We start from the raw sequence: 72,089 nt of genomic DNA on the forward strand, positions 1-72,089 counted from the left end.
TCTTCCTCAAATGGAACATTCTCCCTGGGCCTCATTTCTATCACTTCCAGGTAACATCAGTAATACCTGTCCAAGAACATTTAACCTCTGTGCCCTTCTATGCTTGTATACTTGTTGATAGCAGATTCTTCAATACTAAGGACCTTCAAGATTCAATGGCATCATCATTACTAGCATGAAGACCAGTGAGAATAATTATTAATATTTGCTTCATGCTTCAAGATTTACATCGTGTTTCAGTTTCAAGATTTACTCACCTTCAGTTTTTAATCTTAAAAACATCATGGGTTAGGAAAGGTATGTTACATATCTCGCCTAAAAAGACATTGAAATATGCCTCTGATCACTGAACTCTCAAGTTGCAAAGTTGGAGCTTAATTCTAGGAGCCTTCATTCATCCCCTTTCACCCTCTACCCCACACCATCTACTTTGGCTTTTTATAAAGCTTGCTCTGCAGAATTATCTGCTCAGCATCCACCTGAAGTTATAAACCCTTCCTCCCATACAATTTTTTATTTCATATATTGTATGTGTTGTCCATGTTCTACATAGTATTCGTTTTTAATGTTTCCGTATTATTAAAAGTAGCATATTTTCCGGATTGTTATGCATTATGGCTACTTCTGTTCATTACAACTTTTTAAATTTTCAACAGCTTTGGTGAAGAGTTTCATAAATAGTACCCTTTTCTTCTTTTATTAGTATTTCCTTGGGATAGATGTCTAAGAGTCAGATTTTTATAAGTTAAAAGCATACAAAATGTTATAGCTTTTATAGCCATTGCCAAATATCTTTCCAAAATTATTGAAACAATTTACATGACTAACAGCAATGTATGAAAATAGCAAATGTATCATTCATTTTGTGTACCTTTCTTTCATAACCCAATAGACAAAAATAGACGTAATTCATCAAACAGTTATTCAAAACCAACTATCAAGAAATTTTCTAGACTTTGGAAATACAAAAGTGAATAGAAAAGGCACTAAGCTTATTCTAAAGGCACTCTGGATAGTTTTGTCACAGATAATTCCAGAGACTCAGAAGGTAGGCATTATGTGCAATTGGAACACATGTGTGTTCAGTGATCAAATTATTTTAAAAGGATTTGAGTGGTGATGCACCTCCCAGCTTTGCATGATTCCATCCTGAGTAAGTCATTCTTAGTTGCCAAGGCTCTCAGAAACAGGCCATGCTCATTTGTTTATGTTCCACATCCAACCTGAAAAATACTGACTCATCAACTGTTCTTTGTACAGTTCCAAGATGAATTGATTGATTTGGGACACAGGTAATATTTCTTTTCAAATTTTCAGGTACAAGATGTCATAAATCTTGTTTGGCTCTTCTCAGACACCAGAAAAAAGTGTGCCTGTGAGGAAGGAACACTAGAACAGAATCAGAAAACTTTGCTTCAGTGCTAGATCTGCCACTAAATATGGGACCTATGGCAAGATATCTAAGTAGTTTGTGTCTAATGGATAAAGTAGCTGAAAGTACTTTTTCTTTCTATTCCGTGACCATCCTGATTTGATAAATAATTCCCATCTCAAGCTGGCTCTCTGCTGGAAGCTTGTCCATCTTCTCAGATTCCCTTACTGCTCCATACTTAATCCCAATCACAGAGCTTGATTCTGCAATCAAGAGCCAGTCCAGCTAGTAACACCTCCAAGAAGTCTAATCTTTTATAATTCCAGCCAGCATTCATTTTTTCCCCTTCTGTCTCATTGGTAATGTTAAATTAAGCATTTTATAGTGAACCCTTTCCTAAATTGTTTCTTAGGTTGATATTATCTCTCTTTGCTTCTCTACTAACTTTACCCCCAAAGATGTAAGCAGAAGATAAAATTGTGTTTAATTCTACAGAACTCACCACAGTACCGGAAACATAGTAAGTACTCCAGCAAAGTTTGTTTAAAAGTGATCAAAAGCAATCAAAAATGTCAAAACTGAAAGGAACATGATCCTGGAAAAGAATGAACTATAGAAAGGGGAGGCGAAAATTCTGCTTACAACCTCACCTCAAAGCATTTTTAGATTCTCAATTTGTGCATCCATGAGAAAGGCTTACAGAATCCTGGGGAAAACACCACAGGGAGAGAGAGAGTTGCTGAGCAGCAACACTTACAGCCTTGCAGACTTGCAGAACTGTGGAGGTAAAGTTTGGAATTCTGGGGCAGCCAAGGTCAGGGGTAAACACTTGGGGGTTGAGACCCTCCCAAAAGGGCTACAATGTGGCTTAGGCACTACATTTTAGGAGTAAGGGCAGACTGGAGAAAAGTCAGCCAAGACAGAACCTGGAGACTGGCCTTGTTTGGATTAAGGTGAGCTTCCACTAGCAGCAGAGTACTGAGAGACAATGAAAAGAATATTCAAACACTCCTTAGAAAGATAACATCAACCACAGCCACTATAGAGGTTTAAGATAGATAGATAGATAGATAGATAGATAGATAGATAGATAGATAGATAGATAGATAGATGTATATATAAACACTGGTAGTTCAGGGATTAAATTAAAATTTGTACAAGATGAGTGAAGTCTAATTTATGTAACAATAAAACACACAATTCAAATTTTACCATTTGATGAGTTTTTATGAATGGATCCACCCATATAAACATCATAAACATTCAGAAAATAGAATATTTTCATGACTCCATAAAGCTCCTTTATAATGCTTTGCTGAAAATTTCATACCCCTCTTCCCCGCCTTCCAGACAAGCACTGAATGCATTACTTTTTCACTTTCTTAATGTTGTCTTTCAAAGAGCAACTAATCTACCACTTCAAATCAGCTTGACCTGTTCCAGAATTTCACATATGTATAGAATAATGTGGTATGCGCTTGTGTCTTATTTTTGTTGCGGTGGTCCTTTTTATCGTTGAGTAGTATGCGTTATCTGAATATCTCACAACAGTTTGATTTTTCCATACAATTGTTGCTGGACATTTTGATTGTTTCTAGTTTGGAGCTATTATAAGTAAAGCAGCCATGGACATGCATATACAAGTCATGTGCGTGAATGTGTATGTGTGTGTGTGTGTGTTAATTTCTCTTGGGTAAATATCTGGGAGTGTCATTGCTATCACCTGGTAGGAGTATGTTTAATTCCATAAAAAACATACTTTCCAGAGTAGTTTGTACTGTCAAATAGCAACAGACGATGGATTCGGCTGCTCCACATCCTTGCCAAAATGTGATTTTCAATCTTTATTATTTTTTTTAACTTTAGCCATTTCAGCGGTTGTATATTGATATTTCTTTGTGATCTCTTTTTGCATTTCCTTAATGACTAATGATATTGAGAATATCATATAGCTTCTTTTATATTTTTATTTTACTTTATTTTTGAGATGGAGTCTCGCTCTTGTCACCCAGGCTGCATTGCAAGTGGCATAATGTCGGCTCACTGCAACCTCTACCTCCAGAGTTCAAGCAATTCTCCTGTCTCAGCCTCTCAAGTAGCTGGGACTACAGGTGTGCACCACCATGCCCAGCTAATTTTTGTATTCTTAGTAGAAACCCCTTAGATGGGGTTTCATCATGTTGGCCAGGCTGGTCTCAAACTCCCAACCTCAGGGGATCTGCCTGTCTCGGCCTCCCAAACTGCTGGGATTACAGGTGTGAGTCACCGTGCCTGATCTTTGTTGTTTTTAGATTCTCACATTTTAACCTTTATTGAAATAAGATTTGGAACTCTTGCTTCTTACCCATGATTCCTTTTTGTTTGAGACGGAGTTTCACTTTTGTCACCCAGGCTGGAGTGCAATGGCACGATCTCGGCTCACTGCAACCTCCACCTCCTGGGTTCAAGAGAGTCTTCTGCCTCAGCCTCTTGAGTAGCTGGGAATACAGGTGCCCGAAACCAAGCCCAGCTAATTTTTGTACTTTTAGTAGAGATGGGGTTTCACCATGTTGGCCAGGCTGGTCTCAAACTCCTGACCTCAGATGATCCACCACCTTGACCTCCCAAAGTACCAGCATTATAGGCGTGAGCCACCATGCCCAGTCTAGCTTCTTTCCTAAAGGGCTTCTTTCCCAATTTTTTTTTTTTTTAATTATTTTGCTTCCTATTGAGTTATAAGGGTTCCTTGTCAGATGTATGTACTGTGGATATTTTCTCTCAGTCTGTTGCTTACTTTATTATTTCATAATTTTGTCTTTCAAAGAGCAGAAGTTTATAATTTTAATTAGTTCAATTGATCAATTCTTTTATTTTATGGCTAGTATTTAAGTTTTCTAAAAATTTTTTGCCTATAACATAATCAGAAATTTTCTCCTATGCTTTTTTCAAAAAGTTTTAGATTTTAGCTTTTAGTTAAGGTTCATAACCTATTTCCTATTCATGTTTATGTATGATGGGAGTTGAGGATTGCAGTTTTTTTAATGTGGCTATTCATTTGTCCCAGCACCATTGTTGAACATTATTGTTTTTCTACTTCATTACTTAGTGTCTGTATTGAAAATCAGTTCACTACCAATGTGTGAATCTATGTGTATATTCTCTGTTCTATTCCAATGATCCATTTTTCTACATCCTATACCAATACTACCCTGTCTTAATCAGTTGGTATTCTTTATTTTATATCTTAAAAGCAATGTATGTTCTTCAACTTCCTTTTTTTTCTTTTTCTCAAAATTGTTTTGGCTATTCTAGGTCCTTTTCATGATTAATTTTAGAATCAGCTTGTCAATTATATATTTTTTAAAGTACTAAAATTTGGGCTTGGATTGTGTAGAGCCTGTAGATTAATTTGAGAATAATTTATGTCTTAATATTATTTGAATCTCCCAATTCATGGTCATGATATATCTTCTATTTATTAAGGGTCTTCTTTAATTTCTCTTAGCATTGTTTTGTATATTTCAGTGAAGAGTTCCTAAACACATGTTCTTAAATGTATCCCTAAGTATTCCATGTATTCTAGATGATATTGTAAATATTTTATATTTTAATTTTCCAATTTAACTGTTAGTTAATAATTTTTATTACTGTTTTTATACCCAGAGGCCTTGAAATATTCAAGTATTAGTTCAATAGTTTTTGTACATTTTTAGAATATGTATAATTGTAACATCTGTAAATTGAGAGAATTTTACTTCTTCCTTTACAATCTATATACATTGTACTTTTCTTGAATTTTTACAATGACTTCCAAAACAAACTTTAATGAAAATGAAGACAGCATATTTCTTTGTTATCCATCTCAAGGAGAAAGTTTTATGTTTCTTACAATTAAACATGTTAGTTGTATGTTATTCAAAGATGTATTTTATCAAATTAAGAAAGCACCCATTTCTAATTTCTGAAAATATTATAAATTGGTGTTAATTTTGTAAAATACCTTCTATGACTTTAATAACATTCTATATTTTTTATTCCTGTTTTAATATAGTGAATTACATTGTTATTTAAATGTTGAACAAACTTTTCATTCCTAGAATAAACAAAATTTGGTCATAATACCTTGCCTTCTTTATGTATTCAATTTGTATTCAATTCGCCAATGTATACCTGAGGAATTTTGTGTCTGGGTTCATAAGACATATTGGTGTGCAATTTTCATGTGATGGTTTTATTTAGTTTTGAATCATGGTAACACTGTACTCATACAATAACTTCACTCAATGTCTTCATACAGTGACTCTACTTTTATTCCTGATATTAGTAATTACTATCTTTTATTTTGAATTGATTCATGTATCTCAAAGGTTATCAGTTTCATGGAACTTTTCAAATAATCAGTTTGGAGTTTAATTTATTCTTACCTGTTTTTCAAACATTTGCTATTTCATTGATTTTTGCTTTTTAAACTTTCCTGTCCTTATTAGCTTTGGATTTAATTTTTTTTTCTATTTCTGTCCTCTCAAGGAGAAAGCTTAGATCATTGATTTTTAGAACTTTCATTCTCTAAGAATATAAATTTCCCTTTAAACATGGCTGTAGATTTATGCCACAAATTGTATATTGTTATTTAATTTTTATTCAGTTCTAAATATTCTCTCGTTGCCCAATTCTTCTTCTACTTATAGTCAAAGTTTCAAGGGGACACCTATGCAAGACCTTGAAATAATTTATCAAGGTCTTATATAAATAATTTATCTTCATAACTTTCTTCTGTATAGTACTCTCCTCTGCAAATTTTGGCTGTTTTATCATCTCCAAAACCTAGTCTCTGTCTCACCCAAGCAAGGCCACCATGTCTTGGCTTTCTTTTCTGCGCTATAACATGAAACAATGCCTCCAGGCAGGCAGCAAGCATGGCCCAAGGGTTTATCTCATTTACTTTTCTTTTATCAAAGATCACAGTCTTGTCTTGCCTGGTTTCCAGTGTCAGGAAATATTTATGTCATCTATTCAGTTCATTTTTCTAATTACTCCATCATGGTTAGAAGAAGAATTCTGTCTACAATATTGCTGAACAACATTTGACACTGACTAGAAAAGTAATAGCTATGCCAAGAAACAAGAAAAAATTATCAAAAACCAAAGTAAAAGACAATGTAACAAAAGTGCCTGTGGTTAAAATACTAGAGACTGCAGACAAGGACTTTAAAACAGCTATAATTCGTTTGTTCAGATAATTTATAAAAAATAAAAATTTGACTAAAAATAATTATATAAAAATTATTAAGAGTCTTAGAGCTGGAATATGACAAATAAAATTAACATTAGACATGAATTTAATACTGTTTAGGAGATAAACATACAAGAACATAGGGATTATGCTATACATGTATGCTATATGTGAACTGGAAGAGAGTTGTATTAGTTTTCTATTAATGCAGATTAACAGAAATTATTATTGTGGTAATTATTATAAATTGCCACAAACTTTGGAGTTAAAACAATGCACAATTTTTAATCTCACAGTTTCCATAGGTGCAGAATTTGGACATAGTTGAGTCTGCTTAGGGCTCACCAAGGCTGCAAGCCAGGTGACAGCTGGCAGGTTGTGGTATTATCCAAGGATTGACTGGGGAAACGTCTGCTTCTAAACTCCCTCTAGGCTGTTGGCAGAATTCATATCCTTGCAAATGTGGGCTGAAGTTCCTGTTTTCTTGCTGGCTGTCATTCAGCAGTATTCTCAGCTCCTAGAGGCCACCTTTTTCAAAACCAGCAAAGAGACTCTCTCACTCATTTCTGCTGAAACAGTCCTACATAACAAAATCTAAACCAGGGAGTAACTTTCTATCACCTTTGCCATATTTGATTGGCTAGGAGCAATCACAGGTTCTGCCCGTAGTCAAGGGCAGGGATTACAAATTAGAGTGACTTATTGGAGGGTGACCCTAGGATATGTCTGCCACAGAGCCATAAAATATCCAATTAAAGCCAGAAAATTTAAGATGAATAGATAGGTAGATAGGGAGAGAGATAGATGATCGATAGCTAGAGAAACAGAGAGACAGATGATAGACTATAAATACAGATATATATTAGAAAGCACAGATGTCAGTATAGAAGACATTAGCAACACAGGAAAAACATGTATGTTAAATTGAAGAGGTAAAAGGGAGAAATAGTTGAAGAAATACTAGTTGACAAAATTTCAGAAAAACCTAAAAGCTTCACATCACTACTTCAAAATCTTTATAAACCTTAAGCAGGAAAGATATGAAGGGAACCACGCCCAGGCACTTTATACTCAGGCCAAAGGAAGATAAAAGAAAGAGAAAAAATGTAGAATACTATCAGAAATAAAGGAAATATTTCCTTCAAAGGGGTAACTATCAAACACAGAAGAGATTTTTCACATAAAACTGTGAAAGCCAGAAGACAGTGAAATAGCATCTTTAAAGTGCTGTAATAAAATTTTGCCAAATGATAATTCGATACCAGCAAATAACATATAATTGTGTACATATTATTATACATATATACACATATATGTATATATGTGTATATATGTATGTATATATGTACATATACATATATACATATGTAGATATGTATATATGTATATATACATATATTATGTGTATATATGTATATGTGTACATACATATATTATACATGTTATAATACATGTATATATGTACAATATATACATATACAATACATATAATATATACATATATTATATACATATATCGTATATTGTGTATATTATATATACATATATACATATGTGAATGAGATATATATAGCTCCTTTAAGAGATGAGACGTAAAAGCTAAAACTGACAAAGTTTATAGAATAAATCACAAGAAAGCAGTCATGTTTTGGGGGGTATGCAAAGATTTCTGAAACAGACCTACAAAGTATTAATCATAAATAAAAGGACTGATGATTGGATTACATTAAAATGAAGACTTCTTTTCATCACAAGATACCATTAATGAGTGACAATCCAAGGTATGGAATGGAGGAAGGTATTTTCAATACATTTATTTGACTAACATTTATACCCAATGTATAAAAACCTTCCAAGCCAATTATTAAAAGGCAGACAAGTCAATTTTTTAAAGTAAGCAAAGGATTTGAGTAAGCACTTCATTCAAGAGGATGTAAGATTGGCCAATAAATATATGAAAATACCATTCCCATCATAAGTCGGTAAGAAAATAAAAATTAAAACCACAATGTGATACCACTGCATACACTCATTAAAATCCTTGAATAGCTCAATTCTGATGCACTTGTACAATGAAATATTACATGCCAATCAAAATGAGCAATATACAACTATAGACAAAAACCCGGATACCTCTCATAGACTTAATATTGAGCACAAGAAGCTAAACAGAAAAGAATATAAATGACTCCACTTATATGAGCTTAAAAAACATGCAAAACTAATCCATGATAAAGACAGATTAGTAATGATATATGGGACAGAGTGGTATTAATTGGGTACTAGAATACGGATGATTTCTGGGACTCTGGTCTTGTTGTACAGTCCAATCTAGATGTTTGTTATGTATACACGTGAAAATTTAATCAAGCTGTACACTGAATATTTGTTTATACTAGATCTGTTATATTCAATGAAAATGGCAACAAAAAGCAAAATTAAACAATCCCTTTTTCGTATATTGTAATAAAACACAGGTCTGCAACAGGGGAAGATGAAAAGAAGTAAAAGGAATTTGGTAAATACACATTTATTTTCTCTGTGAAGATAAACTGAAGGAAAAACATTTCAATAAGAGAAGAGAATGCGATGAGAGTAATTTGAAAAATATTTTAAATTACTTATGAGTATCATCTATTATCACTATTATCACAATGTGAACATTATTTCTATTAGGAAGATTCTTCATGCTCTTAAGCACCAACTGTCTAAATTTGCTGAAACTAATATTGATATATTGAGTGCTTAGTATATGTCACAGGCTGTAATAATCATTTTCAATGCATTACCCCAATTTACACTCTCAACAAGCCTATAAAGTGGGTGCATGTACTATTATTAGTGTCATTTTATACATGAGAAAACTGAAGTTTAAATAGGCTTAGTAACTTGAACAAAGTCACGCATGAGCCTGTGGCAGAACTAGTTGCTTAAAGCAGTGCCTGTCATATTGAAGGCACTCAACGGATAGTTGCTGGAAAAAAAATGAAAAAGCGTTCTAACCCTCTTCATCTATGCCCTATGTTTATAACAAACCATCCTGCCTCTCAAATGAAACTCTAAAATATAATGCAAAATTGGCCTAAACTTCAAGATGTAGGTGATCATTAGATAGCTCATTATTTATTAATATAGTATTTATTAGTATATTCATCTTAGTAACTGTTTTGATATCACTATCTCGACTCATTCATTCAGCAACCACTTATTAAGCATCTGCTAGGTACCAGGATTCTAGCGGCAAGAAAACTTCCTCCCCTCCTGGAGCTAACAATTTGGAGAGGGAAGACAAATAAGTCAGATAAGTTTAGAGAGTTATATATGCTATTAGGAGAGTAAAGAGACTACATGCTGACTTTAATAAAGATGTTCAGGGTAAACCTCTCCAAAGAGGCAACCTAAATGTCAAAACAGAGGCCAGCCAAGCAAAGACCTGGAGAAAGTATATCCCAGGAAGGGGAGTAGTAAGCGAAAGCGCTCCAGGCCAGCTGGGTAAGTTTAAGGGACTCTGCATTAGTTAGCAAAGGTGCCCTTTAACATCCACATTTTTAAAATGTTTTCTTGAATTGTACTTTTTTGTTTTTTTTTTTTTTAGACGGAATCTCGCTCTGTCACCCAGGCTAGAATGCAATGGCGCGATCTCGGCTCACTGCAAGCTCCCCCTCCCGGGTTCATGCCATTCTCCTGCCTCAGCCTCCCGAGTATCTGGGACTACAGGTGCCTGCCACGATGCCCGGCTAATTTTTTGTATTTTTAGTAGAGACAGGGTTTCACCATGTTAGCCAGGATGGTCTCGATCTCATGACCTCGTGATCCGCCCACCTTAGCCTCCCAAAGTGCTAGGATTACAGGCATGAGCCACCACGCCTGGCCTGAACTGTACTTTTAATACTGCCTGCGCATGCTCTGCATTGAAAGTCAAGTGGGAATCTTACTAGCAATTCTCAGGCTCTGCTACATAAGGAGCAATTTCTCTCTGCCCCTAAATTTGCATATTTAACTTAGAAAAGGAAAGCCCTGATATTTACAGGACCCACTGGTCCTAGAATATGTTTAGTGAGCACTTCTTTTTATTTGAGCATGCCTTTGGTGGCATATCTCCACCTATGGTCCCTGCGGCTGATTTTCAAACTTCTATGTGGTCCTTGGTATGTTGTTAAAATGCAATTCTGGTTCAGGTGAGCTTGGCAGGGCCTGGGATTCTGCATTTCTGACACACTCCCAGGGGATGCCTGTGCCGCTGGTCCTTAAACCACACATGGAGTAACAAGACCTTGGAAGACTTCGGATAAGTACTCTCTATCTTCCAGTGGTATTTAAAAGCCTGTAGAATTTTACTGCCTGTCAGAATGGGACTCTGGGCAATGGCACAGATGGTCTGCTTGTTAATCTGGCTCTGGTTGTGATAATTAAGTTAAATAACATATGTGAAAAGACTTTACATATATTAAGTGCACAATTAATACTATTTTTATGTAGTGGAAAGTCAACTGCCTCAAATAAAAACTGAATTACTAATGATGGCACTATTAAAATTATGCCTTAGTGAAATAAGTTTTTAAATACACTGGACTTCTCAAGTCTTTATGCACAAAATGGGATCAGTTAACATATGGCACACTTTTTTGTGTTCAGCATTGTGTTAAGCACCGAGAGAACACCAACAGTTATACAGAAGAATCTCTGCCCTCAAGGATCTAAATTGTAAACTCTTACCATTTCTTGCCTTAAAATTTGCATGTAACAATAAAATATGCATGAGTGCGTGTGTTCACTGTGTTAAATGACTGAGTGCGTGTGTTCACCGTGATTACTAAAATCATTACCACTGTAAACCTCTTGTAATTCACCACATATTCTTACCGACTCTCTCTTCTATACCTTCTATCCTGATCACTCATTTGCTTGGAATTTATTTTCCTGTTGCCTCCTCCAGTTCCTATTGAACAATTCATCATTTCTAAGATAAAAGATATTCCTAATTGTGCATCTCTCTAATCTTTCTCTAACTTCTAATGATCAATTAATCCTTTAGGATTCATCTTAGCCCTTACCTCTCCTGACTTACACTGCTATATTCCAGTCTGTAATTAGATGTTGCTGTCTTACATCTGTGCCTTCACGATTTAGACACATTTCCATAAAAACATGTAGCCATAATGTATTGCAATTATCTTTTTGTGAGTCTCCTTCACTGTAGATGCCTTAAGGGAGCAGACTGTTTATATTTCCAGCAGTTAATAGAGTGGCTAGGAAAAAGGCAGTGCTCAATAAATATCTGCTGATTAAATGACTGAGTGCATGTGTTCACTATGATTACTAAAATCATTACCACTGTAAATATGAATAGTAATTTCATCTAGCCTCTTGAGTCAAAATTTGGAACTCCAGTTTCATAGTGAAATTTCTTTACTTCTTACAACATCTTGAAATGCAAAATGAAAACTTAGCAGAAGCTCCATCTTCAGGGGTCTTGGAAACAACTATGTAGGATAGGTTGATGAAAAAGGAAATTTTCCCAGGAAGTTTTTCAATAATCCCTTCTTCATGTGGAAAAAGTATTTTAAAAACACAGCAACTTAGGAACCAGAATATGCCTGAGGATCCAGGTTCAAGAAAGAATGAAGGTAAATTCATTGACATTCAATTATTTTAAGATCCTTCAGACTACATTTTGACAGATTATTTAGGTTCACTGTGTCTTTAGTATCTTCTTATAGATAAGTGTCAAACAAGAGAGAAACAAGCAGTGCACATAATAGGAATATATTTTAATGCATCTGCAGGCTATGAAATACAGCAAAAACACACAAATATAGTCCTCAATACTATGACTCATTTTCAAAGTTTGATGTCAGAAGAATATAAATTTTATGAACTGACAATCTCTCCTAGTAAACAAAACATAGTAATAAGTTATAAATGAGCTATCTGAAACAATTGTATTAGCAGAGGTGACAAACAAATGATAAACAACCAAACTTCTCCAAGACTTGCCTTTTTTTGTTTTGAGACAGGGTCTTGCTCTGTCACCCAGGCTGGAGTGCAATGGCTCAATCTCAGCTCACTGCAGTCTTGCCCTCCTGGGCTCAAGCAAAATCCTCCCACCTCAGCCTCACAAGTAACTGGGTCCTCAGGCATGCACCACTAGGCCTCGCTGATTTTTCTGTATTTTTTTTTGTAGAGATGAGTTTCACCATATTGGCCAGGTTGTCCTCAAACTCCTGAGCTCAAGCAAGCCCATCCTACCCTCTGCACCCAACCTCTGCTGGCCTCCCAAAGTGTTGGGATTACAGGAATCAGGTATCAGCCACTGCGCCCTGCCTAAGATTTGCCTCTTTATTGTTTGGTCCATTTCACCAAAAGCCTATTCTCTGCCTGGCTTTGGTGTGCAGAAAACTGTTTATAATCACCCAGGCATTTCCCAGATATGCCATTTCCCCTCCTCTCTACCTGAAACATAGACAGTTCAAGTCTGGGACCACACTAATTTTGCTAAATTCTTGTATCAAATGTTGATCTCTCTGAGGGCAAAGTTTCTAGTTCCGGTTTTCTTGTATTCCTAATGACTATAAAGGCTTTGTAAAGATGTTTAATTTATTTATACTTAAGCTTTCCCAATGAGAACTACATTTTACCCAACTTTTATAAATTTAAATTGATTGTTTGGTTTCATGATGCTATTATAAAATATTTTCTAAAATTTTATATATGTATAAAATATATGTATATGTTACATATGTATACATTTTATATATAATATATGCATATATTGTATATATACTATATATATTAACCTTTGTGTTATAAATTATAGTCTCTGCCCTTGAGGCACTTAAATAATTGGGGAAAGAGAACATAAGCCAAAAACATTTTAGATGTTTACATAAAATTTTTAATTGTATGGCGATCACTTAGTGAGTCACTGATTCATCTGATAAAATTCAGAAATTCAGAATAAAATTCAGAAAATGCTTACCATTGGCCAGATCTGAGAGTAAAAACATGACAAGCAGGATTCCTTTTTTCATGGAACTTGTGGCCTAATGAGGGAGAAAAATAATAAAATAAGAAATTACAATAAAACATGAAACACAGCACAATAGGGAAATTATCTGCTAACAGGACCTGTGGAAGGCTCAACTAACCAAGTCTGTAGGTCCAAGGGAAAATCCTGTTTCACATAAGATTATGTTTGCTGCAAGTAACAGAGATCTAAAATAACAGTTATGTAAACAATGTAGAAATGCACTGCTGGCTCATGCAAACATCTGTAGGCAGGCAGTTGTGCAGCAAGGCTCTGAATCCACTGGGGAGCTGGTCTCTCTTATCCTGCTGCTACACCCTTCTTGGCATGCTATCCCAAGGGCCAAGAAGACTGCTAAGGTTACAGCAAACATTTCCACATTCCAGACAATGGGAAGGATGAAGGAAATAGGTGTTGCTTTCTAGGAGTCACACAACACTCCCAGTTACCTCCCATTGGGCAGTAACAAGACCCTCACCCAGCTCCAAGAGAGGCTCAATTTTAACAGTTCAGTTTTGACCAGTTAAAAATAGGGTTTCTATCACAAAATTATAGTGAAAGTAAATACAAATTGAATGATACAGAAAATGTATCAAGATGGTAAAGAAATATGACATTCTCTCGGAAAACAATCAGCAAGAACACATTGTCTTTTTAGCTTAAAACTTTAAATATTAAAATTCAACAAGATGAAAAGCAACCCAATTTAAAAGTGAAAGATTGAGCAGACACGTGTCCAAAGAAGATATATACATGACAAATAAGCATATTACAATATGCTCCACCTCATTTGTCATTAGAGAAATGAAAAGTAAAATAAGGAGTTATCACTGCACACCTACTAGAACTACTAGAATCGCTAAATTCTAAAAATATGACACCACCAATTGCTGGCAAGGATGTGAACCAACAGGAACTTTCATTCATTGCTGTTGGGAATGCAAAATGACACAGCCACTCTGGAAGACAGTTTAGCAATTTCTTATAAAGTTACTTACAGTCTTACAGTATCATCCAGCAATCATGTTCCTAGATTGCCCAACTGATTGGAAAATTTGTGTGCATACAGAAATCTCTGTGTGAAAGTTTATAGCCACTTTATTCATAATTACCAAAAACAAGAAGCAATTAAATGTCCTTCAGTAGGATATACAAAGTACAATATATCCATAAAATGAAATACTATTCAGGGACACAAAGGATTAAGCTATAAACCTATGCAAAGACAAAGATGAATCTTAAATGCTACATGAAAAAGCCAGTCTGGAAGAGCTACATATTATATGGCTTCATGTATAGGACATTCTTGAAAAGGTAAAACTGTAAAGACAAGAAACAGATGAGTGACTGCCAGGGCTTCCAGGTAGCAGGGATGGGATGTTAATAAGTGAAGCACAGGGAAATTCTCAGGGCAGTGAAATTGTTCTGTATGATACTGTAATGATGGATACAAGATACTGTGTATTTGTCAAAACCTATAAAAATATGCAGTACAAAGAATGAACCTTAATGTATGCAAATTTAAGATAATAATTTAGGAGGTTTGGAAATCCCAAGATGGGATGTAGAATGTGACATTGTAACTATATTACAAATGTTTGCAACAACCTCAATGAAAAAGATGTGGAAAATCTTTCTTAGACCATGTTTAAGGCGTCTCTGAGACTAAAAGCAAAAGGAACTGCCTACTCTAGTTGATAACATTTCCCAACAGGGTAATAGTAATCAACCAATACACATGTACACTGAAACTGAACAGTTTAGCAAATAATAGCAGTTGATGCAAGCCAGGCTCCTCATTGTTAGAGTGGGAGGTCACAGATAAACAAGGGAAGGAGGACAGAATGATGCCTGAGGTAGTGAGTTAGAATTGGAAACTTTAGTGTGAATTCACGTTTAGCTAAATATAGATACAGATGGTTACCTATGGAAATACTGATAGATATGTGTTTATGTACACACACATACATTTCCTTGCTTTCTCAGCTGATAAGGCCTAAAAGTAATGAAACCTGTTATCAGTGAGCATAGCTAACACTCAATTCTTGGTTTCTAATACTATTTTCTAATAAATAAAACTAACAGCTGATCCTAGGACTAAGACAAAAAATATATAAGAGCCTGGAGCACATTTTGGTGCCAAAATAAAGAATTCAGGAAGTGCTCAAAAACAACAGCAACAGCAACAGCATAAAAAAACCATAAAGCAAACAATGGAAATATGGCAAATGTCTGTTGGAACCAACTAAAAGAAGTCTCAACAATGAATGCTAAAAAGATAAAAAGAAACTAAATAAAGTAGCACTGGATTATAACCCAAGTATTCTATATATATTATATATTATATTGTATATAAAATATATATTATATAATATTGTATATTATATATTATATAGCATATTATATATTATATTGCATATAATATATTGTATATTGCATATAATATATTGTATATTATATATTATATGTTATATTGTATATTATATATTATATTGTATATTATATATTATATTGTATATTACATATATTGTATATATATGTGTGTATATGTATACTTATATATATAAGTCCATACTGACATGAATACATGAATAAATAAATAAATGGAAGACAAATCCCCCATGCAGAAGAATTCCAAACAATTTATGTAGATACTCAAGGAGGTAGAGCTTAATATTTCATTCCTAAACTGTTGCTGTGCATATTGATTTCCTTCCAAAGGATATTTTCTGGGAAAAAGAGAAAAAAATGAGTCACTTTACAGTACATAAAATTGACAAGTGATCACAGCAAGGCAATCAAGGTTGACCTTAACAGCAATAAGTTGTACCCTGAAAGGTGTGATGAGAATGACATTCATGTCTGTGTTCTTCCTCCCAAAAATCCAAAATCATCACCTGGTCTAATCATGAGAAAAGCACCACATTCCAACGGAGAGATATTTTACGGAACACCTGACCAGTATTCCTCAGAACTGCCGTCATCAAAAACAAGGAAAAACTAGAAAAATCACAGCCAATAGTTTACTAAGGAAACGTGATGACTAGGTGTAATGTAGTATTTTCCATGGGTTCCTGAAAAAGAAAAGGACACTAGGTGAAAACCAAGAAAATTTCAGTAAGTATGGACTTGATATAATAAAAATGTATAAATATAGGTTCACAATTTGACAAATGTGCCATTCTAAAGTGAGATATTAATAATAGAGAAAACTGGATATGGAGTATATGAGAATTCTCTGCACAATTTTTATAATTTTTATGTAAATTTAAAATGATTTTAAAATAAATTTTATTTTAAAAAGATAACTGAACTGCATTAAGCTGTCTAAACCTAAAATTATTTAAATAGTTAAACCACTAAAAGTGGAATAATTTTGAGTCTTCTGTGTATCCTTGATTCCTATTTAAAGCTTCAAAAATGTCTGTGAAGGAAAACAGTTATTGTTTTATTAAATTCTATTCAAGAAACGATTACATTAATACATAGAGTTATCAAGGCAGCAGTGATATGACACTGAAGACATTTAGAAAAATTTGGCCAAATAACCCAAAGGTTTAGGATTAGCTTCATGAATGGTTATGTGTGAAACTAACCACACGGTGTGTAATGGTTTCTATTATCACTGGTTGAGGTGTGATTATTCCTATAATCATAATGTGATTTCTTTTTACAACTCATAATGGAAACTTTTTTTATAATTGAACTTTCTTGTATGTGAGAATCATATACAGCAGAGGAACTGAACATTTCAAAAATATAATGAAGTTCAGTTTAAGATTTTACAAGGGACCATACATTTGAAATATTGAAAAGGAAGCATGCTAACTGGGAAAAATGAATTGCCAACTGGTTTTCTCTCCTGCTGGCCACATAGGAGATACAGTAATCTGAGAAAATCCAGTTGTACTCTTGCCAAAGAATTTCATGTGTCAGAGAAAAGATGCTCTATAGGACTGTTTCAATAAAACAGCTCAAAATATACTTTGCCTATAAGCATGCCTGTGTACATGTAATATAAAGGAAAAAATGTAAAAATGAAAGCATACATTCAGAACACTTTCATCTCAGAATATTTTTCTATATTAGAATCCCAAAATAAAATGCTCCCATATAAGAATGTGAAATCAGAATGTTAGTATGTTCTAACAAAATTTATACCTGCCATTAATTCTGTGGCAAATATCGAAACTTTCACAATAATCCAAATGTAAGTCCATTTCTTCAGTTTTTAAAAATTTGTATTGATACTTATTGGATGTACATATTTTGGGGCCACATGTGCTAATTGGATACTCTCACATGATTAAATCACCTTAAACATTTGTGTTTTCTTTATGCCAGGGACATCTGAGTTATTCTCTTCTAGCTATTTTGAAATGAACAGTTGATTACTGTTAACTATAGTCAATCTACTGTAAGAGTCTTATTATTAAAACTTTCTAAACCCCTTGGTGGTATTGATTGAAAAACTCAAAATTCTTTTTTTTATGACAGGGTGTGGCTCTGTCACCCAGGCTGGAGTGCAGTGGTGCAATCTCTGCTCACGGCAACCTCCGCCTTCCTGGCACTAGTGATCCTCCTGTCTCAGCCTCTCAAGTAGCTGGGACCACAGGAACATGCCACCATGCCTGGTTAACTTTTTGTATTTTTTGGTAGAGAGGGGGTTTTGCCATGTTGCCCAGGCTCATCTCGAACTCCTGGGCTCAAGCAATCGCCTACCTAGGCCTCCCAAGTTGCTGGGATTACAGGTGTGAGCCACCGTGCCTGGCCTCTAAATTCTTTAAAGCAATATACATATTTAAATTTTTGTAAAATTCCATTTGAATTCAGCGAGGAGCTGACTTAGTTGTATGATGGAAAGTCGTGGATGCATATGAGTCATCTAGGCAAGGTATTAGTTGAAAAGGTGGGACCAGAGGCTATTCTAGAGGCAAAACCCACGACTAGAAGAAAGACAATTAGGAATATCCAACTTTGGGCCAGGCGCAGCGGCTCACGCCTGTAATCCCAGCATTTTGGGAGGCCGAAGTGGGCGGATCACGATGTCGAGATCGAGACCACGGTGAAACCCCATCTGTACTAAAAATACAAAAATTAGCCGGGCGCCTGTAGTCCCAACTACTAGGCAGGCTGAGGCAAGAGAATGGCCTGAACCCTGGAGGTGGAGCTTGCAGTGAGCCGAGATCACGCCACTGCACTCCAGCCTGGGTGATAGAGTGAGACTCCGTCTCAAAAAAAAAAAAAAAAAAAAAGAAATCCAACTTCAAAGGAAAAAAAAAACCAAAACCAAAACTGTAAAAACATAACAAGCAACAACTTTGAGAGTGAAAGGAAGATCCAAAATTTAAAGCTCAGTTCCATTATATTCTGAATATGGTTAACCCTTTGATGTTGTTTGCTCATCTATAAACAAGGGAAATTAATTCTTATCTCACCAGGTCAGAGAGAATACTAACGTAATATATGAAAGTGCTTAACTCAGTGTATTATACAAAATGAACACTAAATAATTGTTAGTTTCTGTCCTCATGAACACTTATTTTCTATAAAAGGAAAGTGCATCGTGGAAACCAATACAGAATTCCAAAACAAAGAGTCATTGACTTTGACTAATAGTGAAACTCAGGAAACAGCATCGATCCTTCGATAAAGGGACTGGTGCATTTTGTCCAGGACCAACTTTACTCACGGCCAACAAATTTGGACTAGATCCCAATTTTGCCCATGGCTACATCTAACCTCACTGAATGACAGTCATATTTAACGAGGGAGGGATGATTATAAATAGGGAGAGGACATTATACCTTAAATTCAGAAATTCTTCAGAGGAGAATGTTGCTTGCCAGTTACCTCTGGTTATACTGTTGGTCACATTTGAAAATATTCATCTAAAACTAAAACTCAGTAGATAAAATTTAGAAAATCCAATATATTAAAAGGATCAAACTAAAGGAACTGGAAAAGAAATTAAGTAATACAATATGTGTAAAGAATGTAAAAATTCAGCTGCTCTTGGATTTGTTAAATTTCTGTTTTCCTTTTGAAATACTTCTGGGAACAGGCAAAACCCAAAAGGTGTTCTACTAAGCACTTTTTCCATTCATGTAGAAATGTCCCAGAGGAAATTTAATCTCCATACTTCTGATACTTTCACACTTAACATCAAATAATTATTTTGTAAGTGTTATCTGATATATTAATAGGATCTGCAGCTTTTTTCCAAGGCTTTCAATTTGTTTTTCTTGGGGAAAAAAATGTAGTCACATACAACCAAGGGGAAACTAATTTATACACCACTAAGTTCAAATTCAGTTCAAAATTCTGATGCCAAATTATTTTTTGAAAAGCTTTTCCTGGTTAAAAAATAATAACACTTCTTCCACTGTAATATTACAGCCCCAAACCCCCAACTTCACAGATCATACATAAAAAAATTTCTATATCACTATACTAATGTCATATATATAATTTCATAAAGAAGCAGCCCCTTATATCATGGAAATGAGAACATTAAAACTTTCTGATATATTGCTATCATTAATTGAAGATGCACGAATGACTTTGTCACAATTTTGTGAGAGGATTCTAAGGGTGAATTGAAGAAAATTGGAGCTCTATTAGTCCTAGCTGTTTAAAAAACCTAAACATTGAAGCTGTCTCCAACAAGTGCAAAGATAATTGCTCTTCATTTAAAAAAATATTATGGCTTTGGGCTTCTCTAATCTTTAACCAGGAAATATTCAGACACCATCACCTGCTGCCTAAACAAACAAACAAAAAAAACCTACTATTTGGTCTCCCCCACAGTTTATTTTCTCTCCAATCTACTGCTCGTGAAGAAACCAGTTCTCTTATCTACTTCCAACTCACAGTTTATTATTCATAGAACAGCCAGCATTGTTTCCTTAACATTAAAATCCTATTTTATCTCTGATCCACTTGAGCATAATCAGTGACTATTTTCCAAGAAAAACTAAAACAAATGCTGAATTTCTTAATGCACCCTGTCCCTCAACTACACATCTTGAGCCTGCTGGCCCCCTTTGGGATTGCCCCTGAGGAAAGCTACTTCCAGAATCAACACGTTTGCACACACTTTCCCCCATGTCTGGACTGTGCCAACCCTCCCTGTTGGCCCAGTCCAACTCTCCTCACTATTGGAATTTGCTTATCAGTCCCTGCTTCAGAGAAGCCTTCCCTTACCTCACAGATACTGTTTTCACCCACTGAGCATCTTTTCATAATATTTTTTAAAAGTTTAAAATCAAATGTGAATTTTTGTAATATTTTGATAATTGAATTGGACATAGCTCTGAGGATCCATTTTGGTTCACTGCAGAAAATTTAATTTAGTACCATCTAGATAAATTAAGTCATCTCCAAACTTTGTTTAGTAATATCCACATAAAGTCATTTCTCCATATCTTAAAATAAATTCCCAGTTCTACTACCCTTCATTCTTCTTTCCTGTGTGATACTTATCTTAAATCAGGTACTGATGGTAGAGGATGTCTGCTTCACCTTCTTGACGGAATAATTCATTTTACTGGCTCCTTCTTCAACAATTAGTAGTTCCCTTGTACCTGCCACTGTTAACCATAATTTCATGCAGACTATTCTGAACTCCCTCTTGCTCTCTATGGCTAAACATCTGGGGATGTCTTTCAGCTTCTTGACAAGATATGCCTCTTAAAAATGTAACAAATTGCAAATATTGCCAATATTATTGGATCGCATTTGTGCACATGTGTGTCTGTGTGTGTGTAACGGGGTATCTCAGTCTATCTGTCAAATAACACCATGCAGTAATTTCCACCATATTGCCACAGAGCGAAGGTAAATCTTCCTTGAAGATTCCATCTTTCTTGGCCTTCATCCAGGGTACAAAGATTGCTTTTCCTCTTCGATACCCACTAATTTACATGTAATATCACCTTTACTTCTGAAACCTGGGGCTGAGCCCAAAGACAATTTGGATATACAGATGTATGGCAAGCATCCAGCTGCATTTAACTATTGATTATCTCTTCTTATCATTGGTTGTTATCCTAAATTTTGTTTAATGTCTGTTTCCTTCAGTAGACTATAAGCTTTATTACTACATTCTCAGTATTTGACACAGATTTTGGACTATGGCAAAAACTTCATTATTGTTGAATGAATATCTTTAATATAAACATTACAGAATTCTTGATGTATATGTCATTATATTAATATTTAAGACTTTAAGAAAGAAAAAAACATCACTGTAAATATCCATTACCTGACAAGTTAATATTAATCTTGACCAGTTCTTTACTTCTCATAGTGGTATTTTAAATTAAGATTCTTGTCACAGTCTACTGGTTGGTAAAATATATTTTATTGTCCTTTGATTTTAGGCTTTAACATACTAGTTGCTTTGCCCAATTCAGTCCTAAAATAATGATGCAAGTAGACACTTAAAATGCATTTGGTTTCCAGAGTCCAATAACGGAAACAATCTCCTATTGGACTATCTCACAGATTACTTTAAATATTAAAGAAAACATTTTTAGAAAGCCTCAAAGATGTCTGAGAGAATCTAAAAGTAGAAAAAAAACATTGAATGAAGTCTACCCTTGAAAGAAAGCAAGGGGATTAAGTGCATCTTTTCTTTTTATAGCCTTTTTATTTCCTGTGGGTAGGACCCAGTTAAACTTCATAGGGCAACTAAATTTCAGATAGAAAATCTTTAGTCTTATAGCCTTAAACAATCAGAAGGCAGATTTCAGGGCAAACAGAGTAGGTGAAAAGTAAAAGTGTGATTTCAACAAATGAAACAGCCCCAAAGGTAAAGCCCTAATTCTTCAAATAAACTCTGCCAAAATTTCTGGCTGATTCCTGAACTATGCATGCAGGGGAAGACTCCAAGCAGCCAAAAGTGTGGATAAAGATTTGAAAAGGCCAAGCGCGGTGGCTCATGCCTGTAATTCCAGCACTTTGGGAAGCTGAGGCAGACAGATAATCTGAGGTGAGGAGTTCAAGATCAGCCTGGCCAACACGATGAAACCCCATCTCTAATACAAATACAAAAATTAGCAGGGTATTGTGGTGTGCACCTATCATCCCAGCTACTCGGGAGGATGAGGCAGGAGAACCACTTGAATCCAGGAGGTGTAGGTTGCAGTGAGCAGAGAATGCACCACTGAATTCCAGTCTGGGCAAAACAGGAAGACTCCATCTCAAAAAAAAGAAAAAAAAAGAAAAAAAAAAAAGTTGAAGAGAGATTTTTAACTTATGCCTACATCAGAAAAGACAGTGTTTGAAGCCTGTGTCCAGCTGATAACACTGTAACAAATTCAGAGTTTCTACATAAACCCAGGGTATAATCCAAAATCACTAGCCCTATGAAGATACAGAAAAATGTGACCCCCTAGTCAAAAGATACGGCAATCAGTAGGAACTGATCCAAAGATGACACAGATAAAATAATTTTTAAAAGAGATTTTTAAGAAGCTATTTCAAGTAGATCCAAAAATGTAAATGAAAATGTTTGTAAAAAGTACACAAGTACAAAACCTCAGCAGAGAAACAGAAGCTATGAAAATTTTAGAGCTAAGAAAATCTGAAGTAAAATAATCTCTGAATGAGCTTAACAGAATATAGATGTTAGAAGAAAAAATTTAAAGACAGAACAATGGAAAAATCCAGTCTGAAGAATAATCACAACAATAACAAAAAACATCTGTATACAATGCAGAGGCCTTAAAAAACTATCAAAAATATTAAAAGATTTCACAAGCTATTAGAGCAGAAAATGGGGCAGAAAAATATATAAGGAAATAATGGCTAAAATCTCCCACATGCATGAAATGGAGCACATAAAACAGACTGGAACCTGTGTCAGTCTCACTGCCTCTAACCTTAATTACACGAATGTCCTTTTTAGAGAATCTGGTCCCTTCTTCACAGAGCTCAATGTACACCCTTCCCTGGAGTTAGAGAAGTTGCAGAGGATCCAGTGAGAGGTGGAATCATTGTAGGCTCAGCTGCTGCCCCATGCCAATAAAATGATCCAGCAAATAAACCACGACATGCATGAGCTACAAAAGTACGTGGCGACACTACCTCAACATTCCTAGACTTAGCAATATATGACTACTGATTGACTTCTGTTCTCCAGATTTTGCACAAAACTGTTTTGCTAACCACTACTAACTGGAAACATAGTGGAAAGAGAAGTCTGAGAAGTGTAACTCAGACTAGCTAAGTTGAGACATTCCAAAGCCACCACCGTTGACTTCTTGTCAACTTAGCACCCACACACATACCTCTAAACTTCACTTAATTTCAAAACACAGTCACATTTCTGCCTGGCATTATGCAATTATCTCGCATACAATAAAAATAAAATTATGCTGACCACCAGTTTGGCAAGACAAAGAGGGCAGATCACTCGAGCCCAGAAGGTCAAGACCTGCCTGGGCAACATGGTGAAATTCTGTCTCTACAAAAAAAAATATGAAAAGTTAGCTGGTATGATGGTGCACACCTGTAGTCCCAGCTACTTGGGAGGCTAAGGTGGGAGGATCTCTTCAGCCCCAGAGGTCAAGGCTACAGTGAGTCATGATGGTGCTACTGCACTTCAACACAGGAAACAGAGTGAGACTCTGCCTCAGTAAATAAATAAATAAATAATGCTAACACTTTTCCCAAAAGAAAAGATGAGGTCCCTTTTTGTCTTTGAATGAACATCAGTTAATTCTTCTGGTTCATTCACACTCTTGAGATCCTATAACTAAAATCATGAGATTAAAAAAAAAGTGTTAGATGGTAAGAATATGGGAGAGAGGAAGATAATAAAAGTATTTGGTAAATATATGTAATCAAGTTTTTATATTTGTAACTACTAGAGCCAACATTTCTGCACATGACCATGTAGGTGGTACTTACAAAGATTTTTCCAGTGTACTCATGCCATATGCCCTTTGCCCTCAGGAAGCACTCTAGCTAGTGGTGGTACCTTGCCTGATGCAATGACACCAATATTCATTCATGAATGATCTGCATCTTTAGCAGTCCCGATTGAATTGGGTCACTGTGCTTTTCCATTGACATTAATCACAGGATGTGGGAGTACTAAGCATCCCATGGAATATTTTAGACATACTCCTCTTTATCCCCTGTACTGAATAGTGTCTTCCGAAAATTCAGTCCACTAGGAATCTGTGAATGTGACTTTATTTATAGATAGGTTATTTGCAGAAGGAATCCAGTTAAGATGAGGTCATACTAGATTAGGATGGGCCCTATATCCAATATAATTGTTGCCCTCATAAGAAGGAAATATAGACACAGAGACACAACAGAGAAGGCCATTTGATAATGGAGTCAGAGATTAAAATGATGTGACTACAAACCAAGGAATGACAAGCATTGCCAGCAAACAAAAGCTAGGAAAAGACAAAGATGAATCCTCTTCTGAGACCTCAAAGACTGAGTACACTGTTTGAAGTTCTTCCCACTGGGAGGTTATCCCTTCACCAGTGTCCCTCCAGATTGTTCTAATGTGAAAATATAGTGTTGTAGCTGCCCACTTTCAAGTAATGCCTGCTTATCACGCAGAACCATCTGAAAACGATGCTGCTGATGCTAGAGCCTTCTTATTCTCACTCAGTTGCTCATAGGATGCTCCCCGTGAGAACACAGGTTTGAACTGGGAGAAAGAAGATAATGAAGCAAGAGTAGGTGCCACCAGAATCTGGACCACTTCTTCCTTCAACTTACTTATGCCTTCCTGCCCCTTTTCTGGTCTCCCCAGTTTGAACTTGATCTTACATATACCATTTCTATTTGTTGATGGAGTGCTGCATGCATACTGTTTTGTCTTGGTGGACCAGATGACATCCAGTTTTTAATGTACAACTGAGGTGCCTGGTAACTTGGTAATCCATAATCAAATATCAAGTCTCTGTCAAAGCAATGTTGTAAACCAGAAATTAGTTCTCAAAAGGAAATTAGTTATCCTCCAAGCATGAATGAGTTTGTTTCAAAATCCTCATTCTCCGTCTGTAAAATGAGTCTGAGTTGCATGCCCAAAGGAAAAATACATTTACCTCCAAAAACCAAAGAGGTCCAGTAAGAATTGTATCTCTTTCTAGATCATAGGAGAGGCTGGATGCAGCAACTTATTCTTCACGTTGGAAGGAATATCATGGCATACCTAAAACCACTGGGCCTTTCAGAAATTTCCCCAAGATGGTAGGCACCAGAATTTTTGTATGATTTATTTCCCATCCTCTGGCAATACAAGTATCTAGAATAACTGGCACTTACTGCTTACTGTGTCCTATAAGAAAATAACAACAATATAATATAATGGCCCCAACATACATCTTACGGCATAGAAAAGTAACAATTGTCCCAAGTAGTAGATATGGCACAGAACTGAAGAGTTAAGATAGCTCTGAAAACATTCATTGGATCAACAGCTCCATACCAGATGCAGAAGGATATGAGATATGTTGCTTTGATTCAGTAATGAAACCACATCTGGAACAGCAGCTGTAATTGCCGTTACTACCTGAGTAAGTATAAAACAAGCCCCTCTTATTCTCTAAGATCAGCCTGTCTTCTGCACAGGCCAAGTGCGTGAGTTGATGCGGACATGGCTGGGATCGCCACTACTGTTTCCTGATGCTGACATAATCTCTGCAATCTGCAATTCCTCCAGAAATGTGGTTTTATTTTAGTTTTACTCTTTTCAAAAGTTGAGGCAGTTCTAGTTGTTTCCATGTGGCCTTTCCTACCACAATTGGAAGTTTTTTTATTCCATGTATCATGGAATGAATGTGGGGAACCTACCAGTGGCTGAGTATGACTATTCCAATTACACATTCTAGAACTGTAGACAAAAAAAAAAAAAAAAAAAAAAATCACAAAGTGGATTGGGGAACCCACTGGACCTGCTTTTTGAAATGGACCCAAGTCAAAACTCCAATGGTCACTGGACCTCTGTAAGCTACTACTGTAACTAACATATCACAGTAATGTTTAGTAATGGCTGAAAAATTAAGATTGTTTCCCCTTCACCCTGACAAGTAATAATAGGTCCATTTGTGAAAGGCTAAGAGGAAGATAAACAGTAAATTTTTTTGGCAATGTAGTAAGGTCTTTCCTCAGTGGAACCCAGCCTCTCCTTAACTCAAGGAGCTCTGGGGTGTGAACTGGCTCAAACAATTACAACTAATAAATGAATTTCTTAAAGTTTCAAGATTTAATACAAAAATCAATTGTATTAAAATATATTACCCACAAAAAATGTTTAAATAAATGAGTCTCAATTCCTTAAGATCCGTTCATATGCATATTCCCCAGGTTTTGTTGATATAAATGGGGAAAACCATGCAATTCTTTTGGTGTGTACACTACTACTTATACTGTTTTATCTCACCCTCTAGGCCATGTTGGACTTGAGTCTACATGTAGGCCTCTAAGCAAGAAGAGGAAAGGAAGATAGGTAATGAGAAGAATCAGCAGTATCTCACACAAGGCAACCACCATGGGGGAGGCTATCCTTGTAAACAAGAATTCATTAATTTTCTCAGGCAAGGATGGAAGGTTTCTTCCAGTAACAACAACAAAATGGTTGTTACTTAATGCTCCAACTCTCCCAAAAGAGACACTGAGAAGTTGGGAATTCAATTTGTGTGATATAAACCCATTTGTAGAAACAGACTTTGGATTTGATTTTCAAAATCTTTAGCTCTGCAGCTGTAGAGGCTAAGGTTTGGTTTGGTTTTAAGGGCAGTCACAGAAGCTGACACCTCTCTTACAGTAGACATTGAGCTGGGAGCTAAAAACACTGCAACAAGTTCATCACTTTCCCTAAATTTTCCAGCATATTTAGAACAACCAACTTAGCCTATCATACTCTATTTTCACACACAAAAATGTCCTGTAACAGCAAATACATGATGACGCAGATACTTGTCTTCAACAGGTTTTTTATTATGTCTACAGGCAATAATAATTTCCATAAATTAATTGCCACTGAATTCCTAGGGCCAGCAGATCCCCTTTGTTACTGGAAATAGAGTCAACAATGTCTAAACTTCATCTGATCAGAGGACCAATTTAAGTAATCTAGAAATAGCTCATAGAATTATGCTTAAGATTCTGCCCCCCAAACCAATTCTTATTGACAAATTCTTTGTCAGTCAGAGTACAAGTAAAGAGGCAGAACTCTTAACACAATTTGACCATAAGCAATTGTAGGAGCTGGTTGACCAGTTTGTGTAACACTTTTGTCTTCTAGCTGAAGTCCACCAGGCAGATGACCAGGAAGGGAAGATGAATATAAAGCGGAGGAGAACAAGGGTAAGCCGGAACCCACAAGTAACAGAATCTGGGTTATTTACTGCTGCATAAAACTACCCACAATCTAATGGCTTAAAACTTAAAGGACAATAACTATGTATTATCTTACACAGACTTTACGTGTCAGAAATTCAGGAGCAGCTCAGCTGGTCTTATAAAGTTTCAGTCAGGTGTGAACTCCAGTTTCTGTCATCTACAGGCCTGACAGGGCTGGAGTGACCATTTCCAAGACAGCTCACTCAATATGGCTCAATTAATGGCAGGTGATTAGGAGGAGAACTAGTTTTCTCACCACACAATCTTCTTCATAGGGCTACTTGAGTGTCCTTACAATATTTCACCTGGCTTTATCCAGGGTGAGGGATCCAAGAGAGAGAGCAAGCAATGAGAAAGTCACAAGGCTTTTTATAACTTTAACACTGAACAATGTTTGCATCCCTCGCCAACATTTATAGGTTGAAATCCTAACTCCCAATATTATGGCGTAAGGAGATGGGGCCTTAGGGTGAAAATTGGGTCTCAGGACCTTAGCCTCCAAGTATAGGACTGCTGCTCTTATTAAAGGAGACTCCAGACTTTTAATCATCACTATTCTAACTGCCATGAGATAGTATCTCATTGTGGTTTTGACGTGCATTTTTCTAATGACTAGTAATGATGAGCTTCTTTCATGTTTGTTGGTCACATACATGACTTCTTTTAAGAAATGTCTGTTCATATCCTTTACCCACTTTTTGATAGTTTTTTTTCTTGTAAATTTGTTTAAATTCCTTGTGGATTCTAGATATTAGACCTTTGTCAGATAGGTAGATTGCAAAATTTTTCTCCCATTCTGTTGGTTGCCTATTCACTCTGATGATAGTTTCTTTTGCTGTGCAGAAGCTCTGTAGTTTTGAGAAGACATTCATACAGCCAACAGACACATGAAAAAATGCTCATCATCACTCGCCATCAGAGAAATGCAAATCAAAACCACAATGAGATACCATCTCACACCAGTTAGAATGGCAATCATTAAGAAGTCAGGAAACAACAGGTGTTGGAGAGGATGTGGAGAAATAGGAACACTTTTACACTGTTGGTGGGATTGTAAACTAGTTCAACCATTATGGAAAACAGTATGGCAATTCCTCAAAGATCTAGAACTAGATGTACCATATGACCCAGCCATCCCACTACTGGGTATATACCCAAAGGATTATAAATTATTCTACTACAAAGACACATGCACACGTATGTTTATTGCGGCACTATTCACAATAGCAAAGACTTGGAATCAACCCAAATGTCCATCTGTGACAGACTGGATTAAGAAAATGTGGCACATATACACCATGGAATACTATGCAGCCATAAAAAAGGATGAGTTTGCGTCCTTTGTAGGGACATGGATGCAGCTGGAAACCATCATTCTTAGCAAACTATCACAAGAAGAGAAAACCAAACACCGCATGTTCTCACTCATAGGTGGGAACTGAACAATGAGATCACTTGGACTCGGGAAGGGGAACATCACACACTGGGGCCTATCATGGGGAGGGGGGAGGGGGGAGGGATTGCATTGGGGAGTTATACATGATATAAATGATGAATTGATGGGTGCTGACGAGTTGATGGGTGCAGCACACCAACATGACACAAATATACATATGTAACAAACCTGCACGTTATACACATGTACCCTAGAACTTAAAGTATAATAAAAAATAAAAATAAAAATAAAAAAAATAAAATAAAAAATAAAAATAAAAAAAGAAGCTCTGTAGTTTTATTAGATCCCAGATTCTAACAAGGCTGTGGAGAAACAGGAACACTTTTACACATTGGTGGGACTCTAAATTAGTTCAACCACTGTGGAAGACTATGTGGCAATTCCTCAAGGATCCAGAGCCAGAAATACCATTTGACCCAGCCCTCCCATTACTGGGCATATACCCAAAGGATTATAAATCATTCTACTATAAAGACACATGTGTATGTATGTTTACTGCAGCACTATTCACAACAGCAAAGACTTGGAACCAACCCAAATGCCCATCAATGATAGACTGGATAAAGCAAATGTGGCACACATACCCATGGAATACTATGTGGCCATAAAAAAGAACGAGTTCATGTCCTTTGCAGGAACATGGATGAAGCTGGAAACCATCATCCTCTGCAAACAAACACAGGAACAGAAAACCAAACTCCGTATGTTCTCACTCATAAGCAGGAGTTGAACAATGAGAACACATGGACACAGGGAGGGGAACTTCACACACCAGGGCCTATTTGGGGGTGGGGAGGGGCTAGGGGAGGGAGAGCATTAGGACAAATACCTAATGCATGTAGGGCTTAAAACCCAGATAATGGGCTGATAGGTGCAGCAAATCACCATGGCATATGTATACCCAGGTAACAAACCTGCACGTTCTGCATATGTATCCCAGAACTTAAAGTAACATTTTTAAAAAGTTAAATAAAGAAATAAATAAAAAAGGAGATCCCAAAGAACTGTCTTGCTCTTTCTGCCATGTGAGGATACAAGGAACAGCGGGCAGTCTGCAATGTGGAAGAGAGGCTGCACCAGAAGTGGAGCATGCTGGCACCCTGATCTTGAATGTTCAGCCTCCAGACTGTGAGAAATAAATTTCTGTTGCTTGTAAGCTACCCAGGCTATGGGATTCTGTTATAGCAACCTGAACTGACTCTAACACTGTGTACCATCACTTCTTCCTTATTTGTTAAAAGCAGGGATCTAAGTCCTGCCTGCACTTGAGTAGAATTAGGCTCTTGCTTTTGAAGAAAAGAGTGTCAAAGAATTTGTGGAAATATTTTAAACCATAACATAAACATACCAGGTTTCTACTCTTGTGTATTTATTCAAAAGAAAGCAAGCTTATGTTCACAAAAAAAGATATATATGAGAATGAACATAACAGTTTTGTTTTAAAAACAGTAAAGAGCTTAGGCATCCACCAACAGAGAATGTGTAAACACACTGGTATATTCATACAATTTAATATTACACAGAAACAAAAAGAAACTACTGATTGTACAAATATACAAGAGTGCTTTAAAAAATGATGCTCAATAAAACAAACCTAACACATTTGATTTCCTACATCTGAACCCATACATATGAAGTTCTAAAACAGCTAAATTGTACTATATAAACAAAATCAGAAACGGGGTTTCACCGTGTTAGCCAGGATGTCTCAATCTCCTGACCTCGTGATCCTCCTGCCTCGGCCTCCCAAAGTGCTGGGATTACAGGCATGAGCCACCACGCCCAGCCACTGTATGTTTTTAGATTTAATCCACTTCTGTGTATAAATTACAAAGTAAAGTACGCTTATTTATTTCTCAGCAAATACATATATTTGGTTCAGAGGGAAGAATAGCTTAGAAATCAGATCTGGTTCCAATCTGAGTCAGTAGCTGTGTAATTTTGAAGAAGTGTTAACTTTTTTGAACTCTGTCTAAAAAAGGGAAACAAAGTATTTCATAAGGTTATTGTAAAAATTAAAAGTGGCAACAGGAAGAGAGAACCAAACACCCCATGTTCTCACTTATAATTGGGAGCTGAACAATGAGAACACATAGACACAGGGAGGGGAACAACACACACTAGGGCCAGTTGGGGGGGTGAGGGGCAAGTGGAAGGAGAGCATTAGGACAAATACCTAATTCATGCAGAGCTTACAACTTAGATGACGGGTTGATGGGTGCAGCAAACCACCACAGCACATGTATACCTATGTAACAAACCTGCATGTTCTGCACATGTATCCCAGAACTTAAAGTAAAATAAAATAAAGTGATAATATATGTGAAATATCCAATAGAGAGTATAGTATTTATGTATCTTAGAAACTATACAACAACCCAAATATAAACTGTAATCTATCTGATAATTAAGAGCAAATAATGTCACATTCCGGGTACTCTGGGAGTTCAATGTCTCTCCAAGTTTTCTATGAATTCTCAAGCAGGCTTATATACCCATGATCACCTTATCTATAGTTCTGAGTCCTCTCTCTACTAAAATAATTCAGTTCATGACTTGTGCATCACAGAAATACAACTTATTTTTAAATTTACACACCATATGCATATGTATAAAGCTTGCAAAAAATAAGAACACATAGCAGTAATCCCAGCACTTTGGGAGGCCGAGATGGGCGGATCACGAGGTCAGGAGATCGAGACCATCCTGGCGAACACGGTGAAACCCTGTCTCTACTAAAAAAATACAAAAAACTAGCTGGGCAAGGTGGCGGGCGCCTGTAGTCCCAGCTACTCGGGAGGCTCAGGCAGGAGAATGGCATAAACCCGAGAGACGGAGTTTGCAGTGAGCCAAGATCGTGCCACTGCACTCCAGCCTGGGCGACAGAGTGAGACTCTGTCTCAAAAAAAAAAAAAAAAAAAAAAAAAAAAAAAAAAAAAAAAAAATTTAATGAGATGGTGACTTTTTTATTCAAGAAATATGGGCAAGTTCAATTACATTTTCGATGGGCAAGTTCAATTAAATTTTTGATTTGATGAAAGTCCTTGAACCTGTGATACTCTGCTGTTTTGGTCCTCTCTTCACCCATATTCAAATTCTCACCTATTTCTAATTATTGCTTGGCTTATTTATTAATCTTTGCTACAAAGTCTCAGCTTCTATCCTAAAGTTTTAGGCACATATTTTCTTAAACGATAACTTCATATGAAAAAGAAAAAAAAAGTCTTAGGGAAATTAAGTTAAATTTTGAAAATTCTGTTATCTTATTAATTTCTTTACAATTTAATATCCTTAAAAACAGTTTCATATCTTTAAAAAAATTCTCATCCATTGGAAGACAATGTCTCACATCCAATGCGTGCTCAAATATTCATTACAAGTAGTGAAGCAGTAAACTGTGGAGAAGAAGCTTTTACAGACCCCTTAAATCAGACCACATAAGCAAGTGACTGCTTCTAGTCAGGGACCAACTGGCCAACCTTTATGCCTTAAGAAAGATGACCATGAGCTTTCTCTTCTCATTGTTATTTTTTTGTGTCTTTTTGATCAGAACACATTTTCCCCCAGCTTTATTGACATATAATTGACAAGTGAAAGTTGTATAAATTGAGGGGTACAAACCTGTTTTAATATATGTACACATTGTAAAGTGATGACCACAATGAAGCTAACATATCTATCACCTCATACAGTGATCTCTTGTGTGAGAACACTTAAGATATACTCTTTCAGCAAATTTCAAGTGTACAATGCAGCATCATTAACTATATTCACCATGCTGTACATTGGATATCCAGAGGTTATTCATCATGCCTGACTTACACATTTAAGTCAGTTGTATCCTTTAACCAATATTTCTCCATTTCCCACAATCTCCGGGGCCCGGCAAGTACCATTTGATGCTCTGTTTTCATGAGTTCAACTTTTTTAGATTTCACATATAAGTGAGATAATACAATATTTGTCTTGCTATGTCTGGCTCATTTTACTTGGCATTATGTCCTCCAGGCTCGTCCATGTTGTTGCAAATGGCAAGATTTCCTTAATTTTAAGGCTGAATTATATTCCATTGAATATTTGTATAAATATCTATATATCTAAATTATTTTCTTTTTCCATTCATTCACTGATGGACACTTAGTTTGTTTCCATATTTCAGCTGTTGTGAATAATTCTGCAATAAACATGGGCATAGAGATATCCCTTCGAGATATTTCATATGTTTTATACATAGCCAGAAGTAGGATTGCTGATTCACAAGGTAAGTTGCATTTTTTATTTATTTATTTATTTATTTATTTATTTATTTATTTATTTATTTATTTTAAGATATGGATTCTGGCTCTGTCGCCCAGGCTGGAGTACAGTGGCGTGATCTCGGCTCACTGCAACCTCCGCCTCCTGGGTTCATGCCATTCTTCTACCTCAGCCTCCCAAGTAGTTGGGACTACAGGCACCCACAACCACACTCGGCTTTTTTTTTTTTTTTTTTTTTCTTCGTATTTTTAGTAGAGACAGGGTTTCGGAGCCTTCATAATGGTTTCTGTAATAGCTGTATCAATTTACATTCCTACCAACCAACAATGTATAAGGGTTCCCTTTTCTCCACCTCTTTGCCAACACATGTCTCTTGTCTTTTTGATGGCCATTCTAACTAGTGTGAGGTACTATTTCATTGTGGTTTTGATTTACATTTCCCTGATGATTCGTAAAAGTGAGCACTTTTTCATAGACCTGTTCACCTCTTTGGAAAAATATTAAGTGTTTATTCAGGTCTTTTGCCCATTTTTAATATTTGGGCTATTTTTCAATTAACTTATTTTTTATTTTGGGTTGTGTTCTTTATATATTTTGGATTATTGATCCCTTATCAGATGTATGACTTGCAAATATTTTTTCTCCCATTCTGTATATTGTCTCTTCACTCTGTTGATCTTTTTATTGTCATGGAAAAGCTTTTCAGTTTGATATAATCCCACTTCTCTATTTTTGCTTTTGTTGCTGTGTTTTTGAGGTCATATCCAAAAAGTCATTGCCCAGACCAAAGTCAAGAAGATTTTCCTTTGTGTTTTCTTCTCGAAGTTTTACAGTTGAAAGTCTTACATTTAAATTTTTAATGACTTTTAAGTTGATTTTATATATGGGGTAAGATAAGGGCCGAATTTCATTCTCTTCATGTGAATATCCGGTTTTCTCAACATCATTTATTAAAAAGACTATCCTTGCCCCAGTGTATGTTCTTTACACCCTTGTCAAAAATCAGTTGACTGTAAATGTGCTTATTCCTGGGTTTTCTATTCTGTTCCATTGGTCTGTATGTCCGTTTTTATGCCAGTGCCATACTGTTTTAATTACTGTTGCATTGTTATGTATTATGAAATCAGTACGTGTGATACCTCCAGCTTTGTTCTTGCTCAGTGTTGCTTTGGCTATTTAGGATCTTTTGAGGTTTCATATTAATTTTAGGATTGTTTTTTCTACCTTTGAGAAAAGTTTCATTGGAATTTTGTTAAAGATTACATTGAATCTGTAAATCACTTAGGGTACTGTGGCCACTTTAATAATATCGATTATTCCAATCCATGGACAAAAAATATATTTCCATTTAATTGTTTCTTGAATGTTTACATCAATGTTTTAAAGTTTTTGTGTACAAATCTTTCACCTCTTTGGTTATATGCATTCCTAAGTATTTTTATTCTTTTTGATGCTATTGTAAATGGGTTTTCTTTTTTTGAATAATTCATTTTTTTGTTTGTTTGTTTGTTTGTTTTTTGAGACAGAGCCTTGCTCTGTCACCCAGGCTGGAGTGCAGTGGCCGGATCTCAGCTCACTGCAAGCTCTGCCTCCCAGGTTTACGCCATTCTCCTGCCTCAGCCCCCCGAGTAGCTGGGATTACAGGCGCCAGCCACTTCGCCTGGCTAGTTTTTTGAATAATTCATTGTTAGCATGTGAAAATGCAACTGATTTTCGTATGTTGATTTGTATCTTGCAACCTTATAGAATTCATTAGTTTTAACAAACTTTTTTGGTGGCGTCTTTAGAGCTTTCTATATATAAGATCATGCCATCTGTAACAGAGATGATTTTACTACTTCCTTTCCATTTTGGATGCCTTTTATTTTTCTTGCCTAATTTCTCTAGCTAGGACCTTCCATATTATGTTGAATAGAAATGGTGAGAGTATTCCTGATCTTAGAGGAAAAGCCTTCAGTTTTTCACTACTGAGTATGAGGTCGCTCTGGGCTTGTCAAAACACTTTCAAGAAGGCCACAGAAAGATTTCTTTTCTTACTTTTTTCTCTCCTAATTCTTCCTGAAACTCAAAATTTTGAACTTGAAAATAATTGCAAAAGCTACTATCGTTTAATGTAATTTATTTTACATTCTTGTAATTTAAGTATCTACATATTATCTATCTATACACATGCAAATGCATATTAAAGAAGTGCTCTGAGTTTCTGGGTTCTGGCACAACTTTCTCAAGACACCAGAATGGGAATTCTAATAAATGGCCTCAGTTAGTAGAGAAATACTTCTAGACAAAGCAGCACAACAGGTAAAAGGCCACCTTTAAGTCACAACGAAAGCCAAACAGAATTGTTCTAAATAAAATTTAAGAAACACAATTTTGTCAAACATTTTTCACTAGCATTTTACAAATGTTGAGATGTCAGCTAAAAACTGGTCAGTCTTTGAAGATATTTGCAAATCTTTTCAATGTTATATTTTCTTAGATAATATATGCAACAAGTTTGCTCAAAAGTATTTCTTCAAACTCTATTTAAATTGTCAGTGAAATAAATGATAGGAAGTCCCTTCTCAGCTGTGTTGATTTTTTTAAGCACTAAATCAAAACTCTACTATTATTTGTGCCTTATGCTTATTGAGGTCATGACAAATTGACTGTCATAAAGTAGAATTTGATTAAAGATAATGAGACAAAATATTCAAATAAATCACATTTAGGACTACAATATAATAGATTGGTAAAATTAACCTAAAACATATGTACTATTCAGCATTATCTAAAAAAAGTCATAAACCAGCAGGCTGATTTTCTTCTGTTCCAGGCTCATTGTCTTTTTCCATCACTAATTATATGACAGTAAATTATGAATCATGCATAAATCCTACATTGGCTAATTTTTAACAGAAGTTAAATCTGACTGAATTTTCTATCTTCATGCAATTTTAATATCATTGGAAGCAAACTGGGAGAAGAACATTATGAAAATACATATTTTGGATTCTCTTGTCTCTCTAGGTACAGATTCTTCACTCTATGAGCTTTACTCAAACATTAAGAGGGTTAACATGCTATTCAATCCCAATCAATGTTATCATTTCGTTCTTTGCAAAATCAAATATGTATTTTTGTAACTTTTAATATATTTAGAAAGTTGTTTTGATACTTTTTGGAAATGCTTATCTACTATTAGACACAACTGAAAAATTAAAACATTTATGTGTTCTGTAGACATTTTATATTTTGATTGATAAGAAATTATGTATAAATCCATACCACTGAGATAAAGTAAAAAAAAAAATAAATCCTAGCTAGACAACTGCCAGAGAAGTGATTTCAAACAAATTCCTTCTCCTCTTTATAGAAGGAAACATTAAAAAGTAATGAAATAAGTCTCAATTCTTAGGCATTTTGGGAAATCAGCCATGAGCACATTTCCTAGCTGTCTGAGCTTGATTTGAAGTCAAACAAATCAAACATCTATATTTGATAAAAACATTGTTAAACAGAGATAATTAAGATGTCGGCCCTTTTCTACTCTTAGTCTACCAAACCCACATGACATAAGCTTATCTATGTAATGAACCTGCACTAGTACCCCCGAACTTAAAACTTTTAGTTAAAACTAAACTTTTAGTGAAAACTTAGAAGTTAAAAAAAACCTCTCCTTATTACTCAAAGATGTACAAACAAATACTGTAAAGTAGAAAGCAGACACTATTTATCCCAGAAGTTTCACCAAACAGCAGGAAATAAAGAGGTTGCACAGTAAATTAAAACTTTGGGGGAACAAAACTGATGTCTCTTTGAAGTTTCTTTTTTTCTTTTTTAGGTGGTGGTGGTTTTAATATGGATCTTTGAAAATATGTTATATTCTAGAAACAAATGACTAAGTGGAATCATTATGAATGCCACTGAATGTAATGAGCATTAAAAGAATTGTGATCACAGGGGCTACAGACAGTTACAGAACAGATTACCCATACTCCAACTGGTCCTCCCATTGTGTTACTTCTGAATTGTCACATTAGCTTCACTTGTTGCTTTTTGTCTCTCATCCTGTTAGAAATCTCTTTTGGCATCAAGCCATTCTCTACTTCTCCCTTACATACCATTTGTAATAAGTAAACATTTCATTAATTTTGTATTCCACTAATTTAGAGTCTCAATTCTAGTGAAGAATGAGCATCAGTTGAGGTGGTTCCAAGGTTTTGTTTGTTTCTCAATATGGATCCTCCGTCCTAGTCTAAGCATTTCTGAATCAGAAGGTCCAAAGTAAGGGAAAATAAATTATTGGTTTTTTAAACTCCTTGGGTAATTTAGATGTCATTCACAGTTGGGAGTTATCACTCTAGTTTACTTTATAAAAGACATCTGCTATAAAACAACTATACAATATTTAGCCTAAAAAAGAAGGTAGTCCTTTTTGAGAACTTTTAAATTTTTCCTGCCTATTCCTAAATTGTGTTACCCTATCCAGAAATACACCAAGGGCATTTTCTTTTTGGAAGTCTTTGTTCATAGAAGAGCAACCCCATCATGTGGTATCTTGCTGAAATTGCTACTAGAGGCATATTAGGTGAGAGTGTATTTTTCATAATCAAAAGCAAACTTCAAAAAATTATTTACTTATTTAACATTTATTGAGCAGCTATTATATGGCAGAGATGTTAGGAGTCCAAAAACAACAACAAAAAAATGCAAATATCAATACTGTATTCAGACCTCAGTTGAAATCCGTACAACACCAAAAATAAATCTAGTTGACCCCAATATAATAATGCATTCTTATTTAAATTAGCAATCTAAACTTTAAAGTTAAAATCCATTTGAACTTCCTAAAAAGATTGTTTCATTGGAGTTAGAACAAAGCTAGTTGACTACTGTACCAGTATAACATATTATCTCCATAATGGGGTCTCTCCCTCTCCTCTCAGAGCACATTTGGTCATTACCCAGGAAACTCCCAGGTAACCACACAAAACAACAATCTTCAAAAATTGTATTAACCAACACCCAAAAGCAATACCCTTAAAAGTTGTACTAACTGACACTGAAATCTAAACCAATATTGGTTTGAATTTTTCCAGTTGAGTTTTTCTTCAATGCCTCCAAACATGTCTAGTTTAATTTTTTAAATGTCATTTTCACTTAATTTTTATTTAGATTCTGGGGGTATATGTGCAGATTTGTTACATGAGTATATTGCATGTTGCTGAGGTTTGGGCTTCTAATGATCCAGTTGCCCAGGTACCAAACGTAGTACTGGAGGGGTAGTTTTTCAAACTTGACCCTCAACTACTTCCCTCCCCGCCTTTGTACTCTTCAGTGTCTACTGTTCCCATCTTTGTGTATGTACCCAGGATTCAGCTTCTGCTTACAAGTGACAATATGCAGTATTTGATTTTGTTTCTTGTTTTTTTTTTTTTTTTTTTTTTGAGACGGAGTCTCGCTCTGTCGCCCAGGCTGGAGTACAGTGGCCGGATCTCAGCTCATTGCAAGCTCTGCCTCCCGGGTTTACGCCATTCTCCTACCTCAGCCTCCGGAGTAGCTGGGACTACAGGCGCCCGCCACCTCGCCCGGCTAGTTTTTTGTACTTTTTAGTAGAGACGGGGTTTCACCGTGTTAGCCAGGATGGTCTCGATCTCCTGACCTCGTGATCCGCCCGTCTCGGCCTCCCAAAGTGCTGGGATTACAGGCTTGAGCCACCGATTTTGGCCTCCAGATGCATCTACCTTTCTGTAAAGGACTTTTTTTTATGATTTTGTTATAGTCCGTGGTGTATATGCACCACATTTCCTTTATCCAATTCACCATTAATGGGCACCCGGGTTGATTCCACATCTTGGCTATTGTGAATAGTGCTGCAATACATATACAACAATTTATTTTCCTTTAGGTATATATGCAGTAGTGGGATTGCTGGGTCCAATGTTAACTCTATTTTTATCTCTTTGAGAAATCTCCAAACTATTTCCCACAGGGGCCAAACTACTTTTCCTTCCCACCACAGTGTATAAGCATTCTCTTTTCTCCACAACATCACCAACAGGTTACTTTTTTTTCTAAAAATAGTCTTTCTGACTTGTGTAAGATGGTATCTCCTTGTGGTTTTGATTCACATTTCAGTGATTAGTGAAATTAGCATTTTTTCCTATGTTTTTTAGCCACTTATCTTTTTTCGTGAAGTGTTTGTTCATATTATTTGCCCACTTTTAATGAGGTTGTTTATGCTTGTTGATTTAAGTTCCTTATAATTTGTGGATATTACTTGTCAAATTCATAATTTGCAAATATTTTCTCCCATTGTGTATGTTGTCTGTGTATTCTCTTCATAGTTTATTTTGCTGTGCAGAAGCTCTTTAAGTCCCATTTGTCTACTTTTGATTTTGTTGCATTTGCTTTTGAGGTCTTCATAAATTATCCGCCTAGACAAATATCTAAAATAATACTTCCTAGGTGTTCTACTAGAATTTTTATAATTTAACATCATTATATTTAAATCTTTAATCCATCTCAATTTTTTTACATGGTAAGAGTTAGGGGTCCAGTTTCATTCTTCTGCATACGGTTAGCCAGTTTTTCCAGCAACGTTTATTGAATAGAGAGTCCTTTTCTCATTGTTTATTTTTGTTGACTCTATCAAAGGTCAGCTGGTTGTAGGTGTGCAGCTCTATTTAAGGATTCTCCATTCTTTTTCCATTGGTCTGTGCATCTATTTTTGTACCAGTGCTATGCTGTTTTGGTTACTATAGCCTCGTAACATAGTTTGAAATCAGTTAATGTGATGCCTCCAACTTTATTCTTTTTGTTTAGTAATATTTTGGCTATTAGGGATTAGATTATCATTTATCATTTTTTGGTTTCATATCAGTTTTAGAATATTTTTTCCTAATTTGTGAAAAATAATGTCAGCAATTTGATAAAAATAGCATTGAATCTATAGATTGCTTTGGGCAGTATGGACATTTTGACAATATTCTTTCAACCCATGAACATGGGATACATTTCCATTTGTTTGTGTCATTCATGAATGATTTCTTTCAGCAGTGTTTTATAGTTCTCCTTGCAGAGATCTTTCACCTCCGTGGTTATATGTACTACTACATATTTTATTTATTTGGTAACTATTTTAAATGGGATTATGTTCTTGATTTTCAGCTTGTATGCTACTGATGTAAGAAATACTGATTTTTGTACATTGATATTGTATCCTGAGACTTTGCTGAAGCCATTTGTCAGATCTAGGGGTCTTTTGATGAAATTTTTAGAGTTTTCTAGGTATCGAATCACATCATCAGTGAAGAGAGATAATTTGACTTCCTCTTTTCATTTTGGATGTCTTTTGTCTTCCCTGATTGCTCTGTCATATTGGATTTCCAATATGATGTTAAATAGGAGTGGTGACAGTGGGCATCCTTGTTTTGTTCCAGTTCTCAGGGGAGAATGCTTCCAACTTTTGCCCATTCAGTATGATGTTGGCTGTAGGTTTGTCATAGATGGCTCTTATTATTCTCAAAGTATGTTCCTTTGATGTGTAGTCTGTAGAGGAATTTTATCATGAAGGGATGTTGGACACCGTAGTAATATTGTATTGCTAAATAGTATAAACACTTAATTTCTGAGAGTTTGGAGCAAACATTTTTAAAAATAGTCTTTTGATAAATGACTTTGCATTTGCCAAAGCTGGGAATATGCACTGGTCATGATTCTGATGCATAGATCACGGAAGCAAAAGGATTACTCTTCAAAATTAGGCATTTGTGTTATTTACTAATATATTATCATGGTCTTCCATGCACAGCAAATGTCCAGCACAATGCTGTTTTTTTAATAAGCAAAGCTCATAGGCAAGAACATTGTCCAAAATAGGAATGTTCACATATTTTCAGTTAAGAGCACTCTCTTGATTTTCTTGCTAAAACAAGATTATTCCATAAAAGTTAATATTCTGAAAACATTTATTTACTTTAATTTTAAGAGGGTTTAAAATATTAGAATACTAAAATTTTCCTATTGTTGACAAACCATAACTTTGAGAACCCAACAAAACTGTTGACCTAATGGTGATATTAATTTTCTTTATTAGACATTTATTTTCATTGTTTAAAGTAGGAGTTTCTTAACAAAGGGCTGCACAAAAATGCAAAACAGTCATAAAAACCCAGTGTTTTCAATCTCCTAATTTCATTACCCATAGAAAATTGAAACAAATATAGTCATTCTTATTTTAATGATTTACAAGGGTAAACTTTGCACATTTACCAGATACAGCAATAAATATTTGGCTTGTTACTTAAGTATTTACTAAGTAACTGGCATTGATCCCAAGAATTATCCTAAAGGGATTACATACGCTAAGGATAAAAGTACAAATTTATGAATACACCTGCCCTGTCTGATACAGTAACCACCAGCCACAAGTAGGTATTGAGCACTTGAAATGTGGCTATTGTAACTGAGAAATTAAATTTTGAATTTTACTGAATTTCAATTAATATCAATTTAAGTAGCCACATGTCATCAGTTGCTGTCATATGGGACAGTGCAGGTCTAGAATCACATATTGTATTTAGTTGCCATTTTATCTTTAATGTTCTTTAAAAGTCTCAGGCTTTCTCAGCCTTCTCTTTATGACACTGACATTTTCAGAGAATATACTTGATAAGCCATTTTATAGCTTCTTTTCCTTGGTTGGAAATTATTTTCTGGAACCTATCCTTGTATCAAGTTTGCAGTGGGTTTTTCTATCTGCATATCCTGGGAGCTTTAGCAGTAGTTATGAAGGTAATCAGTCCATAAAGAATGTTACAAGAGTTAAAAGGGATATGTAAAGATTTTTCTTAATACAGAAAACTCCTGAAGTCAAAGAAGAGCAGATAATGGAAGTATGGATTTAACATATACATCTCAAGGATGTGGGAGATTCTGGGGTAGCTATTGATCAGGAAAATTGGCAAAGAAAGGAACTGTGAGAAAGGAACTGGTAAAACCTCGTCATGTGAATAGGAAGAATTAGGTGCCCCAGTGTTAAAAAAAAAAAAAAAAAAAAAAAAAAGTAAAGAAATGATAGTCTAGGCTCATGCCTGGAATCCCAGTACTTTGGGAGGCCAAGGTCAGTGAATCACCTGAGATCAGGAGTTCAAGACCAGCCTGGCCAACATGGTGAAACCCCATCTTTATCAAAAATACAAAAATTAGCTGGGTATGGTGGTGCATCCCTGTAATCCCAGCTAATTGGGAGGCTGAGGCAGGAGAATTGCTTGAACCCGGGAGGCGGAGGTGGCAGTGAGCCAAGATCACACCACTGCAATCCAGCCTGGGCAACAGAGTGAGTGAGACTCCGTCTCAAAAAAAAAAAAAAAAAAAAGAAAGAAAGAAAGAAAGAAATGATACTGTGCTTAATTTCAACAGTTTATAACCACCTTAATAATGAAGCTGTAAGTACCACTACTCTGTTATATGACTGGCTGATATATAGAGAGAAAACAGATACATAAAAGCCATCCATGGAAATGATACCATTCATCATTTTTAATAGTACAGAGAGACCAAAAGGAATTTCTGTAAAAAGAAAGTAGATGAGGAAAATCAAGAAACTTTTTACAGAGTCATCATAGATGTGATTTGAAACAAAAACCAAATTGTCTATGTTGCTACGTATGATTCTATTACTGAGAGTTTAGATTATGTTAAAAAAGGTAATATTTGCACAACTCTATAAATATACCAAAACCACTGAGTACACTTTAAAAGGTAATGTCGGTGATGAGGTATATGTTAGTAAAGTTGCAACAAACAATAACATGCAAAAGAAAATAAATCAGCAAGGCAAAAGAAGTCCCTCTTCTTAAAGGAGTATAGTTGAATGCAGGTTGAACCAAAGATTTGGGAGAGTTGGCCAGGTGCGGTGGCTCATGCCTGTAATCCTAGCACTTTGGGAGGCCGAGGTGGGTGGATCACCTGAGGTCAGGAGTTCAAGACCAGCCTGATCAACATGGCGAAACCCCGTCTCTACTAAAAATACAAAATTAGTCAGGCATGGTAGCATGTGCCTGCTATCCCAGCTACTTGGGAGGCTGAGGCAGGAAAATTGCTTGAACCCAGGAGGGGGAGGTTGCAGTGAGTCAAGATCCCACTACTACACTTAAGCCTGAGCAACAAGAGCGAAACTCCATCTCAAAAAAAAAAAAAAAAAAGAAAAGAAAAGAAAAAAAGATTTGGGAGAGTTGAGTATCTCTGCTCAATCAATGGAGATTCTTCGACGGAGAAATATGTTAGATGGAAGAGTCATTATGAAGAGGACTTTCAAGAAAGCAGTGAAAGAATGAGCGGAGGCCCTGAATAGGTGAAAGATTGACATTTAAGAGCCCTCAAGTCAGAGCATCCCAAAAGGACTTTGCCAGATAAGAAGTATGAAGAGCAGGCTTTGAATTTGTTTCTTATGGTATTTTCTATGCCCCGTCTCTTTTTCAGCCTTACCGTGCTTTAGTAAATGTTGCATTTCTCATTAATTCTTTCCCATCAATGTGGACTCTTTTGGTGGGAATTAAAAGGGGACTGAAATTTACCCCTGGGTTGATTCCAGACAAAAATATATTATGTTGGAAAGCTGGAGCTGAGAACTAAGGAGATAAAGGAGTGTCAAGCTATCAGAATGATAAAAAGAAAAGTTCCAGGGAAATTAAGACTTTCGAGCACTTTGGAATTGTTAAGTGTCAAGCTGAGATCTATAAGTGGTGAAGGTGGACCAAGCTAATATTTGGGATATAGGTAGAATAAATAAACTTGTACAAAGGTAAACATATGATATGATGAAAGGAGGGAGTTGGAAAATAGGAAGGCCCAGAGAAGAGTGGAAGGACCCAGATGGCCCAAGAAGGGTAGTCGGATTTGCTGGACTGGATGATAGAAGCGGGTAGATTCACCTTCTTCTATCTACTCCCCCAATTTTAAGTAAGAACACTTTGTGAGTAATCCATAGCTCAGCCATGAGGTGTGCAACTAGAGTGTGTGAGGTGCTTCAGAAGATGAAGAGTTGTTTTATTTATTCTTTTTTTGTAAGTACCATAACTCTGTTATAAGGCTGGCTGATAGAGATAAAACAGATATATAAAAGCCATTTAGGAAAAATACCATTAATTATTTATAAGAGGAATTTCTGTTATGTAGATCTCACAGAAATACATAATACATAATAAAATATGTAATAGAAATTATGTTCTATTTTACATAAAATACTATGTAAATATACAAAACAGAATTTACTAAAGTGTACGATTCAGTGCCCTTAGGTACATTCACATTGTTGTACACTTATTACCTCTATTTATTCCAGAATTTTCCATCATCCCATACTGAAACTCTGTACCCATTAAAGAATAATTCCCCATGCTTCCCCTCCATCTCCTGATAACACCTCCTTTGTTTCTATCAATTTGCCCATTTTACGTACCCTATATAAGTAAAATCATACAATTTTTGCCCTTTGGCGTCTGGCCCATTTAACTAAGCATAATGTTTTCCAGGCTTATCCACATGGTAGTGCATATCAGAATTTCATTTCTTAAGATTGCGTAACATTCAGGCTCTCTCTTTTAATCAGGAGCACCCATGGCTGAGCTCAAGCTTGACTGCTAAGGGCATTGATCCATTTTCTGCTTTTTTTTTTTTTCTTTGAGATGAAACTCCTTATGTTACTATCCTGCCCACAGAAGAACCAATGTTAATTTAGAAAAATCAAGTCATGAATCAGGAAGGGACATCCTAGACTCACATTCACCAGAGACTGACTTTCTGTTGTTACTATTGTTGCTTTTCCCATATTTCTTAATTACTTTGACATAAAAAGACATCTAATAAGTAAACTCTCAGCAAAGAATAGAACATCAACTTTCCAGGGAAATAGCTTGAGCATGGCAGAGATTCAAGTCAGGATCAGAGTTCCTATTCAAAACTGGCAGATCATGTACTCAATGTGGTAAAGAGCCCCAGGGTCAAATCCTAAACACAGTGAATTAGGAGCCATGGATTAGACTAGTATGAGAGTTCAAGATACCTAGATGAGAACAGAGTCTCTCAGTGCTTACTCACTAGGCATTTTCCCATTTCAGGTGTCCATAGGTCAAACCTTTCCACTGTGTTAAGGCTTAATACTATAGCAGAGCTGAGCCTGTGAAAGCATCTGGTGAGATGCTAGCGCTCCAGATCTGTTATCAGCAGGCAGAATTCTATCTGATGCAGCATATACACACCTGCAGTTCTGAGATTCTGTGCCCTTCAATAACAGAGGCTTACTAGGAGGAAAAAACAAAAACAATTAAAGATCTTGTAAAGGTATCTTTCTTGGAGGGATTTTTTTTTTTTTTTTTTTTTTTTTTATGGTGTCTCACTCTGTCACACAGGCTAGGGTGCAATGGCCATCATCTCGGCTCACTGCAACCTCCACCTCCTGGGCTCAAGGAATTCTCCCACCTCAGCCTCCCAACTAGCTCAGACCACAGGCTCACACCACCATGCCTGACTAATGTATTTTTGGTGGCAACACGGTTTCACCATGTTGGCCAGGCTGGTCTGGAACTTCTGAGTTCAAGTGATCTGCCCACTTCAGCCTCCCCAAGTGCTGGATTACAGGCGTGAGCCACCACTCCCAGCCCTGAGTTTTGCAAAAACAAAGCAACAGCAACAACAACAACAACAAAATTATTTACTTTTAAAATGGAAAAAGTACAGGAAAAAATACATAGACCCCTTTACTCACTGTAGAAAGTCACATGAAAAATGGACATCTATACTTGCCTAGAGAGAGGGAGTGAGAATTGGGTCTCAAACTCTCATTTTCTTGTCTTTTGGTGCTAATGCAGAAGCAGATGCCTCTAAAGATGACCATTGAAACCTAAAGGTCTCTTCAACCCTAAGGTCTTCCAAAGTTCATTTTAATTTACCATTTCCATGAAGTGCTGTATTCACTGTATTTTGCTCTACCTGTTCCCAGCTCCCACCTCAGACCCAGATTTAGTTCCAGCCTCAACTTCAATTCAACTTACCTCTCCTACTATCTTCTTCTCTAACCTAAATTTCTGCCTGTAGATTATCCTCCTCCAGAACGTAGAATAAATAATTTCTAATCTTGACTACAATTCAACAACTGGAATGACCCTTGTAAAAGTGGCTAGGAAGCTTGTGAGGTTCCCTGTGTTCCAAAGATCTCAAGGAACCTTTTGTCTTACAGCTTCCAACCTTCTCTAGTACAACATGGCCTCCCAAGGACATAACCCCCTTAGCAATGAGCTCAGTCAAAGGACATACATAGACTCCCATGGCCTCTGTCTTGAAAGGCTGATGCAGCAAGGATCTAAGGAAGATCATATGGAGACATCCAACAAGCTTCCATTTAAAAGGCCCAGCAGCAAAGTTTCAGTTAGAAAATGTTCTAAGGAAGTGTCTGAACATAGCCTGCACAGGGGACCAAAAGATGTCTTCATCTATCCAGCCAATGAAGGGTCTGTGGTCTATGCTGAGAAAGAGACAAAGAGTGAAGACGTGGTGAGCAGCTCGAGGAATTTCTTATCAAAGGACTCAAGGAAATACCAAGACCAGAAGCAACTAGAAAAAAAAAAAGAAAGAAAATTACTCTTAGAAAGTGCATTGGGGCAGATCAATCAGGATAGGATTTATCTGTATATATGTTGTTCAGGAATTTCTGCCATTTATATATCATCACTTTCTGGAATGCCCCAGACCCACTTGAATACAAGAATTTGACACCTTTGATGGGTTGAGAATACCTCTTAGAAGCTTCTTCCCTTAATCTGAATACTTGACAAGTGCTAGAAGTCCATATTATAAGGTCAAATGTGGAAGGCATGGGTCCTGTCTCCCAAGATTCTGTAACCTATTTGTATCTTTAAGAACGGCTCCTTCTGGGGCCTTTCCCAGCTTGCCTTTTCTTCTGCAGTTACTCATGTTCTGTGACTCATTCCAAGAAGCTGAGACAAGGGTGCTCAGCTTCTTGGAAGGAACACTTAGGCAAATCAAGGAGACTAGATGATCTCTCCACCACCACTACCAAATTTTGTCCTTATTCTGAATAGTTCTCTTTCTGATCTCTCACTTACAGGTAATCTGGTCCAGATGGTCATGAGACAGTCATCATTTCACATTGATCTTGAACTCCAAGAGGGCCCTCAATTTAGGAAGGATATAAAACCAACTTTCAGTCCTTTGAACCTGGCATTATGGAAATTCCTGGTAAGTGGAAGTGTACTGATAGTCAATAGATGAAGTCCAGAGAGGACAAGTCAAGCAATGGCAGAAAATTTTGCAAGGGATGAAAGTGGGAATATCGCCACAAGTGATGCCAGCTACGGAACTGCAATACATGGACAAAAATAAATGCTGCCTATGAATTTAGGAATTTCTTCAAGGAACATAGTCCAGTGAAATAAACCAACTAAGGAATCTTCACTCCTCAGTCACCATCAGGAGATACACTGGGATCCAGTAAACTGAAAATTCCCACAAGTCAATTTGGATCTGCATAGCTATGTAGTAACCAAAGAATGCCCTCCACCAGAGAAAAGAAATAGCATATTCATACCATAAAGAGCAGCTTTCTGGTGAGTCAGATTGAAGATCCAGACTTAGAACCAGCCTCAGCTTTGTCCCATTGAATAGCCCCTTGCCTCAGGCAACTTAACTTCCAAGGACTTAACGGTGGCATCCCAGGGCATGCCTAGGGAAGACATGCCAGCTTCCCTTGTGCTGTAAGTCTACACAGAGTCCATATAAGCAGCCTGGAGCAGCTGGAGCTCCAGATCCCTAAACTCCAGCCCTCAGGAAAAAGTAAGGACAAGAATTTAGCCCCGGTTTAAGTAAAAAAAGGACCCTGGAAGTCCCAAAGCAGGAAAGCATGGAGGAGGTAATGTAGGATTGCAAATTTCCCCTGACTAAAGAGCCACATAGCCCAAGCTAGGGGATTAGCAGTTATCTTATGAGCAAGATTTTCTAATTCTACCTCAGAAATGATGGGTTACTCAAGAAAGTCATCTGGAAAATGGATGAAGGAGCTTTTTCAGTACCTTCATACCATGAAAAAAGGCAAAGGAAAGGAAGCTCCATTCAGGAAACCAAGTCGTTGATGTCAGCCTCTATGAATTGCAGAGCCCAAATCCAAAAGGGAATGGAGCTGACTTTATGCCCAGGGGGAGACTCAAGTTCAGGAGCTCATGACAGCCATTGACTAGAGCCAAGGAAAGAAACTGGGGTGTAGACTTAGACTTTGTGCCTGAGACGACAATCAATACATGGAAGAACTCAAGCCCAGGCAGAGCTTCTAAAGGAACATTCCTGAGACTGCAGGGATCTCTCATATTCAGAGCAAGGAAAAGTGATAAGTGCCACGTCTTACACTCAATGAACCATTTCCGACGGTCATTATTAAATTTCTCATTAATAATTTTTATATTGATCACACGTTGAAATTATAATTACCCAAGCAGGAGCAGAGGGAAGGACAGACATCTTTTAAAAATCTGAAGGTTCAAGCATTAGCAGCTATGGCCAGGTTCTTTATTTATTTATTTATTTATTTATTTTCAGACAGAGTCTCGTTCTGTCATCCAGGCTGGAGTGCAATGGCACGATCTCGGCTCACTGCAACTTCTGCCTCCCAGGTTCAAGCGATTCTCTTGCCTCAGCCTCCTGAGTAGCTGGAATTACAGGCGCATGCCACCACGCCTGGCTAATTTTGTATTCTTAGTAGAAACAGCGTTTCACCATGTTGGTCAGGCTGGTCTCAAACTCCTGACCTTGTGATCCTCCTGCCGTGGCCTCCCAACAGGCTGTCTCTTTTTTATGCTGGTGTCTCTGCCAGCACATCGAATTTCTTAAGCCACCTTGAACTGCTCAAGGTGCTGTCTTCAGAGATGTCTCTTCAATTCAGTCAGCAAGTTTCTCAAGCTCTTCCAGGAAGCAACAATTTTCTCAAAAAATTTAATCCATGCTGAGAAAATGTATTATCTCTCATGTAGGTAAATTACACAATGCTTAATTTCAGTAACTTATTTTAATATTTAAATTATAAGCATCATAATTGTTTGTTACATGACTGGCTAATAGGGATGTTATGTGTGTATACATGTATTCACATAGATATACCTATGTACATAAGGCATTGGTTTATGTATACATAAATACACAAATTATGTATGCTAATTATATATTTGTATTTTATATATATTTGTATTTTATTTATACACATATAGTTGTATTTTATATTTGTAGAAATATATATTTGTATTTTATTTATACATAAACCAATACACAAATATATTAATGTATATAAAGATTTTTTTATATATGTTTCTATGTGTGTATATATATATATATATATATACACACATAGAAACAGGAAGAAGAAGACTTCAAATGTATTGCACATACATGTTTACATTCAACAAAAATGACTTCATTTATTTTTTTAAATATAAAGAACACAATATGTTTTAGTGAAACATTACAAAGTAGATGGGAAAAATTCAGACTCCTTAATCATAGGTGTGATTCAAAACAACTGAATGTTATTTCTACATATAATTTCAAATAGTTTTGTTGGAGAATGGGTTACGTCAAAGAGATGTTAACATTCTTTCTCAATTCCCAGTTTACAATAATTTGAGAGTGCAAGATCATATTTATATTCATTTTATATACTAAAAACTATATCTGATAAAATTTAATTAGCATATTCAGAAATCTCCCACTGCAGGAAAAAAAAAAAAATGTGGCTGTAGATAAGTATTTCAATATAATAGCTATTGAATTGACTAAGAATAAGACTTGGGATAGTTGAATTGCTCTGTATGCTAATGCTGAAGAGCTCGCTCTTTGTTTGGAGGGGTCAGCGCATCATGGCTGAGCTCAAGCTTGACTTCCAGTGGCATTGATTCCAGCTTCCTGTGTCCAGTAGCTCTCCCCTTGCTGTTCCTCTCCTACTGACAGAGGAATCTACTCTTACTTCTATTTGGAAAATGGAAGCACAAATCAGGTAAGGAAATCCTGCACTCACATCCAGGGAAATTGACTCTATTTTCCTGTTCCTCTTGACATTTCTCAATCTGTTTTGTTTTAGAAATATACCTCAGATGGGAACTCTAAGAAGAATAGAAGATCACCTTTTTAGGGCTGCTCTGTCCAAGAAGGTGTCCACTAGCCATATGGGATTGTTAAGCACTTCAAATGTGACTAGTCCTAATTGAGATAATGTTGCAACTGTCACGTGTGCAATATATTTCAAAGATTTAATATAAAAAATTTAAATTTCTGATTTTTATATTGATTACATGTTGAAATTAGTATTGTGTTTATTATAGACTACATCACTAAAATTAATTTCCTGCATTTCTTTATATTATTTTTAATGTGACAACTGGAAATTTAAAAATTAAATACGTGGTTCTATTTTTATTTTTTTTCAACAGCACTGAAGTCATTTATAAAGTAAGAACTACAAATGACATAACACACACAAAAAAAGTATCTTCACAGTTAATCAAACTAGGTAAAAATAACAAGTTTCAAGTTAATAAGATATGAAAAATATTAATGCCTATTATTAAGGACATGTTTATACATTACTGATGAGATTGTAAATTGTTAAAATATTTCTGAAAATAATTGGAAGTAAATTCAGCAGCCTGTAAAAAACTGACTCCCTTTATACCAGATAACTACTACTAGGAGGTGCTTCTAAAGAAATAGGTTGAAATACACAGAATTACATACAAAGATGTTAGTTAGTTTTATCTTAGAAACATATTACAACAATCTGTGTTATTAAAAACAATGGAATATTTAAGAGTTTATTCACATGATATAATTTCTATATTCTTGTCATAGTACATTTGTAATACTAATAATACATATTCATGTATTGAAATACAAAAATATAATCGTGCTGATATGTTAGTGTGGTTAACATTGGTTTTATTTCTTCTTTAATACTGATTTGTTGTTACAGACTTTTTAAAATTGAGCATGGATTATAGAAAGCGAAGAAAAACAGACCAAGATGGGTGTGGTATCTACCAGTTTCATTCAACACATTCTCTATATTTTTTCCCTTTCAAATTTCCTAAACCTAGAAATGTCTTCAATAGGTATGTGGATGATTTGTATAATTTCTTTTGAACTCATTTCCTTTCATCTCTCCCCACTTTCTTCCTACCAAACCAAGCTGTTACTGAAGAACATTTTAATCAAGATAAGCTCTCAAATGTTTCTTTGAAAACATCAATGTTAATTTTAAAATGAATGCTTTTCATCTCTCTTATTTAGATGTTAACATGTCTGTGGTATTTTTGATTGATATAAAAACAGTCAGCTCACTAAATTTACATACTTAACTCCAACTCTCATCTTAATTTATCTTCATTTTATTTACTAAAAACCGTATATCTGTTAAAATTTAATTAACATATTTAGAAATCTCCCACTGCAGGGGAAAAAAAAAAAAAACTGTGGCTATAGATAAGTATTTAAATATAATAATAGTTATTTAATTGACTAAGAATAAAAACTTAGGTTGATCAATATCAGCACTGAGAAATGCAGGTCAAGATATTTCTGACTAGTCCCTGATGATGACCCAGAATAAACTTACATATCTGGTTCTTGCTTTTTAATTGATTTAGAGCAGAAGGAAACGTTATAATAATCTAGCTTATTCCTCTTATTCCAAAATTTCTATTTTGCTAATATTGGCTCTGTCATTCTTAGTTATCCTTGGAGAAATGCTATCAGAGTTGATCATCACAGCTATGGCACACATGCCCAGACTTAAAACTGACTTATTGTGGCAGAGGATCTGTGAGTTCAAAACTTGCTTGAAGACAAAGGTCATTTCAAAATCACTGAGTAAGATTCAAATTTTCTTCATGAGATAACCAAATGAAGATTATGTGCTTATTCTCAGGATTCCCAGAGAAGCTTAGAATGAATATAAATTGGAAAAGGCCCAGGTGAACGTGTATTTGCACACCTTTTTGATTGTTGTGATAGCAAGTGCTTGCCTATCACTGTGCACATTTTTGTTTCTTAATGACATTGCTCTTGAGCAATACATGGGCTTTGGTACTATGTGACTATGTCCAACCACAGCTCTAGCCTTGCAAAGTAATAAGTTAAGCATTAAGACAACAGAGAACAATAGTAATTATATTGGCATCCTTGACAACTGGCACAGTGTCTATAGTAGGCACTCAACTAATGCTATTATTCTCTAATGCATAACATTAAAAATCATAAACAGTCCTTCAAAAAGCGATATTCAGGAAAATATTATGGTAGCAGGACGAGCTGTGGACAAAACCCCTCAGACACCGAGATAGTGAAGGGAGAGGCTTTAATCAGCTGGGAGCATAGGCAGGCTAGTGTCTTAAAATCCGAGCTCATCAGGTGCTCAACTTCTGTCCCTTTTAAGGGCTCGCAACTCTAAGGGGGTTCGCGTGACAGGGTCGTGATCGATTGAGCAAGCCGGGGGTAGGACAGGGGCTGCGAGTACCGGTGGTCAGAGTGAAACAGAACAGAACAGGAGGTTTCACAGTGTCCTTCCATACAATACCTGGAATCTATAGATAACAACAGTTGCTAGGTGAGGGGTCGAATTTTAACTACCAGTCTTAGGTCAGGCAGGCCCAGGCCTAGTTTCAGGTCTGGTTCCTAGGCGCCGGGCTACCTGCCTTAAATTTAACTTCTCTTTCCTTTTCTGAGTATAAAACAATATGAAACAATATGAGAGGGTCTCTCTCTTTCCTCATTATCAAGCTCACAAATTGGTGGAATGAATTAATAGCTATATTTCTTAATTAAAGAAGATATTACATAAAATAGAATCCACTCATTTTAAGTGCACAGTTCAATAAGATTTGGCAATTTGTATACTCATGCCATAAATTTCCTTCAAAACACTGATTTAACTTTATTGCAATTATTTTGTTGTGTTTTGACTTAATTCCATTCAGTTCAAAGTATTTAACTTGTCTTGTGATTTCCTCTTCAACCCATGACTTTTTCTTTAATATCCAAATATTTTATGGTTTTCTAGCTTCCTGGTTTTTATTTCTAATTTAAGTATCTTGTGGACAAATTACATAGTCCATATGATTTAAGATCTTGTAAATGTATTGAATTTTGTTTTATTTCTCTGAACAGTCTAGTTTTTCTTAATGTTCCATGTCACTTGAAAAGAATGTACTTTCTATTTTTGTACTGTTCTGTAAATATCAATTAGGTCACGTTGGCAGTGTTAAGTTTCCTGTCCTCTTATTGAGTTTTCTGTTGACTCAGACCTTCAATTACTGGGCTGGCACGTTGAAATCTCCATATACAACTGCGGTTTCATTTATTTTTCCTTTCCGTTCTCTCAGCACTTGTTTCACACATTTAGAAGTTCTGTTACTGGTGCATATCTGCTTAGGATTAGTATGTTTGATGAATGGTCCTTTTTATCATTTTTATACATTAGACTTTATCCTTGATAATATTTTTGTCCTGTGGTATAATTTACCAGACCAACTTTGTCATGATTAGTAGGTGGAGATTATATAATTTCCCATCCTCTTGCTTTTAAACTATCGGCACGCTTATGTTTAAAGTACATTTGTTGTAGAAAGCATAGAGTTATGTTTTGTTTTTTTATCCAGTCTGACAATTTATTCTGCCTTTTAACTGGAGGATTTAATTTACCTTCAATGTAATTATTGATACGGTTGTATTCAGGTCCAGCACATTGCTACTTAAAAATTTGTTCCATCTGTTTTTTTGTTTCTTTCCCCTGCACCAACTGCTTGTATCCATTTATTTTAATTGAGTACTTGAATCATTTTTTGGCATATTAGTATATATCTCTTTATTCTTATTTTTGCTGGTAACTCTGGAATTTACAGTAGCATTCATAACTCATTACAGTACACCTTCAAATATTATGTCACCTCATGTATGATGTAAAACTCTACAACAGCACACTTAATTTTCCCACTTCCAGACTCTATGCTCTTACTGTGATACATTTTACTTTTACATATGCTATCAAAATCATAGTATATATTATCTTTAAGTAGTCATGTTTTTACTTTTAGAATTCTTGTATAGAATTGACTTTAAGTGTGTAGTTGTATGGATTTTAACATGTGTATATTTGTGTAACTACCACCTTAATTGGAATACAGAGAAGTTCCAAATAAAAATCGCTTTTGCTACCCATTTGCATAAAAATGCTGTGACAGTGTCAACTTGACTCCACTGGGTGCTCAGACATTTGGTCAAATGTCACTCTAGGCATGTCTGTGAGGTTATTTCTGGATGACATTCATATTGGAATCAGCAGACTGAGTAAAGCACATTGCTCTCCTGGTGTGGGTGGGTCTTATCCAATCAGGAGCAGACCTAAACAGAATGAAAAGGCTTATCTTCTCCTAAGAGAGAATTTCCTCCTGCCTGACCAATTTTGAACTGGATCATCACATTTTTTTCTCGCTTCAAAACTGAACTGAAATATTGGCTCTTCCCGAATCTCACATCAGCCTGCCTTCAAACCAGAACTGTATCACTGGCTCTCCTCAGGCCTTCGGAATCAAACTGGAACTACATCACTGGCTGTCCTGGGTCTCCAGCTTGCCAAACCCTGAAGATCTTGGGACTTTTAAGCCTCCACAATCATGGGCTACTTTTAATTCCTTATGGTAAATCTCTTTCTATAGATATGTTTATCCTATTGGTTCTGTTTCTTTGGAGAACCCCGTTTCCTGAAAACCATTGTTCTATGCCCCATCACTATAATATTTTGAGAAAGTCATATAAATTGAATATTAGTGCACATAATCTTTTGAGTTTATCATAATGTGAACTTCTTCCACATAAAATAATGCCTTTGAAACTCAACCAAGTCGTCGGATGCATCAATAGTTTCTTTACATTGTTCAGGAATAGTTTATTGTATGGATGTGCAGCAGTTTGTTTATCCAAACACTAGTTGAGGGGCATTTAAATATTTTTTTAGTTTTGGGCAATTGTAAAGGTAGATTCTATGAACATATGCGTGTAGAAGTTTTTTGTGTGAGCATAGTTTTTCGTATGCATAAGACAGATATCCAGAAGTGGGACCGATAGGTCACATGGCATGTATATGCTTAACCTTATAAGAAAAATGTAGGCTGGGCTCAGTGGCTTACCCCTGTAATCCCAGCACTTTGGGAGGCCAAGGTGGGTGGATCACCTGAGGTCAGGAGTTCGAGAACAGGCCGGCCAACAGGGTGAAACCCCATCTCTAACTAAGAATACAAAAATTAGCCGGGCGTGGTGGTGGGTGCCTGTAATCTCAGCTACTCAGGAGGCTGACGTAAGAGAATCACTTGAACCCAGGAGGCAGAGGTTGCAGTGAGTTGACATCACGCCACTGCACTCTAGCCTGGGCAACAGGGCAAGACTACATCTCAAAAAAAAAAAAAAGAAGAAAATGTCAATTTTTTAGAGTGATTGTACCATTCTTTGATCCTTTCAGCAATGTATGAGAGTTCCACGCACTCCCTATCCTTGCCAGAACCTGGTACTGTCAGTATGTCTTATTTGTTCTGTGCTGCAATTTGTGTATTTCCTATTACAATGTATTTAAATTAACTGTTTTACTTGCAGTGTCTAATCACCTTTTAAGACCATTCCATGAATTTTTCATTTAAAACATTTTTCATCTCCATAAATTCCATTTGGGTGATTCTCACATTTTACTTTCTCTGCTTGTTTTGTTTACATTTTACTTTATATATTTATACTTAATTATAATAGGTGTTTTGATGTTAATTTCATAATCTATCATTTCCAGGTCTGTTTCTACTGGCTGATATTTCTCCCAGTTAGTGGGCACCTTTTCTTGTTTCTTTGCATGAATTTTTCTTGGAGGCTGGAAATTGTGAACATTGTGTTAAGTGTTCCAAGTTTATTTTCTTCTTTTAAAGAATGTTGTACTTTATTTGGTTAGTTTTTAAAGCTTGTTTTCATGATTTGTTTTGGCCTCTTTTAAAGATCTGTTAGAATAAAGAGTAACCCTTAATCTAGGTATAGTTTAGCCCTAAGACTAAGATGTGACCCTTTGTTATCCCTACTGAAAGCCCAAGTGTTCAGTGGATTCTCTACTCTGGCCAGTTGGAACTCAAACACCTTCCTGCCCTTGTGTAACTCTTAGGAATGTTTTAAATTATACACCTTTCTAGTAGTTGTTTTTTTGCACGTTTTGTGAAGTTTCAGCCTAAAGTTGTACAGCTTGGTATTCTGAAACATTTTTTCTAACTTCTAACTCTTTAATATTCCATCACACCTCAAACTTCTCCAAAGGAACCACCTATTGGCCAGCATCTGACAACAACTGGCTCATGTATTTTACTCAATTTTCTAGTTGTTTATGATGGAAGACAAGTCTGAGATACCAGTTACTCCAACCTGGCTGGAAATGGTTGCCACTAATAGCTGTTGTTTGGTGCAAGAAAAATACCATCAAGGCTCAAAAAATCCCTGAAAATATGATACAACCTTTTAAAAGGAGGACATATCAATAACTTCATGTCTACAGAAAACAATGACTTTATTTATTTATTTTTTTTTATTCTACTTTAAGTTCTAGGGTACATGTGCATAACGTGCAGGTTTGTTACATATGTATATTTGTGCCATGTTGGTGTGCTGCACACATCAACTCGTCAGCACCCATCAATTCATCATTTATATCATGCATAACTCCCCAATGCAATCCCTCCCCCCTCCGCCCTCCCCATGATAGGCCCCAGTGCGTGATGTTCCCCTTCCCGAGTCCAAGTGATCTCATTGTTCAGTTCCCACCTATGAGTGAGAACACGCGGTGCTTGGTTTTCTCTTCTTGTGATAGTTTGCTAAGAATGATGGTTTCCAGCTGCATCCATGTCCCTACAAAGGACGCAAACTCATCCTTTTTTATGGCTGCATAGTATTCCATGGTGTATATGTGCCACATTTTCTTAATCCAGTCTGTCACAGATGGACATTTGGGTTGATTCCAAGTCTTTGCTATTGTGAATAGTGCCGCAATAAACATACGTGTGCATGTGTCTTTGTAGTAGACTAATTTATAATCCTTTGGGTATATACCCAGTAGTGGGATGGCTGGGTCATATGGTACATCTAGTTCTAGATCCTTGAGGAATAGCCATACTGTTTTCCATAATGGTTGAACTAGTTTACAATCCCACCAACACTGTAAAAGTGTTCCTATTTCTCCACATCCTCTCCAACAACTATTGTTTCCTGATTTTTTAATGATTGCCATTCTAACTGGTGTGAGATGGTATCTCATTGTGGTTTTGATTTGCATTTCTCTGATGGCGAGTGATGATGAGCATTTTTTCATGTGTCTGTTGGCTGTATGAATGTCTCCTTTTGAGAAATGTCTGTTCATATCCTTTGCCCACTTTTTGATGGGGTTGTTTTTTTCTTGTATATTTGTTTGAGTTCTTTGTAGATTCTGAATATTAGCCCTTTGTCAGATGAGTAGATTGCAAAAATTTTCTCCCATTCTGTAGGTTGCCTGTTCACTCTGATGGTAGTTTCTTTTGCTGTGCAGAAGCTCTTTAGTTTAATTAGATCCCATTTGTCAATTTTGGCTTTTGCTGCCGTTGCTTTTGGTGTTTTAGACATGAAGTCCTTGCCCATGCCTATGTCCTGAATGGTATTACCTAGGTTTTCTTCTAGGGTTTTTATGGTATTAGGTCTAACATTTAAGTCTCTAATCCATCTTGAATTAATCTTCGTATAAGGAGTAAGGAAAGGATCCAGTTTCAGCTTTCTACTTACGGCTAACCAATTTTCCCAGCACCATTTATTAAATAGGGAATCCTTTCCCCATTTCTTGTTTCTCTCAGGTTTGTCAAAGATCAGATGGCTGTAGATGTGTGGTATTATTTCTGAGGACTCTGTTCTGTTCCATTGGTCTATAGCTCTGTTTTGGTACCAGTACCATGCTGTTTTGGTTACTGTAGCCTTGTAGTATAGTTTGAAGTCAGGTAGCGTGACGCCTCCAGCTTTGTTCTTATGACTTAGGATTGTCTTGGCAATGCAGGCTCTTTTTTGGTTCCATATGAACTTTAAAGCCGTTTTTTCCAATTCTGTGAAGAAACTCATTGGTAGCTTGATGAGGATGGCATTGAATCTATAAATAACCTTGGGCAGTATGGCCATTTTCACGATATTGATTCTTCCTATCCATGAGCATGGTATGTTCTTTCATTTGTTAGTGTCCTCTTTGATTTCACTGAGCAGTGGTTTGTAGTTCTCCTTGAAGAGGTCCTTGACATCCCTTGTAAGCTGGATTCCTAGGTATTTTATTCTCTTTGAAGCAACTGTGAATGGAAGTTCATTCCTGAATTGGCTCTCTGCTTGTCTGTTACTGGTGTTTAAGAATGCTTGTGATTTTTGCACATTAATTTTGTATCCTGAGACTTTGCTGAAGTTGCTTATCAGCTTAAGGAGATTTTGGGCTGAGACGATGGGGTTTTCTAAATATACAATCATGTCATCTGCAAACAGGGACAATTTGACTTCTTCTTTTCCTAACTGAATACCCTTGATTTCTTTCTCTTGCCTGATTGCCCTAGCCAGAACTTCCAACACTATGTTGAATAGGAGTGGTGAGAGAGGGCATCCCTGTCTTGTGCCAGTTTTCAAAGGGAATTTTTCCAGTTTTTGCCCATTTAGTATGATATTAGCTGTGGGTTTGTCATAAATAGCTCTTATTATTTTGAGATACGTTCCATCAATACCAAATTTATTGAGCGTTTTTAGCATGAAGGGCTGTTGAATTTTGTCAAAAGCCTTTTCTGCATCTATTGAAATAATCATGTGGTTCTTGTTTTGGTTCTGTTTATATGCTGGATTACGTTTACTGATTTGTGAATGTTGAACCAGCCTTGCATCCCAGGGATGAAGCCCACTTGATCATGGTGGATAAGCTTTTTGATGTGCTGCTGAATCCGGTTTGCCAGTATTTTATTGAGGATTTTTGCATCGATGTTCATCAGGGATATTGGTCTAAAATTCTCTTTTTTTGTTGTGTCTCTGCCAGGCTTTGGTATCAGGATGATGTTGGCCTCATAAAATGAGTTAGGGAGGATTCCCTCTTTTTCTATTGATTGGAATAGTTTCAGAAGGAATGGTACCAGCTCCTCCTTGTACCTCTGGTAGAATTCAGCTGTGAATCCATCTGGTCCTGGACTTTTTTTGGTTGGTAGGCTATTAATTGTTGCCTCAATTTCAGAGCCTGCTATTGGTCTATTCAGGGATTCAACTTCTTCCTGGTTTAGTCTTGGGAGAGTGTAAGTGTCCAGGAAATTATCCATTTCTTCTAGATTTTCTAGTTGATTTGCGTAGAGGTGTTTATAGTATTCTCTGATGGTAGTTTGTATTTCTGTGGGGTCCGTGGTGATATCCCCTTAATCATTTTTTATTGCATCTATTTGATTCCTCTCTCTTTTCTTCTTTATTAGTCTTGCTAGCGGTCTGTCAATTTTGTTGATCTTTCAAAAAACTGACTCCTGGATTCATTGATTTTTTGGAGGGTTTTTTGTGTCTCTATCTCCTTCAGCTCTGCTCTGATCTTAGTTATTTCTTGCCTTCTGCTAGCTTTTGAATGTGTTTGCTCTTGCCTCTCTAGTTCTTTTAATTGTGATGTTAGAGTGTCAATTTTAGATCTTTCCTGCTTTCTCTTGTGGGCATTTAGTGCTATAAATTTCCCTCTACACATTGCTTTAAATGTGTCCCAGAGATTCTGGTATGTTGTATCTTTGTTCTCATTGGTTTCAAAGAACATCTTTATTTCTGCCTTCATTTCATTATGTACCCAGTAGTCATTCAGGAGCAGGTTGTTCAGTTTCCATGTAATTGAGTGGTTTTGATTGAGTTTCTTAGTCCTGAGTTCTAGTTTGATTGCACTGTGGTCTGAGAGACAGTTTGTTATAATTTCTATTCTTTTACATTTTCTAAGGAGTGCTTTACTTCCAATTGTGTGGTCAATTTTGGAATAAGTGTGATGTGGTGCTGAGAAGAATGTATATTCTGTTGATTTGGGGTGGAGAGTTCTATAGATGTCTATTAGGTCCGCTTGGTGCAGAGATGAGTTCAATTCCTGGATATCCTTGTTAACTTTCTGTCTCGTTGATCTGTCTAATGTTGACAGTGGAGTGTTGAAGTCTCCCATTATTATTATATGGGAGTCTAAGTCTCTTTGTAAGTCTCTAAGGACTTGCTTTATGAATCTGGGTGCTCCTGTATTGGGTGCATATATATTTAGGATAGTTAGCTCTTCCTGTTGAATTGATCCCTTTACCATTATGTAATGGCCTTCTTTGTCTCTTTCGATCTTTGATGGTTTAAAGTCTGTTTTATCAGAGACTAGGATTGCAACCCCTGCTTTTTTTTGTTCTCCATTTGCTTGGTAGATCTTCCTCCATCCCTTTATTTTGAGCCTATGTATGTCTCTGCATGTGAGATGGGTCTCCTGAATACAGCAGACTGATGGGTCTTGACTCTTTATCCAGTTTGCCAGTCTGTGTCTTTTAATTGGAGCATTTAGTCCATTTACATTTAAGGTTAATATTGTTATGTGTGAACTTGATCCTGCCATTATGATATTAACTGGTTATTTTGCTCGTTAGTTGATGCAGTTTCTTCCTAGCCTTGATGGTCTTTACATTTTGGCATGTTTTTGCAATGGCTGGTACCGGTTGTTCCTTTTCATGTTTAGGGCTTCCTTCAGAGTCTCTTGTAAGGCAGGCCTGGTGGTGACAAAATCTCTAAGCATTTGCTTATCTGTAAAGGATTTTATTTCTCCTTCACTTATGAAACTTAGTTTGGCTGGATATGAAATTCTGGGTTTAAAATTCTTTTCTTTAAGAGCGTTGAATATTGGCCCCCACTCTCTTCTGGCTTGTAGAGTTTCTGCCGAGAGATCTGCTGTTAGTCTGATGGGCTTCCCTTTGTGGGTAACCCGACCTTTCTCTCTGGCTGCCCTTAAGATTTTTTCCTTCATTTCAACTTTGGTGAATCCGGCAATTATGTGTCTTGGAGTTGCTCTTCTCGAGGAGTATCTTTGTGGCGTTCTCTGTATTTCCTGAATTTGAATGTTGGCCTGCCCTACTAGGTTGGGGAAGTTCTCCTGGATGATATCCTGAAGAGAGTTTTCCAACTTGGTTCCATTTTCCCCCTCACTTTCAGGCACCCCAATCAGATGTAGATTTGGTCTTTTTACATAATCCCATACTTCTTGCAGGCTTTGTTCATTTCTTTTTCTTCTTTTTTCTTTTGGTTTCTCCTCTCGCTTCATTTCATTCATTTGATCCTCAATCGCTGATACTCTTTCTTCCAGTTGATCGAGTCAACTCGATCAGTTGATTACTGAAGCTTGTGCATTTGTCACGTATTTCTCGTGTCATGGTTTTCATCTCTGTCACTTTGTTTATGACCTTCTCTGCATTAGTTCGTCTAGCTGTCAATTCTTCCACTCTTTTTTCAAGATTTTTAGTTTCTTTGCGCTGTGTACGTAATTCCTCCTTTTACTCTGAGAAGTTTGATGGACTGAAGCCTTCTTCTCTCATCTCGTCAAAGTCATTCTCTGACCAGCTTTGATCCGTTGCTGGCAATGGGCTGCGCTCCTTTGCAGGGGGAGATGCGCTCTTATTTTTTGAATTTCCAGCTTTTCTGACCTGCTTTTTCCCCATCTTTGTGGTTTTATCTGTCTCTGGTCTTTGATGATGGTGACGTACTGATGGGGTTTTGGTATAGGTGTCCTTCCTGTTTGATAGTTTTCCTTCTGACAGTCAGGACCCTCAGCTATAGGTCTGTTGGAGATTGCTTGAGGTCCACTCCAGACCCTGTTTGCCTGGGTATCAGCAGCAGAGGTTGCAGAAGATAGAATATTGCTGAACAGCGAGTGTACCTGTCTGATTCTTACTTTGGAAGCTTCCTCTCAGGGGTGTACTCCACCCTGTGAGGTGTGGGGTGTCAGACAGCCCCTAGTGGGGGATGTCTCCCAGTTAGGCTACTCAGGGGTCAGGGACCCACTTGAGCAGGCAGTCTGTCCGTTCTCAGATCTCAACCTCCGTGTTGGGAGATCCACTGCTCTCTTCAAAGCTGTCAGACAGAGTCATTCGCGTCTGCTCAGGCCTCTGCTGCTTCCCCTGTTGTTTTTTTAGCTGAGCCCTGCCCCCAGAGGTGGAGTGTATAGAGACAGACAGGTTTCCTTGAGCTGCTGTGAGCTCCACCCAGTTCGAGCTTCCCAGCGGCTTTGTTTACCTACTTAAGCCTCAGCAATGGCGGGCGCCCCTCCCCCAGCCTCCCTGCTGCCTTGCGGTTAGATCGCCACAGACTGCTGTGTTAACAATGAGGGAGGCTCCGTGGGCGTGGGACCCTCCCGGCCAGGTGAGGGATATATTCTTCTGGTGTGCCCGTTTGCTTAAAGGGCAGTATTGGGGTGGGAGTTACCTGATTTTCCAGGTGTTGTGTGTCTCAGTTCCCCTGGCTAAGAAAACGGATTCCCTTCCCCATTGCACTTTCCAGGTGAGGCGATGCCTCACCCTGCTTCAGCTCTCGCTGGTCAGGCTGCAGCAGCTGACCAGCACCAATTGTCCGGCACTCCCTAGTGAGATGACCCCAGTTCCTCAGTTCAAAATGCAGAAATCACCGGTCTTCTGTGTCGCTCGCGCTGGGAGTTGGAGACTGGAGCTGTTCCTATTCGGCCATCTTGCTCCGCCCTCCAAAACAATGACTTTAAAATGCTAAAACTGAAAAATCTTGTTAATATATGTGTCTATTCTGATTAAATGAAACAATATATTAATTTTAGAGTTTTTTCAAGAGTTTACCTTTGAAGTATAAGATTCCATTTGGTATCACAGAAAACAGGACTTTATTAAGCAGTAGCAGATTTTGGGAACAACATTTATTTCATTCTGAAAATATATGATTTAGAATTCCTCTTACAATGTGTGTACTGGGTCTATGTAGTGGCTATCCAAAAGCTCTTACTTAGTCAAGGTCTGCAAAAAACCTGCACAATATGCTGATCCCCCTGACCACTCCCAGCAATAAGAGATGTCTGAGTGATCATAGACAAACGACATGGATTTATTTCAAGTAACAGGGATGAACAACATATTTATTTGTGAAGTACTTGAGCATCCTTCTGGCTTGCTACATGTTCTGCCCAGGAAAATAAACACATGCAATAGCCACATTCCTTTCTCATTAGGGTAAAGATTGGAGAAAGAAAAAGGAATATGTAGACCTTTAGGCTTTTAAAACAAATGTTATTTATTGCCACAAACTTAAAGGTATTTACTTTTGCCAAATTCTTTCGTCTTTTCAAATAACCTGTACAAGCTACCTGCCTTTAAATGCAGGATATTTTTAAATAAAACCACAAGACCCTATTTGACTATCTATGTGCAAATGGGTAACTTATTTTTCAAGATACTTGCTTCAAAGTATCTGCAACTTTTCATTTTACCTGTACTTAATGTTAAATTATTAATATTCTTGTAAAAATGGTTAATGCTTTCTAGGCTCATAATGTAACTTTTTGTATGGTTATCCTTTACTCATATTTCAAAAATGCATTAAACTTTAATTTTACATTTGCTAGGTCATTGTTCAAGATGACAAGCCACTAAACACATTTTTTATTTATTTGTATCATAGAACTTAATCTGGCTTTCCATTGTGAACATGAACAAAACAAAAACAAATTGATATTCTTATTCCCCTTGAAAAAAATATAATTTCTTTTGGAACACTATTCAAGTAAAGTAAGTCTTGCAATTCTCTCAAATAAACCAACTGAATAGGAACAAGTACATTCTCCTCAATATAATTTACAACAGCCTTAGAACAATTTTCCATTGTCTCAATGCTAAAAATGAATTAGTCATCGCTTGGAAGTTGGCTAAGTATGGCTCAGTTAGTGTCACAGCATGAGGCAGACTGAGAAAAGTCAGTACCTTAGACTGACCTGGCCCATTGTAAATCTGCGGGAGGTAGGTAGATATCCTCAGCTGCAGATGTCAAGAGGTATTCGACCCTGCCGGGAGGATTTGTTCAGGACACTATGCAATGCAGTGAGCGTTAGGAAATCTCATACAGAGCCACATAGTTGCCAACATAGCAGGCACGTAGAAATAGAGGCACCAATGCTAAAGAATGTAAGAGCAGACGAAACAATTGCCAGCACATACACCATAAGCACTGACTTCATTTTGGAAGTTCACCTGGCATTACCCAGGGGAGCACAAAGGCAGAGCTTGAAAGGTAACAATCCAGTTACATGACCTGGAGCAGAATGAACCTGGAACCCAAGTTGAAACAGCAGTAGACATGCAAGGTACCTTTATGCTGACTCCAACTGTGGAGGTTAATAAAGTTGTCAAAATTGTTGCTATAAAATACTGGAATTAACCCCAGAGTCTGGGACAATCAAGGCTCAGTGGTCATCAGAATAGAATGAACCAGAATAACGATAGCCAGCATTCTATGTTACTAATACTTGTAACCAAGGTTTAGAATATATAACACGTTATATGGATCAATACACTGAACTGCAAAAGTAACTTACTGTAAAATACGAGGGCCATCCCCTATAACAATGTCTCTTCATAGGCTAAGTTTGCATGTTATAGAGACTTTACCTGATAACTGAGATAGTTGTTATCAGTAAACACAGCCATCTAACTCTGCTGCATAAACACAAAGTGGTTTTTTCTAGAAATAAAAATTATATAATATAAAAACAATAACTTCAGATAAGAAGCACTTACTTTGGAAGACATACATTGCCATAAAATTTATATTTTTAATATCATGTTAATCCTCTTAACTGTTTTTTAAATAGATGATACTCCTAAATTAGAGATTGCCAATAGGGTCTAAGAAAATGTAAAATCCTGCCAATAGTCACAAAACCAATAAAATTAGACCCAGAATTTGAATCTAACCTTATATTTAAAGTCCAAAGTTGATATTCTTAGGCTCTAAGCTCCCAAATCCTTCAAAATGAATAAATGACAGAATGAATGAATACTATCTATCATTTATTAAATGTCTACTGTCATGTACCTTACATGTTCTAAACAAGTTTTAGGTTAGATCCAGAACAAATGAATTATGTCTTGAATATAACTATTAGAATAATAAGTATTACATGGTCAGTAATTAAAAGTATGTAAAATATTCTGAACCATAAATAGCTCAACCCAGAAATAGCTGCTCTCTTTCCTTTTGCATGTTGTCAAGTAAACTGAGGGTCAATTATCTACAGATTTTTGGGTTTCAAAGGTAGAGAAACTGAATTGAGAGGGCAATAAATGGAGCATCCATGCTATGCCACCAAAAGCAGAGAAAGCCAGTGGATCTGAGAGTGGAGAGAACTACTCTTCATCACCTTCACGGGAGGGTACCCACCAGTACATTAGACTTTGTCCCTTAAATAATAACCATTATGTTTGTGGCAGCCAGCATGGAGTTCCTTCATAAGCAATACCTTTCATTATTGATTTGGAAACATCAGTGCTCAGAAAAACAACTGAAGAAGAAAATCAGGGGATCCACAGTGATGTATTTTATTCTGAGATGTGTATCTCCCCAGATAAAGTGCTCCGATGGGAGCAGAATAGGAAGAGTTGTAGTAACACAGCACGCCAAGAATTATAGTTTTGTAAGTCCTTTTTGCATCTATGTCAGAAGTCCTAATGATGGAATTAAACAGCTCAACTAAAAATGTAGAGAGCTTCAGTCGGTGGAAGTTAGATAAAGCTGTACAACACAATCCATTGTGCAGATTTGACCAACACAAAGCAGAACAAAGCAGAACTACACACTATGTTTACTGGCGTACACTAAGTCTTGAAAACTATTTTCTCATGTCCATTTAAGTAAAAACCAGTAATAATAACATGAGGTCTATGAAAGACTGTAGACAGCAAAAAAAATCCCAGAATTCTCAGAAAATAACAAAAAGTATAACAATTTCTTTCAAAAACTATTTATTATAAGCAAAAAATTAAGATATATGATGATAATAGACACAGACACACACACACATACTATAGGTAGACACACACATATAGATAGGTGACAGACATACACATCAACCTATTTATATATTTTATCAACAGATAATACATAGATAAGAGATAATAGTTGATTAATCTGAATAAAGAACATTCAGGAATTTATTGTATTATCTTTGTAACTTTTCTGGAAGTGTAAAATTAATTTCAATTATAAGGTTTTTCTTTAACATAATAAACTAGGTCTTGGAAAGATGCTTAACAAACATTGGCAGAAATAAATGATTAAAAATACTTCCCCAAAGTGAAAATATTTTAAAATATGTCTATAAATAAAACAAGAAAGAGAACAAAAATTAAAATGTCACATGCTTCGCCAGTAAAAACAATCTTTATTCAGTAGGAAAAAGTGATTTAAAAGCTATGGATTAGTGGCTATTCCTTATAAGAGCATGTTCAGGACTTTTATCCCATCCCTCACAAATTTCAAAACAAATTTAATTACTTCAAAGACAAAGAAGAGAGATTCATATAAAGCAAATGAATTATGGGGACATATTTGGATAAAGCTTACAAGCCTTAAAGAAAGAGACGCTAGGAGTTTAATTGTACGGCAAGAATTTAAAATTGGTAGATGGTGTCATCCCAGGTCAGACTACAGATCTGCAGAGTATATATGAGACATCTGGAACAAATAGAAGCACATTGAAAACAGATGTCAAAGCATAATGTTTTCTGGGAGAAATTGTCATTATTTTGGAATAAATTGACAGAAAGAAAAAAAGCTTAATATCCTAGGTCATCCAAGAGGCCAATGTGATGTCAAAGTGGAGTTTTCTTAACAGTCATTCTGCATCTAGAGATTAAATTAGCTTCTTGTATTTGCTGAAATGATCAAAGATTATCTGGCTCATACTTTGTCTCAAACGAAGACCTTAATACTATTTAAAGTAATCTCCCACACGTGTGGCACACAGGAGACAAACAGGGTGTCATATGTTTACTAAGCACCTTAATTTTAAACAACCAATTTTTTAGTTGCTTCCTGATCTTATAGCATTGAGAGTACTTCTCACGTTTATACAGGAGAATTAAAGATGAATGAAGCTAAGAATGGATACTAGGTTGGTTTTCTCTTTTCTGATGAGGGTTGTCTTCCATTTAACGTTTTTACCATTTTCCCCTTAAAATGAAGAGTGTAGATCCTCCATCAAAACATTTACACATGGGAGAATAAGGGATCAAGAGTTCTTTACGGAGATTACTTTTGTCATGATATATGACAAAGACTTTAAGGATCAGGATCTGAAACAAATTTGGAGTAAGAGTTGTGATTACTTATTATATCTGGAATTTGCAATGCATCAGTTTTTTTCTCCAGAAATTCCAAGTGGGAAGATCTATTAATAGTTGAAAGAATAAAATGCAATTGGTTTTATTCAGAGGAGCTGAAGTCTGATTGCTATTCTTTGATATTTATTTTAGAATTTTGCTCATCCTTCTGAGGTCAATGGAAACACCTTTGGAGTCAGTCATCATGGGGAATGGAAGAGTGAGTGGGCGCTGGGATCAGACAGACTGGGCTTCCAGATCCCAGCTGCAAGGTTATTGGCAGAAACCATCACATATTTTTTCTGAGACTCAGTTGTCTGTAAAAGAATGATAAGTATTTTCCCCGATAGTAGTGCTATCAGGATTGAAATTGGTAAAATTTTAAAGTGTCTAGAATAGAGCCTGACTACGATTGCTGGATACACAATGAACATCTTTTAATGTGTTTGTCCCATATAATATTTATCTATCAGAAGTTCAAATTTAACTTGGTTAAATTCATATGCAAAATTGAACAATTCTATTTCTGGCACAACATGATAGCTAAAAAATACTGATCATTCCTTTTCCCCTTTCTGGCCTTTAGATAGGCCTGTGGATTCTTCCTTTATAGAGCATTTGAAGGGAGCAAAATCAAAAGAGTACCCTTGGCCTATATGCCTAGGAATAGACATTAAAAGACAAGAAAGTCAATCGCATTGACAAATGGTGACAGATTCTGCTACAAAAATTACAGGAACTCAAAGTGGAAAGCATAGCACCCATCTTAAATAAACTCCCAACGTCCCAAAAGTAAAATATAAGCAAATATTATGATAGAGTAAATGGATAAAATAATAAAGAATAGAAATAGAGAGAAAATACCTTAATTTTAACTATTACCTTGTGATATTGTAGAGTACATATGCTTATTTACCCCAAAACAACTTCAAGATCTAAAGTAACTAAAATGTTAAATGAACTTGATAAGAAGGCTCACTCATATACACATAAAATTTCAACTGTTCTTATTGTTAAAGTCAATATTCAATATTGAGATAAAAAAAAAAAACAAGGGATATTTCCCTTTTTGCTTCCCTGAGATAATCAGTATTGTTGGAAAGTCAGGTTTCCTATTCTACTTTTAGCCTTCAAAATTTGCCAAATCCCAGGAAAGACATGCCTCTAAGGTATAAAAATAACTGTACAAACTTAGTCAATAAGGACTTCATTGGAGCAACATGATATTCTCCCTCAAAACTGGTTTTGCTAGGGAAAACCTCAATTTCTTGAGTCAGACACTGCAGTTCTAACTAAATAAAATGCTTAATGACTTGATCTTCAGCAATTAAAACATTCAGGTCATGAAACTTTTTTCAATTAATTCTAAAAACCAAGTTTCATAGTTTGTATGTCACATGCTAGACTCTGTTTTCAGCTTTAAACTGTTGGTAACACCTTCTTCACAAGGGTAATTATCAGTAACAAATTATTTTACCTAAAGCACATGGGACAGAGTTGGCCCTCAATAAACACTGGTTGTGTCTTCACTTACTCCACCTTAACCACAAGTCAGATGCTGAATATAAAATGTAAATGAGACATAGTCCCATCCCTATACGTTGATGTTTGCTATATTATTTGTGAGTTTTTGTTATTGTTAACAAGTCATGACAAACTATTGTTGGACTTATTCAAGAAAAGAGAGCAAATTTTCAACCTTGCAAAAGGTTTGGGTATCATTTCCTTAATAATTATGTAGGAGTATAGTAATTCTCTGAGTTCCCGCACTAAAAATGAGAAGGAAAATATATTCTTTAGACTTAGAAAGCAATGCCTCAAAAGATAACATAATCCTATGGGAGAATAAGATTGCAAAGACAGAAAAGCAGCCATCTAATCCAAGCTGTCAACTCCTCTGTTTTTGTCCTACCCTGAAACCTAACTTCACCCTCATATCTTCTCCCAGAGGCCATGCCACCACTGCCAAAGAAAATCTCCAGAAGTCCACAGTTACAGATTCAAGCAAATGAAGGGAACATGATTTTGGCTTGTGTAATAATTAACAATCGCCTTGCATGAATTTCACATAAGACCAGCTGTAGAAAAGAGCACAGCAAAGATATAACCAAAGTTTATGGCTTGTTAAGAGCCCTTAGACATTAGTTGATATGCTTAAGAACAATTCTTTGGAAAATGACTCCAAAAAAGCAGAAATGAGCCAGTAAAGCAAAGAGCACACAAGAACCAGATTTCTATCTTAGTTTATGCAAGATTCCTGATACGAATAGACTGCTAAAATAACAAATTGTTTTGCCTGGAATCACCATCAGTGTATTTTCCTTGACTAATCTGTTTAATGCAATCCTGACTCCTACAATAATAGCAAGACATAACAACTTCTTGGAAATCCTCCCTCTATTGTCTCAAGCAGGATTCCAGAACAGCTGAAGTAAAAATCCTTATACGTAAGCAGAAATAAAAGTACTGTCCCAATGCGCCCTGGGTTATCAGTCTGTTTCTCATAAACTAGCTCCTGAATTATGCCACGTTGTTTGAAAAAAAATAATATACACAGGCTATGTCTGCAAGTCAAACTGATGAGCCCATTCTGAAGGCCAAGTTCAGTAAAAGTTAAGTCAAGCCAAAAGAGAAAACTTGACTATTGTAAAGGTTGAACCAGATGTTTGTATAGATCCAGTCCAATCCTACGCCTTAATTTAGAAATCGGCTTAGTGTGAAACAGATGGCCAAAGGCCTGTCCTTGTGTGCTCTGTGTTCCCTGTTTTTATTACTAAATCTGACTTTTATATTTTCTGCTTTGTTTTTTGGGGGATCATTGTTTGTTCTTGTTGTTTAACTGACAATCATTTTAGAAGTCAAACAAGTTGTGTTTATCAATGTAGCCTTTGGAGAAGATGACAATTAAAGATGCTTGGTGTGGAAGAAATTGGCTTTAGATTTATTTTTGGCTTTAATTTCTAGAAACCTAAAGTTTGTAAGTGACCATAGAGAAAATAAAATGTTTGGAAACACCTCCTGAAGCAGATAAGAGAGTTCTGTGGCTACCCCTCTAAATGTGCCCAAAATTAGAAAATGTTTACCTGGGAGGAAAAAAAGAGAGACCAGGAAACCATCCTAGACTGTGTGTGTATTTTTCCTTCTGCCTGAAATGCTCAACTCACATTCCTTTCCTGATCCACAGAAAAACTTCTAGTCATTCAAAATCTCAAAGCTAGAATAACTTTTTGGTTGACTTACAAAGTACTCACTCCTTCCAATATCTTTCTTTTATTCCATACTACCTGACAAGAAAAGTCTTTATTTTTTTAATTCCCAATTCAAGAACTTCATAAGTCTGCAAAGCCCTTCCTGACATGAGTTTATTGCTTCTTCATGCCACTGCTGTCTCCAATATTTACATCTATGATAGCACGAATCACACAGTAGTGTAAAGATTTGGAGTTGATATTGTTTTCTCTATTTCCGTCTCTCCTAGAACACTGATTGTGGCTTGAGGGGACAGGTTGCTTCTTGTTAAACTCTGTGTCCTCAACACCTTCTGCAGAGCTTGCATAAAAAGAAAAGAATAAATCTTTTAAAAGTACTCAAAGAGTTGAGCTTTAGCAAAAGCAGGCTGATTTGCTTTAGACCAAATGTCCCTCCAAGAACAACTAAAAAAGCATACGTAAAAGTTTTTAATGTTAAAATGCACTAGAACACCAAGGAGATGAGTTTTCAAAGTCTAGGATCCAGAAGAATAGGGATGTGCAGAAGGGTAAACACTGCATTTAATAAAACATTTACCTCTAGAGGAATGATTTTCCAGAGTCACTGAGTGCCTTGGAATCTATCAGTTGCCACCACTTATAGAGGTTGAGGGACAGACAGGTGAATTTAAAGCCTCCTAAGGACATAGAGGCCAGGCGAATCTCCCCAGGTTTGGGTTGACA

This window comes from Rhinopithecus roxellana, chromosome 4, assembly GCF_007565055.1.
Source record: "Rhinopithecus roxellana isolate Shanxi Qingling chromosome 4, ASM756505v1, whole genome shotgun sequence".
Taxonomy (NCBI): domain Eukaryota; kingdom Metazoa; phylum Chordata; class Mammalia; order Primates; family Cercopithecidae; genus Rhinopithecus; species Rhinopithecus roxellana.